The following is a 72,089-nucleotide window of genomic DNA, read 5'->3' on the forward strand; positions in this document are numbered from 1 at the left end:
ACTAATCCTTTCCTCACCCTTTTGTTGGTTTTGTAGGTCTTCTCATATTTTCTTTCAACACCAAAAAGAGATAAGTGCTTTCCTATCTTTCCTCTCTTTCCTTTATTATTATTACACCCTTGGGTACTGGGGATTTGTTTTGTAGGTTTATTTTTGTAGAGCTAAATATATGCATACATGCTTAATGCATAGTGCCAGGGTACGGTTTAGTTTAGGCTAGCGTGGCTTGCATAGTGCTTTATGCATAAGCCTCATGCAAAGCTTTATGTAGAATGCCTGATGGATAAGACCTCATGCATAGCTTTATGCGTAAGGCTTCATGCATGCTTTATGCATAAGCCTTATGCATAAGGCCTTATGCATAAAGCATTATGCTTAAAGCTTTTTGCATAAGACCCCATGCATGTTTTATGCATAAGCTTTAGCATCGCTTGCATAGCGGCATAGTTTGCATAAGGCTTGTATAGCGGCATCGCTTGCATAAGCTTTTGTATGTATGCACTACTAATCCTTTCCTCACCCTTTTGTTGCTTTTGCAGGTCCTCTAATCCTCTCTTTCAACATCACGAAAAAGAGGTAAGTGCTTTTCTATCTTTCCTCTCTTTCCTCTAATATTATTGCATTACTAATCCTTTTCTCACCCTTTTGTTGGTTTTGTAGGTCTTCTAATCCTCTCTTTCAACATCACGAAAAAGAGGTAAGTGCTTTTCTATCTTTCCTCTCTTTTCTCTATTATTATTGCACCCTTGGGTGCACCCTTGCTTTTCTATATTTTCTCTCTTTTTCTATTATTATTGCACCCTTGGGTGCTAGGGATTTGTTTTGTAGGTTTGTTTTTGTACCTTAAACCATAGAGCTGCCTCTGTAGAAAATACAAATGCATATTTAAAAAATGCAGCTATACATCTGTACAGGCATCTCTTTGGATATTTTTTTCAATTCTAGAGTGTGTCTATATGCCTGTCTATAGGTGCGTCTATAGGCACATCTATAGGCACATCCATAATGATATAGACGCGCTTATAGATACGCATATAGATGCCTATCGATAGACATGATTTTAGACGCGCTTATAAATGCACCAATAACATTTTAAACCACGACATCAAAACACATCTACAGGCGCTTTTCCTTGTAGTGATGGGTGTAACTTTGACTATGCTATGTAGGATTTATAGAGACACTATAAAGAAGTTAAGCATAAGGACATGGGACAAGCGGATTTCAAGAGCATTTGTGAAGGGGAAAATCAAATAGTTGCTTTGAAGGACAAGAATTTCAGAAGATTTTAATCCAAATTATAGTGTTTGGATCCTTCTCTTGCCATCTAAGCTAGGAGGGAAATGAGAGCTCAAAACATTACCTAGGGGTATTAAGAAAGATGTGAGAAGATATAAGAGAGGTGATAGAGCCATGTAAATTTAAAATAATTCATTTATTATGGAAAGAAAAGTTTACATGGCTATACACGCGCTGCTATGAACGTGCATTATAACCCCATCTATTGCTGTGTGTGTAGCAGCATATATATCCGGCTATAGCTACTGACTTTCTGCAAAAAAAAAAGGATAGAATGGGGGATAGATGTCTGTCCCCACATCTCTCCCCCATTCTATTCTCGTTTGTTTTTTAATCACATTATTTGAACACTACTTAATCACTTACAACATAAAAAAATAATTACAATATTATGTCATGGATTATATTGAAAATTACATAAAGTTTTTCATGTCAAAAAATGAATATTCTAAGAAAACTAAGTGAATTAATGCATCACCTTCATCTTCATCTTTATTAAGTTTTTCCTTGCCCACATCTCTGCCACACGTGCAACACCACCTTCATTATCACTACCACTTTCATCATCGCCTTTGTGCATTAAATAGTGATACAATTCATTAAGCTTAATGCATTATGCATAAAGCATTATTGCATTAACTTATGTATTAAGCTTATGCATTATGAGCTATGTATGCATATGTTTATGTGTAGCTCATAATGCATAATGCATTAATGCATAGTACATAAGCTTAAGCATTAAACATAGGCTAAAAAACTCAAGAAATAATCCTCGACATCCGAAGGTGCAAGAAAAACAAAGAATTCAGTCAAGGGTTTACCTCTTATTATTTTTAGAAGCTTGTACATGGTTAAGGGAGTTTAGAGAAGATTGCCTTAACCTATCCAAAGAATACCTTGAACTAGCCACAAAAAGAAAAAGATGAGTAAAGTTTTTCTTATAAATAACTATTACTACAACTAGTTAAGCATACAAGAGAGCAAGCAAGCATACAGAAGAGAAAGTAATACATTTGAGATAAGTCTCAAACCCTAGCAACAATCAACTTACTTTTAAAAAAAAGAGATTAAAGAAAACAAAGAAGATAAGGATATGGTACATATCTTAGTATGGCGGCTTACATATGATGCTTGTGGAGGGAGGCCTTTCTTCGTTGTGAATGGAGAAGAGCATTTTCTTGTTAGGGGAGAAGAAGGTTTTATTATGAAGGGAGAAGGCTTGTTAAGGTGAAAAAAGGGTTTTCTTTGTGAGAAGAGCTTGTAAAGGTGAGAAGGGCTTGTAAAGGTGAGAAGGGGTTTTCTTGTCGGAAGGTGAGGGAGGACTTGTGAAGGGAGAAGAGGAGAAAGGCTTGTGAAGGTGAGGGAGGGCTTATGAAGGGAGAAGAGGAGAAGGAATTGTGAAGGGAGAATAGGAGAAGGGAAAGGGAGGGCTTGTGATGAAGGGAGAAGAGGGAGGGCTTAACAACTAGGTACCCACCATGTGTAGAAGACTGCCGATGCCTTCTTCTTTCGATGATGACATGGCACTTGTGCGAAGTCAGCATGAGTGGATACATGAAAAGATTTCATGTCCACGTGAGAGATTTAAGGGAGACATTGTGCATTTACGATGAATCACAATAATTATGACAAAATAAAATCTTCTGTTAGAATTTACTTATTCACAATGGTGAGGTAGCACAAATGTGTCCCTCTCTATTTTAACAATATTTTGTGGAATTGTCACCATAAATAAATTTGGATACCTTTTTACAATTGCTTGAGTGTCTCCACACACATCCTCGAACCACTTTACATCCAATATAAAAATTTTGAATGTCCTTAATCCAATCTTTATGATGTTTTAAATCATGCCACAATAATCAAGCACTTTTACGCTTTCTTGCTCAAGGTTTGCCATAACCCCACAATTGAGGTTGGCACCTTCTCACTCAAGCTTCTCCAAAAGAAAGTACGTGTTATGGCAAGCAATGTCCTCCTCTTCTTCTGTTGCCGGCTGACTAACCACTTGATTCTAAAAGTACCGAAATAATGAGATAAGCGTTGATACTTACAAAGTAGACATAACATCAAATGAAACATACAAGATAAGCGTTGATACTTACAAAGTAGACATAACATCAAATGAAACATACAAGATAAGCGTTGATACTCTATCTTGACAATTAATTGTGTCTCACTAAAGTTATTCATGCTTTTATTCCACAACATTCAATGCTTAATATGTAATATAGATTCAATATCTCGTCACTTTTATCAAACAAGATGCACTCTAGCTATATATGATTTATGTTTAGCCATATTTATGGTATCTTAGGTTGATTTCTCATGCAAACTAGAGGGCCTTGTATAACTCACATGAGTACCATAACTATGAGTGTTTCTTACTAAAAAATAGGAAAATAAGTAATGTTTCTTCACGTTCCGTCTTAGGAGTTAAAACCTAATAATGTAATGAGATAAAATCCACAAGCACTATTGTTGATGAAAGATCCTTATTCTAACATTACATGAGCTGTTGCATCCTGCGTGAATTACAAGGCATGACATATGAAGGGTTAATTGATACCATTTATGTAGGCACTTGTATCATGTGTATTAATCTTACATATTCAGGCCATGTGTGTATTAATTAATTAATCAGGACCTATCGGTCTTGGTTATTTAATGAATATGAGAAGTGAAGGTTTCGGTCATCGCTTATCCCTCTCTTTGCTCTCTCAGGCCGCTGTCTCTCCCCCTCTCTCTCAGGCATGTCAGACTACCAACTTTCCTGCTCTCTCTCAAGCATGCCTGTCTGGATCACTTGCCCTCTCTACTCTCAACTACCCATGTCTCAAGCTCGCCCAGCATCTCTCGTTTCACACACTTTCTCCCAACATCTCTCTGTCCGTGTGCTTTGTCCCTTAATCTCAAGTTTTCACATGAGCTATTCCTCCATGCTCCTCTCCTCTCTCTCTTAGGCCCACACACCATCTCTCCCTCCATGCTCATCTCCCCTGTCTGAAAATTCTTGTCTCTCTTTCTTCACATTCTCTCCCTCTCTTTTACATGTTTTACACGGCATTCATTAGAGAAAATTTACTCTCACTGCCACATATCAAACCTATATTCACTCAAATCTCTAAGGTTTTGGCCCCCCCATTCACTCTAAGGCTCTCTCTCAAGTAATTAATTAATGCCATGGAAACTTTGGCATGCATATTAAGTCATGTATATATAAGGCATAACATAAGAGTTAATTGATATACCATGTATATAGGTACTTATATCATGTATCTTAAGTCATGTATAGAGGTACTTGTTCATGCATATAGGTACTTGTATCATCTACATAGGTACTTTTATTTGAATGATCTCAAATTATGTTGTGCCTCTATGGTTAATAAGTAGTTTCATGTCATTAACTAGGGTGAAACTTATGCTATATGTAAAAGAAAAAGATGCACAAATTAGGAAGTACACTAGTTAAGTGTGGTGTCCCCTCAATCCTTTTTTGTATTAAAGAGAACTAATCTTTTGGCTTTGTCTCAGCTAGGCACATCTTATGTGCATACACCTTAGTGTTGCTATGAGTTCAATGCACCACAACAATGATCGTTCAAAGATTTTGAATGGTAGTTCCCTTAAAATTTGAAATTTCTCATTAGATTAAGTTTTAGTGACACACATTGGCCACCTATGGCCAACAAAAAAATTAGCTACCAAACAATCTCCAAGCTAATATATTGCCTAAAACTATACCATAACACACTACTAGAATGCAAGCCTCACTTCTATTAGACTATTTCATTTGCAATTGAGCTCTAAAATAACTTCTTGTGTCACTCGGCATGATCCTTTCAGAAGATACAAAAATGAATGTCGAGGATCAAGCGGGGCTATAGGACAAGCATCAAAGAACACATGATGTATTAGTCAATGATTGTCAAATAAATCACAACACAAAAAGTTCCCAATATCAAACTTTACACATAGGGTTACTTTTCGTATGTTCGTGGGTCTAACTTCTACTATGCCATGTAGGATTTATAGAGACACTACAACGAAGATAAGCATAAGGACATGGAACAAGCAGATTTTAAGAGTATTTGTGAAGAAAAAGATTCAAAGAGTTTCTTTGAAAGGACAAGAATTTAAGAGGATTTTAATCCAATTTAAAGTATTTGGATCCTTCTCTTGCCCTCTACGAGGAGGGAAATGAGCTTAAAAATTTAGCTAGGGGTATTAAAAAAGAGGTGAGAAGATATAAGAGATGTGACACTACAACAACCGAAGAGCGCAACTACATCCAGAGCTACGTAGATTTAAAAGAATCCATTTATGGAAAGAAAACTTACGTGCTGCTATGACCATGCATATAACCCCACATATTTCCGCACGTGTAGCAACATATACAGCCAGCTATAACTGTCGACTTTCTACAAAAAAAAAAGCAAGGATAGAATGAGAGAGAGATGTGGGGACATGTGTCTCTACATATCTTTCCCATTTGATCCCCATTAAAAAAAAACACATTATTTGAACACTACTTAATCACTTCAAACACAAAAAATAGTTACAATATAATTTCATAGATTATATTGCAAATTACATAAAGTTGTTCATGTCCAACAATGAATAAAGATGAAGATGACTAAGAAAACCAAATAAATTAATGCATCACATTTATCTTCATCAAGTTTTTTCTTGCACGTATCTTTCCCATATGCACCACCAGCTTCATCATTACTACCACTTTCATAATCGTCTTCCTGCATTAAATAGTGATATAATGCATTAAGCTTAATGTAGTGATATAATGCATTAAGCTTAATGTAGTATGCATACACTTATGCATAACGCATTATCGCATTAACTTATATATTAAGCTCAAGCATTATGAGCTATGTATACATATGCTTATGCGTAGCTCATAATGCATTAATGCGTTCATGCATAATACATAAGCTTAAGCATTATACATAGGCCAAAAAGCTCAAGAAATAATCCTCGACACCCGAGGATTATGTGCACCACCAACTTCATCATTACTACCACTTTCATCATCGTCTTCCTGCATTAAATAGTGATATAATGCATTAAGCTTAATGCACTATGCATACGGTTATGTATAACGCATTATCGCATTAACTTATATATTAAGCTCATGCATTATGAGCTATGTATACATATGCTTATGCGTAGCTCATAATGCATTAATGCGTTCATACGCATAATACATAAGCTTAAGCATTATACATAGGCCAAAAAGCTCAAGAAATAATCCTCGACACCCGAGGTGCAAAAAGAAACAAAAGGGATTACCTCTTATTCTTTTCACATGATCGAGGGAATTTGGAAAAGATTGCCTTGACCTAGCCAAAGAGTGACTTGACCTAGCTAGAAAAAGAAAAATATGATCAAAGGTTTTCTTATAAATATCTATTTATACAACTAGTTAAACCTACAGGAGAGCAAGCAAGAGAGAAAGTAAGCATACAAGAGAGCAAGTAATACATTTGAGGTAGGTTTAAAATCCTATCAATTAGTTCACTTTTTTTAAAAGAAAGATTAAGAAAACAAACAAGATAAGGATATGGTACATATCTTAAAGCTACAATTATACCCTTGGTATATACGAGTAGTCACAATCCTTGGAATTATAAGGTAAATACCATCATTATGGCTTGCTTGTGATGCTTGTGGAGGGAGAAGATAGCTAGTTATACAAGAGATCTAGTCCCTATGGATCCTTCAACACTACCATCTTAAGGATACGATAAAAGGAACAAACCAAGCTATGAATGAACCATGAGTGACCGACACAACGATGGGTTAAGGTTTAGAAACTTTCTCTAGCCCCCATTTAGGAAAAAGGATTTTGTTGTAAGCTATTAAGACTGTATTATATTCTTGGTAGCTATAGGGTGACTTCTGTTGCTATGTAAGTATTCTATTTTATTTGGATATAGGTGATTATCTTTCCAATGCAAGTATCTTAAATGCCTCTCTTAGTAGAAAAGTTTATATGTAATAAGATAAAAAAGGTGTGTCTTTCCTACATCAATAACAATTAAAATGACAAGCTGCTTGCACTCCACTCTATGAGGGGTGTGCATACTTCATCCTTCATGCGATGTTGGAGTTACTAAACTTGAAAACCATGCATGTTTGGAGCAATGCTATTGTTACAAGCCTCTTTTGGTGAGTGCTCAATCAGCATTATGTGTAGCTGGCATTTAATAATTTTGACATACCATAACTTTTATAAATAATATTTAAAATTCTTTCAAACACTTCGTAGGATCATGAAGAAGATGCTTCCTAAAAACAACAAGCTGCCAAGAGCAAGGGCGCATGCTAGGAGAGGATGGACATTACTTGGCATTGATTACGAACGTATATATATATATGTGTCAATGATTGTGTGCTATTTCGGGGTGCTCATAAAAATGCAACTCAATGTACCAAAATATGGAGAGTTTTGTTACCAAAGTGATTTGCAAGGTACAATGATTCCTCAGAATGCGTTGAGGCATCTTCGTAGTATCATACCACATATTCAACACATGTTCTAGTACAAGTTTTATGCCGAACTTGTGACATGGCATGCACATAATTGTTCCACCGCACGATGAGGGTCTCGATAGATTCAATGGCATGGAAACACCTAGAAAGGAGTGTTCGAAATTCAAGCACGAGCCTCGTCACCTACGCCTTGCATTGAGTACGAATGGATTCAATCCATTTGGTCTCAAATCAACATCATGGACCACATGGCTAGTGGTAGTAGTGAACCACATTTTCCCTTTTTGGAAATTAATAAAGAAGGGACATGTGATGCTAGCTGTTCTCATGCCCGACAAGCACAAGGTTAATAACATGGATATGTACCTTGAACCTTTGAGACACTATGGCATGGCATCCAAGTGTTCCATAATGTGTTCTGACAACATAGCACGAAGGTGAAGGTAATTTATATGGATAATGCATATGGAGAGTGATCCAGTAATTTTTCTAATTTTAATTATCTTAAATTTGATTTGAGTTACCTAATACTATATGGCTCTAGATATATTTTATTTTTTCATTACGCATAAGACCCCATGCATGTTTTATGCATAAGCTTTAGCATCGCTTGCATAGCGGCATAGTTTGCATAAGGCTTACATAGCAGCATAGCTTGCATAAGCTTTTGTATGTATGCACTACTAATCCTTTCCTCACCCTTTTGTTGGTTTTGTAGGTCCTCTAATCCTCTCTTTCAACATCACGAAAAAGAGGTAAGTGCTTTTCTATCTTTCCTCTATTATTATTGCACCCTTGGGTGCTAGGGATTTGTTTTGTAGGTTTGTTTTTGTACCTTAAACCATAGAGCTGCCTGTACAGAAAATATAGCTACATGTGTGAAAAATGCAGCTATACATCTACACAGGCAGTAGCTCTTTGGATATTTTTTTAAATTCTAGAGTGCGTCTATAGGTACGTCTATAGGCGCATCTATAGGCACATCCATAATGATATAGACGTGCTTATAGATACGCAAATAGACACGCCTATAGATGCCTATCAGTAGACGTGATTTTAGACGCACTTATAAATGCACCGACAACATTTTAAACCACGACATTAAAATGCATGTACAGTCGCTTTTCCTTGTAGTGATGATGGGTGTAACTTTGACTATGCTATGTAGGATTTATAGAGACACTATAAAGAAGTTAAGCATAAGGACATGGAACAAGCGGATTTTAAGAGTATTTGTGAAGGAAAAGATGCAAATAGTTGCTTTGAAGGGAACAAGAATTTCAGAAGATTTTAATCCAAATTATAGTGTTTGGATCCTTTTCTTGCCATCTAAGCGAGAAGGGAAATTAGAGCTCAAAACATTACCTAGGGGTATTAAGAAAGAGGTGAGAAGATATAAGAGATGTGATCCTACAACAAATGAGGATCGCAACTACATTTAGAGCCATGTAAATTTAAAAGAATCCATTTATGGAAAGAAAAGTTTACGTGGCTATACACGCGCTGCTATATGAACGTGCATTATAACCCCATCTATTGCTGTGTGTGTAGCAGCATATATATCTGGCTATAGCTACTGACTTTCTGCCAAAAAAAGGATAGAATGGGGGAGAGATGTCTGTCCCCACATCTCTCCCCCATTCTGTTCTCGTTTGTTTTTTAATCACATTATTTGAACACTACTTAATCACTTACAACATAAAAAAATAATTACAATATTGTCATGGATTATATTGAAAATTACATCAAGTTTTTCATGTCAAAAAATGAATATGACTAAGAAAACTAAGTGAAATAATGCATCACCTTCATCTTCATCTTTATTAAGTTTTTCCTTGCCCACAACTTTGACACACGTGCACCACCACCTTCATCATCACTACCACTTTCATCATCGTCTTTGTGCATTAAATACTGATATAATTCATTAAGCTTAATGCATTATGCATAAATCATTATTGCATTAACTTATGTATTAAGCTTATGCATTATGAGCTATGTATGCATATGTTCATGTGTAGCTCATAATGCATAATGCATTAATGCATAGTACATAAACTTAAGCATTATACATAGGCTAAAAAGCTCAAGAAATAATCCTCGACATCCGAAGGTGCAAGAAAAATAAAGAATTCAGTCAAGGGTTTACCTCTTATTATTTTTAGAAGCTTGTAATGGTTAAGGGACATTAAAGAAGATTGCCTTAACCTATCTAGAGAATACCTTGACCTAGCCACAAAAAGAAAAAGATGAGTAAAGTTTTTCTTATAAATAACTATTAATACAACTAGTTAAGCATACAAGAGAGCAAGCAAGAGAGAAAGCAAGCATTAAAAAAGAGAAAGTAATACATTTGAGGTAAGTCTCAAACCCTAGCAATCAATTAACTTTTAAAAAAAAGAGATTAAAGAAAACAAAGAAGATAAGGAAGGCATTTCTTCGTTGTAAATGGAGAAGAGGATTTTCTTGTTAGGGGAGAAGAAGGTTTTATTGTGAAGGGAGAAGGCTTGTTAAGTTGAAAAAAGGGTTTTTTTGTGAGAAGAGCTTGTAAAAGTGAGAAGGGGTTTTCTTGTGAAGGTGAGGGAGGACTTGTAAAGGGAGAAGACAAGAAAGGCTTGTGAAGGTGAGGGAGGGCTTATGAACGGAGAAGAGGAGAAGGGAAAGGGAGGCCTTGTGATGAAGGGAGAAGAGGGAGGGCTTAACAACTAGGAGCCCACCATGTGTAGAAGACCGCCGATGCCTTCTTCTTTCGATGGTGACATGGCACTTGTGCGAAGTCAGCATGAGTAGTTACATGAAAAGATTTCATGTCCACGTGAGAGATTTAAGGGAGACATTGTGCATTTACAATGAATTACAATAACTATGACAAAATAAAATCTTACGTTAGAACTTACTTATTCACAATGGTGAGGTAGCACAAATGTGTCCCTCTCGGTTTTAATAATATTTTGTGGAATTGATCACCATAAATCAATTTGGATACCTTTTTACAATTTCTTAAGTGCCTCCACACACATCCTTGAACCACTTTACATCTAATATAAAAATTTGGAATGTCCTTAATCCAACCTTTATGATGTTTTAAATCATGCCACAATAATCAAGCACTTTTTCACTTTCTTGCTCAAGGTTTGCCATAACCCCACAATCTTAGGTATTTCTCTTTGTATCTATACATTGGCTCAAGAATTGCCTTCCTTTGGACCACATGGCATTGTATACCTTATACTACCACCAATACCAAATGAAATATATTTATGATATTGAATAACCATATCATGAGATTCTACTTGAATAAGAAAAGAGAAAGTAGAGACACACTTACATGAGGCTTGCATCCTCTTGCATACTCCCACTCTTCTTTTGTCACTGTCTCTCCAAGTTCTACGGACTTTTCCATTTCTTCATCAATCCAATACATAGGACAATCTTTTGGAAGTGGTGCAAGCTGCAGAGGAAATGACAAGCCTCTCGAACACATCCTAAATTCTCTTCTCTTCTCTCCTCACCTCTTCATACCTTGCCACCACCCACCTCTTCATAACTTCACTATTGAGAATACAAAATGTATTCACCTTCTTCAACATTGATGTGTCTATTCTCCTTTCTGTTCCCCCAAAAGAAGATTAACTACCTTGTCATTCCTATGTTTGTCCAATATGGGATACGAAAGAATATTGAGTACTTTGTCATTCCCGATGGTGGTGTATGGGACAATCCTTTCCACAATACTTCATAATCCCCTACTCTTAGAGGATGTGGGGGGAGCTATTTTGTATATGATCAATAAAAAAAAAAATCGTGATGGTCTTCATACACGACCTTCTTGAGATTCATAGGCCCTTGATGTAACAAGCGACAAACCACAAATAGGATAAGCATTGTCACCGGATGTTGTGAGTCCTAATTATGCGCAATGAAAAAATAAAGTATATCTAGAGCCATATAGTATTAGGTAACTCAAATCAAATTTAAGATGATTAAAATTAGAAAAATTATCAGATCACTCTCCATATGCATTATCCACCTAAATTACATTCACCTTCGTGCTATGTTTTGTAAGTAGTCGGGACACATTATGGCACACTTGGATGCCACGCCATAATGTCTCAAAGGTTCAAGGTACATATCCATGTTATTAACCTTGTGCTTGTCGGGCATGAGAACAGTTAGCATCACATGTGCCTTCTTTATTAATTTCCAAGGAGGGAAAATGTAGTTCACTACTACCACTAGCTATGTGGTCCATGATGTCGATTTGAGACCAAATGGATTGAATCCATTCATACTCAATGCAAGGCGTAACTGACAAGGCTCGTGCTTGAATTCCGAACACTCCTTTCTAGGTGTTTCCATGCCATTGAATCTATCGAGACCCTCATCGTGCGGCAGAACAATTGTGTGCATGCCATGTCACAAGTTCGGCATAAAACTTGTACTAGAACATGTGTTGAATGTGTGGTATGATAGGAAAATGCCTCAACACATTCTGAGGAATCATTGTACCTTGCAAATCACTTTGGTAAAACAAAACTCTCCATATTTTGGTACATTGAGTTGCATCTTTATGAGCACCCCGAAATAGCACACAATCATTGACACACACATATATATATATACGTTCATAATCAATGCCAAGTAATGTCCATCCTCTCCTAGCATGCGCCCTTGCTCTTAGCATCTTGTTGTTGTTAGGAAGCATCTTCTTCATGATCCTACAAAGTGTTTGTAGAATTTTAAATATTATTTATAAAAGATATGGTATGTCAAAATTGTTAAATGCCTGCTACACATAATGCTGAGCACTCACCAAAAGAGGCTTGTAACAGTAGCATTGCTCCAAACATGCATGGTTTTCAAGTTTAGTAACTCCAAGGTCGCATGAAGGATGAAGTATGCACACCCCTCATAGAGTGAAGTGCAAGCAGCTTGTCATTTTAATTGTTATTGATGTAGGAAAGACACACCTTTTTTATCTTAATACATATAAACTTTTCTACTAAGAGAGGCAGTTAAGATACTTGTATTGGAAAGATAATCACCTATATCCAAATAAAGTAGAATGCTTACATTGCAACAGAAGTCACCCTATAGCTACCAAGAATATAATACAGTCTTAATAGCTTACAACAAAATCCCTTTTCCTAAACGGGGGCTAGAGAAAGTTTCTAAACCTTAACCCATAGTTGTGTCGATCACTCATGGTTCATTCATAGCTTGGTTTGTTCCTTTTATCGTATCCTCAAGATGGTAGTGTTGAAGGAGCCATAGGGACTAGATCTCTTGTATAACTAGCTATCTTCTCTGTCCCCACAAGCATCACAAGCAAGCCATGTTAAGATATGTACCATATCCTTATCTTGTTTATTTTCTTAATCTTTCTTTTAAAAAAAGTGAACTAATTGACAGGATTTCAAACTTACCTCAAATGTATTACTTGCTCTCTTGTATGCTTACTTTCTCTCTTGCTTGATCTCCTGTGGGTTTAACTAGTTGTATAAATAGATATTTATAAGAAAACCTTTGATCATATTTTTCTTTTTCTAGCTAGGTCAAGTCACTCTTTGGCTAGGTCAAGGCAATCTTTTCCAAATTCCCTTGATCATGTACCAGCTTCTAAAAAGAATAAGAGGTAATCCCTTGTTCAAACTCTTTGTTTCTTTTTGCACCTCAGGTGTCGAGGATTATTTCTTGAGCTTTTTGGCCTATGTATAATGCTTAAGCTTATGTATTATGCATGAACGCATTAATGCATTATGAGCTACGCATAAGCATATGTATACATAGCTCATAATGCATGAGCTGGAATTAGAGCAATTTGATTGGATGAAGACAAGATCTGCAGATTTTTGAGAGAAAATTATGCTGGCTAAAATCGTGATTTCTCCTTCGCTTGACAGCGGTTTGCACTTTTGATTCAATGAGCTAAATCAACTATGAGCTGGCTATGTTGTGCTAGAAGCAATAGGCCTAATTTGATGTATGCAAGGAGATAGAGTTCCTCCACCAGCTGGGGGTACAAAGGTGAGTTGAAAAATAACTAAAAATTTGGTTATTTTCTAATTATCTACTAATCTTGATTAATTAGATAATGGGCTCATAAACCTGATGGATTCTAGGCATGGCTCTGATACCATGTTAAAATTAGAGCAATGTGATGAGCTATGGTGGATCAAATACTAGAATCAATATCATTAACAAAGTGATTAGCAAATAATCAAGATGTGAGTAACTAACAAATAGCTTAATGTAGGCATGGATAGTAAAAAACTAGCAAATTATCATTAGGCCAATTTTATCAAAGCATCTAATCCCATTGATTTCTCCTTGATTTACTCCACCTCTTTTGCTTGATTCTCTCTACCTCTCCCAGAATATCTCCACACTTCCGAGAATATCTCCACACTTCCTAAATCTTCTCATGCTACCCTTTATTCTCTCCCAGTAGATTCTTCTCACCTTTTCACAGGTTCTTTCACTTTTACACATTCTCTTTTACAGCCTCTAACCAAGGGCTTATTCCCGCACACACCCTGTTCACTTGTATTTTCAACAAGGAGGAAGGACCTTAACTTGCAACAATCGTGGGAAGCCAAGACACATGGCTAGAGACTGCTACAGCAAACCAAATGAAGAAGGATCGACATCAACTGGAGACTCCTAAAGTAGAGGAGTCAGAACATCTTTTCTAAGAGAGAAAGAGAGAGAAACCCCAAAACCCAATCTAACCTTCCCCAACAGAGTAAAACCACCTCTGAGCCACCCGATGATGTAGGCCATGTGGTAGATGTATGTGTGAGCACTTTAGTCAAGGTCACAGGCACTTGTAGTAGCATTGTACACATAGAGAGAGAGTGTCAAGGACTATGAGTTAGGGTCTTGAGACACTGGTCGCGGGCTACCAAGTGAGAGGGAAACTTGGTATAGGGTCAAGGTGTGCTAGAATTATTCACTCGAGGGGAGGTGTTGAAATATGCAAGTGAATGGTGTGTGCGGGAACAAGCCCTTAGAAAGAGACTATAAAAAGGAGTCTGTAATTAAGTGGGTAGCAATGAAAAGGTGAGAAGAATCTATTGATGAGAGAATCAAGGGTAGCATGAGTGAATATAAGGGTGTAGAAAGATTCTAGGAAAAGGTGACCCCAGATGTAGGGGAGGTGGCACAAATCAAGGAGAAATCAGTGGGATTAGATGCTTGGCATCTTGTGGATGTAAAACGTATATATTGAGGCACTAAAATGATGAGAAATTGTTGGTTTTTGAGTATCCATGCCTACATTAAGCTATTAGTTAATTGTGCACTAATCTCGTCTGCTAATCATGTTGATTCTTGTATTTGATCCACCATAGCTCATCACACTACTGCAAAATTAACTAATGCCAAGTCAATAAAGTTGAACACCTAAAAGTAGGTGGAATATTACAACCACTACAAATGCCTGAGGGTAAGTGGAAAAGTATTTATATGGATTTCATAGTAGGACTACCCCAAACAAGTAGAGGGCGTGATTCAGTGTGGGTAGTAGTGGATAGGTTAACCAAGTTGGTGCAATTTATACCGACAAAAAATGAAGTAAAAACACCATAATTGGCTAGAATGTTTATCCATAATCTATACATATTGTATGGATTGCAAGCGGATATAGTAAATGACCGAGATACAAAATTTACAAGCCATTTTTGGAAAGAAGTGTTCATAAACCTGGACACCAAACTCAAGTATGAGTATGTCTGAACATCCACAAAGTGACAGACACAAAGGGTTAATAAATTCTTGGAAAAGATATGCTTTGAGCATATGTTAATCATAGGCAAAACAATTGAGATGAGTATCTTCCATTATTAAAATTTGCTTATAATAGTGCTAAACATTTTGCTACTACCGGTTTCAGTCCATTCATCCTAACTTTATGGATTTCAACCGAGCACCCATAGGAGTTAGGTTTAGAAAGAAAACTTTCAGAGTGTAAAACACTTTCTTAAAGACATGCAAACATGTAAACGCTGCAAGAAGCATCGTTATAAAAACGCATGATCGTTCTATTAGTTATAAGAAAGGTAAAAGAAGACCAATTAATTTTGAGGAAGATGATTTAGTTTATGTAGAGGATTCTAAAAAATTAGAAATTTTAAAAAGTGGAAAAGTTCCAAGTTAAAGGTACTGTAGTCCTTATACAATACTTTAAAAAAACAACTGGAAGTGTAGCTCATCCTTGCCCGACCACACATCACACTCCCCTTCCCAAAAAAAAGAAAAAGAAAAAAGGAAAAGGTTCTGATTGCTTTGGGTATATGAGTTTCTGTTGCTCATCGTTCTCGCCAGTTAGGCTGCCCACTACTAGAATGCTTTGGCACAAGGAGAAAAGATTTAAATGAGAAGCCCAACTTAAGCTCTGATACCACTTTTGGTTAGTAGCTAGCCTTACACTAAGATGTCAATCACAAAAGTAGCGATGGAGCAAGCGATTAAAGCTAATCTTAAACATGATGAACCTATACTAATGGATGTGAGTAGCAATCATGTGAGTAGCAATCATGGACTGCATTTAACTAGCTCAAATACACATAAAAGGACAAGATGTAGTGATAATTTTCATTAGAAATTACGCTTGTTATATAGCCTTTGGATACAAGACAATGACGTCATTACTTAGGTGATGAAGATTTCCTCTAAATTGACTTCCCAAATGTTCTCCTAGATTAACTAATCTGTCCATGAATATTCCCTAAATGTGCTCCATTGAAAGAGCTTGGCTTATAGTAAAGCCCCATAGATTCTTTTACTTAGGCTGGCACCATTGCTACTAAATGTTATAGCTTTACCATCTGACTCTAGCCCATGTTTCCATGCTAGGATGGTCGTGTATTTTTGACACCCTCCCATACCGACATCATGGATGGATGGCTGAGAAAAAGTCATAGTTACTATTTACAATCCTCTACGTCTTAGGGTCTTACATAGGTATTGATGAGACAGATGCTAGGCCTAGCTATTGTTTACAATCCTCTACCACTTTGGGTTTTACATAGGTATTTATGACAATGCTAGTGGGCGAGTTATGCCTACAATCTAAGAATGTATTGTTTACTAAGACAATATAGGTGGGGATTTTATAAATGATGGGTTTGTCCGTGTCTGGTCAGGACTCAGCACTTATGTAGTTCTAGACCACCTAGTGGGCTCCAGAGGAGTAGCAGAGCTAATGCAGCGATGCCTAGTGCAATAAGACAATGTTAGGACATTGAGCTACCATCTACCTAACTGTAGGGAGATTGAGCATGAATTCAAGAAGGCTAGTTCCTTTGGCCATCTAGATTCTAGACAGTCTTCCACATCGAGACACCTGAATGACTTAACACAAGATTGAACACTAAATAGACAGAGATGAATAGATAGAAAGAAATAGTAAGACAAGGTCCAATCCATTATTGAGTATTACACTATAATTCCTGAGAAGAACTCTGCTCATGAATTTCTCACTCAACTCTCCTGTGTTTCGTCGGTAGTGTTCGAAAGAAATAGTAAGACAAGGTCCAATCCATTATTGAGTATTACACTATAATTCCTGAGAAGAACTCTGCTCATGAATTTCTCACTCAACTCTCCTGTGTCCCTATTCGTCGGTAGTGTTCCTCTCCTCAGGGCCTGAGTTGACCCAACATGAATCTTTCCAGTAATGCACTTTCCCTTGCAGTCTCAGCCGGGTAGACTAGATCCACTCTCACTCTTTCTCCCCTTATCCACTTAATCCCCCTTTTTTCCATTACAACCACGGGTACTACCCATGGTTGTTACAAAACAAGACGGCCTAGTTTGTTGCATAAAGGTGAGCCCATCACCGATGTAGGCGACAACCAAATGGGTGGTCAGCCACCGCCAACACCTTCCAATTCATGGTGGACACTACGACAACAATGAAGCCCATGGTTGATGTTTGAAAAACGTTATGCCGAGATTGCAACTCAGTCTAGATCCTCCTATTCGGATTCCTTATAGACTGTTCCAGCCACCTTCTTCTGGTGCTTCCTCTTTAACAATGTCCCTCCAGATGAACTTGATGGGGCGATCAAGGAAATATCGTGGCTATCTTGTTGCTTACCCATGCATGCTCTATGCTAGTCCTTTCATCAGCCCTCAAGAATTGCATGTCCATGGGCCATGCCTTTAGATGCCCCACCCATCCCTCTGCATTGATTCCACATCCATGGATGCTGCAAAGGACTGGGGATCTGTTTATTCTGGAGTGATGAGGTCTTCTTCAAACACAATATCCTCCGATTCATGTGGCCTTCTTCTCCCAAACCGATTCCATTTCCACCCATAGGGTGGTGTTCCAATAGGTTTTGGCTTCAACACCTCCCTTTTCCTTTCTTCTAGTTAGATCCATTAGCAAGGTCTCTCTTTGAATGAGCTGTTGCATCCTCACCTGGATCCGTGAGTCATAAGAGACCGTTGCTTCCACGTACTACTGTTAATCCAGGGGAGGGGCTTCTTCCTTGTCTTGATGTACCTTCTTGAGAGCTGCCTTGGCCCTATCTTTCTTTCTTTGTGACATTTCCAACTAGTTCATAAACTCTACAATCTCCTCCTAGTCGGAAGGTCTCAAGGTGGCTGCCTTCTAGGCTGTTTGGATTAAAGTATGCATACATTTAAGGGCACTACCCGTCTGGACCCCATGCTCTATTGGCCGAGCTCCTCCTCGACCCTTTTCTTCTATAGCTCTTTCAATAGGCCCCTTTTCCTATTTGTCTTGCCTTCAAAGTCTTTTATCATCCTATCTTTGGCTCTGACTTCCTCCATGTGTACCCTCCTCATAGCATCCATCTTCTCTCCTGCCTCTTTTGCAACTCTTTTGCGTGCACCCTCCTCATGGTGTCCAATTGATCTTATCTCTTTTGGAGGTCAGTATGGGTTGTCATCAAAGCAACATTGAGTTAATTGACTATCATTTTTCCTCCTCTTCCACTTGTCACCCTTGCAGGAGCTGAAGACTCTACATCCTTCTTAAGAGGGTTTTTATTTTCAACCCATCCTACCTCTGGTAGGATCTATTCCCTAAATGTAGCTTCTTGATTCTTCTTCTCCTCCAGCTCCTTGATTCTCCTTCTCCTCCAGCTTCTTCATTTGCTACCCAGGCATGCTCTTTCACCTCATTGTCAGGGATTAGGTCTATTGATGACCCTTTGTATATAACAAGCTCCTTCCCTTTCTCTTCTCTATTGGCATGACTAGCTTCTTTCCATCTCCTTCTTCTCGAGAGTGAATTTTTTTCCCATAGCTTTGCTTCATGTTTAAGTTGCTCATTTTCCTTCTGCCAGCTATTTCTCCTTGTTGGTACTTCACCCACTAGATCCGGCCTCCTTGCCCTCTTGGGTTGGGTGCTACTACTTCCAAGGCTCTTGTCGGTTTTGGTCCTATTAGCTGGGCTTGGTTTGAGTGTCTGGATCCTCCTTCCAGATTTTGATATTCTGAATGGTAGGATATTATCTATCTAAGAAGGTGTCAGGCAGGGATTTCACTGACGTAAACGAGAACATGTGAACATGTTAATAACATATGTTAATAACACAAAAAATCTTGTGATCACATGTTATATTCACAAAGCTTTCACAAGGGCCTAAAAAAATTATCTTTGTTGGGCATAAAAAATCTTCTTAGGTGGCCACTGACCTGCTATTATGTGAAGATGGTAACATGAGAACATGTGAATAGCTTATTCCCATGTGTAGCGAAGCTTTTAAGGGGTTCCCAAATGGCAAGTGACCTGTTATTTTGTGAACGGTAACATGAGAACATGTGAATAACTTGTTCACATGTGTTATTATCACAAAAAATCTTGTGATCACGTGAATATTAAATCCCTGGTGTCAGGGCTTGCATTTCCACTATCAAATTCTTTAAATATTCCCCCATACCTACTTTAGATCCTTGATGGCATGTCCTTTCCATTGCTCCATCTTTTTGGCTTCAAGCTCATATACTTCCAAAAATTCATCAGCATCCAAGATACCCAACATTGCTTCTGCCTTGACCAGATGAATTATATTCCTATCAACCTTGGCCTACACCTCCTTGATAATCCTAATTTGCTCCTCTCTTATTCAGGTGACCTGTCCTTCTGTTGCACCCTAGCCCTCCTTGGTGTTCTTGCATGGCTGCTCATATGTTTTCTCCTTCCATGCCATGGCCTCCATCATTTTTCCCATTTCCTCCTTGATCTCCTCGTTGGCCTTCTCGAGGTCCCTGACCTGACTCGGCACTTCTCCTAGGGGGTTCGCCTCCATTCTCCTCCTATGCAACTTCTTTGCATGGGTTTCTGATGGTTTGTCAGCATCTAGATGATTGCATACTTCTCTTTTATTATCTCCTATAAATTTTCATCTCTTTTAGGCTATGAGTCATGCATCGCTGTAAGTAGCGGAGAGCTCTGTGCACCTAGTCTATGTCAATGGTTTTCATAAAGTTCACAGCACTAGTGGGAAGGGGGATCAGACTGCACATGCCCCAATTGCTACAAGCTTGTGCTTGTTGTTACTTCTTGTTTACTACTGCATCAGCTGGTGTGACATGATGGACTTGCCAATGTTGGCGGCCAAGTCCTCCTTGAGTTGTTTGCTGCTTTTGTTCTCTGATGCTTCCGTCCTTGGCAGTTTTCTCTTTCTTACTGGTCTTCTTTTCTCCAAACTCAGAGATCCTCCAAGGCTATCTGTTCCTTTCCCTGTCCAAAACCTATCTATTCTTGCGGCTTCTCTCCTACTTCCCCTTTAAGACTTCCATCTTCTTTTAGTTCTACATCCTGTTTTTGGCCTTCCTTATTCTCCTTTCTGGCACCTACTTGTGCATTGAACAAGGCTATCAGCACAGCAGGTACGGGCCAATGTTTGTTCTCATGTTTGGGCGCTTGATTTTTCTAATCTGAATCTTCAAATTATTGTAAATTACCTTGGCCCAAGCCACCCTTTTTCCTACCTCTGCCACTTTCACTATCCCATAGGCCTTTCTCGATGTGCATCCCATATGGTTTATGGGTGAGATTGATCATCTCCCCCACAAAGTGCATTTGCTTCTATCGGTCTTCGTCAACGGTGCCCGTGATCTTGAATTCTCTGGCCTTGTCCTCCAACAAGACAAACTCCTTGATTAAATCTTCCTCACCGGTTGTCTTGACCTCACCCACACCCCCCTCAACCGACACTTTGAATACCTCTGCCACATAAAGAGGATTGAATACCCTTTTCTCTTGTTGGACATTCTCCAAATCAGGATCTGGTTCTAGACACATGTTTGCTTTTTGGATGTTATCCATAGATCTCAGTGTAGCCATTGCATTTAATATAGCTCCGTTGCATTTGCATTGAAACCATTATCTTTATCTGCATGAGATGATTTTAGAGAGGTGAGATATTCTAGTGATTTGATGGAGATGATCATGGAGTTGAATCAAGATCAAATGCTTCTCATAAGAGCTTTAATTAGTTCTAACATTGCTCAGTCTTGGAGTCAAAGTTATGAAGATTATGTATTTATTTTGAGATTCCTATCATACTAAACATTTATTTGTGTTTATTATCATAAATATCAAAGCATGGCTTTTATCATAATTTTTGACCTTGCTTAGATCCATGTTTTAAATGCTCTTGATGCAGTATTGATAGCTCACAAAAAAATCCTTTTTCCTTAAGGGGGACTAGAGAAAGGTTCTAAAACTCTAGCCCTAGTTGCATTGATTATCTCATGATTCATTCGTACCTTGTGTGGTTTATATTTCCATATCCTCAAGATTGTAAGTGATGGGCTATTTTTTCCCTACCAGAAAGTCAAGGAAGGCCATTCACTCAAAGATTTTTTGTACATTGAAGGAATATATTATTTGTAAGAAGGTTAGCCTAGATAATTTGGAAGACTTGTTTGTTAAGAGTGCTCATTTCCTTCAAGCTAGATATGTGTTCCTTCTACAACAGTGAGTGATCTTTTATTTTCATGGGTGAGTATTATCCAAACAATTATTTTTCTCTCAGTAGTTCAAATGATGAATGTTTACTTCATTTACAACATATATATATATATAGTATAAGAATGAAAGAAAAGATAAAATTAAAGTACAATATTGCTACTTGCATTAAAACATGTATATTGTATAATATTTAAAAACCATGCTCATGCACATGTACATGTACATGTGCATGAGAATGAAAGAAAAGACAAAATTAAAGCTACTTGCATTAAAACATGTATATTGTATAATATTTAAAAACCATGCTCATGCACATGTACATGTACATGTGCATGAGAATGAAAGAAAAGACAAAATTAAAGCTACTTGCATTAAAACATGTATATTGTATAATATTTAAAAACCATGCTCATGCACATGTACATGTACATTTATTGAATAATATTCTAAAACCATGACCATGCACATGTACGTTTATTGTTTTTAAATAGAGTGCTTTGAGTGTAATTAATGGTATCGACAAGAGAAAACATCCACGGGGAGCTTGATAATATTGAATGTGAAACAGCACAATATGTGTGTGCATGTGAGATTGGCATACGTTGAACCATTGCTTGCTTGGATACAATTGATTCTAGAGTGCGTGTCCTCTTGGAGAAGCAAGTAAGCACATGATGCTAGGGCAAAAAGTGTACAACAGTCTATAATTAATGAGGTCGTTAAGGTGCTTGGAAGTGGTGAGCGTGATACTCATTGCTACCGCAAAAAGTGCCTCGAAGTGGTGAGCTTGAGCTCTTCACATCCTTAACAAAGCGAGTATGGATTTATTGAATTTCAATTTTCATGCATTTGTTTTGGGAGACGAAGACCATTGTTGTCATAAAGTAGTAGGCGCGAGGATTAACGTCTTGTAAAGTAGGCACTACAGCTAAGGGCCTTGAGGCTTGTCTTTGAGAGCAGGGAGGAAGGACGTGCTTTGTGTCTGGGTAAAAGGGTACCATCGGCACATTACTTATAAACGATCACGTTTGACTGCTCCCTCTTTTCCCAACTATTTCACGTCACTATTAGAATCGCGCACGTCAATCGCCAGTTGCACTAAATTTTGATTTAGCTTATAAGGGGTTTGCTTGTGCATTCCAAACATATTCTACTAGTCGCATATTTTCACCAACTGTCGGCCGGCTTGGCTTCCAGGAGGATTTACACGACGAGTGTAGAAGATAAGGGTAAGGAAGAAGAGAAATTTAAGAGTAGTTGTCTGAAAATTTAGATTTTAAAGTGCTTAGAAGGAGAGGAGGAATTGAAGAGTAGTTGTGACCAATAAGATTTTGAGAAGAATTGAATGCAATTCGAAGCACTTGGATCTTCCTTTCTCCCTCTATGAGAAGGGAAATGAGAGCTAGTTCACAATTCCTTAGAGGATAAGTCATGATGGTATAGGGAATGGCCATGGGGTGGCCATTCCCAAGAGGAATTGGGAGCCAAAGCTAGCTAGCGACTAGATTCCCCGGCAATGGCCATTCCCGGTCTTGGTGAGCCATTCCTTGTCATCGTGGTTGTGGGGAGGCGAAGGGCATACAATGCAGTTAGAGCTGAGAAATTCAACACAATGCAAAGTGTAATTACACGTGGTAGCATCTGCTGCATTCTAGATTCTGAGAGCTGAGTTGGTAGCATTTGCTGCATTCCACGTCCCCACTAATGAGTTGGAAGTAGCTGATGTGACGATTGATTATGTTTTTTACAACTTGGTAATTTGATGGCTGAGATTCACCCTCTGCTGACCCACGACCATGATAGATGCTTTTAAGAAAGAGGTGAGAGGACATAAGAGATGCATCTAGCCAACTTGATAGTATTTGACACCAACAATATTAACTCTATTCCAACGAGAAATTTCTTTGCCATTATGTCTTACTCCAACTCATCCACAACACTTTCTAGCCAAGTACCATAAACCTATAATATGATAAACCCATTTGTCCTTTGTTCTGACGGCCATGATGTAATCTTAATATGTATGTCCCAGTAAGATGGGTGGCTTTTGCCTTGCATGATTGTAACCAGTCGTAGTAATTCTAATAAAAAATTAACTCCCTTTAAAAAAAAGATAAGGGTGATTGTAATATGTTTTTCTATTTACATCGTTAGCCTGGGGAGATTACTATATTACTCGGATCTCTTGTTTCCTCTATTTGACAACTCCCTTCATGTGTAAATACAAACTAGATGTCCATATTTTGTACTCACAATCTTTAGGCTTTCTACGCAATACATAGTGACATTCAAGCCAAATTTGTGTATTCAAGTGTTCATCTATGTTAAGTTAAAGGTAAGTTTTTAGTTAGCTAGTGTAGTCTAGAAATTGACATTGAAAAGTTGTAAAATTTCGGGCACACAGAATCGCTCTGTTGAATATTGAAATCAGTTCAAACTTTACTACAAATTCAAATATTATAATGCGATTTGACCCTTTAGGTGTCCATGTGTCAACATTTCCATCGTGGAAAGCTATCTAGTGCCATGTATAATATGTACATACAAAGGGAAATCGCAATCATAAGACTCTCTAAGAATTTTGAATGAGATGAAGTCATTTTAGCAAGTACGTATGTTTGGATATTAGGACAAAGGTGTTGTCACAATGCTTTTCTCGTGACAAAAGATGAGGCGTCCTTAGCAACCTTATAGCTAGAGCTCAAACTTTCAAGCCTTCATTGTCTTTCTTGTGATGATTTGCTCTTTTATCAAGTTAGGGTGAAACTTTCCAATCAAAACATAATCTCAGTTTGGAAGACAACCTTAAGTTTGCCCTTGAGATTGAGTCTACATTACGTTTTTTTAAGAGTTCAGCAATGGATATAACATAATTCATGACGCAACATGCTTCTACGAGCCTTGTATAGATGCGAGCGAAACCACTGGTGTGTATGCAAAGTTTGAGGATGATACATATGCATACGTGAGAAGAAAGACAAATATAAAAAAAGAGACTTCTAACTCCTCATAATCTCTACATTTCTTTTGTTGTACAGGTTTTCCACGTGCTTACGTACAGTTTGACCTAGCACATGACGTGTAAAAGAGAGCCTCACACGTGTAGCAATCCCGTTCTTGTGAGGGAGTCGAGCAAGGCCATTGTCGTATCCACAAGTGACCCGGAAACGCTTTGGATCTGAAGTTCGAGCGTAGACACGAAGGTTTGAAGCTCGTCCGCCATCTTGCTGGTAGTGTCAGCTAGACGGCTGAGATCGTCCCTTGCTTGCGAATATTGTGCATGAGTACTGGGTTGCTCCAAGATTTGTGACAGCATTTCATTGATTTGTTTAACAAAGGCATCTATGATGTCTAGGTCGGGTAGGACGGTCACAGATCTCTTCTGTACTCTCGCCAGAAGCTCTTTGTTGACTTTGTCTTGGAGTGTAAGAAGAGGAACTGCCCACAATGGCCGGCCCAGAACATGCAGAACACCTAATTGAGATTGAGTAGGTTTTGCAGATGGAAGCGCCGCTGCAAGAAGTTTGAAAACGAAGACGGTAGCCATTTGCCCTCCATAGAGAGCAGCGGGCAAGGCAGAAAAGGAACTTGAGTAGGAGCAGGTGGGTGCGTCCTCACGCCGTTGTCCATCATGCTCATCTGGGGCCAAAAGCTTGTCCCCCATTCTTCTAAGCATTGAGCCACAAGCTGCAAGCTCATGGTGTGCGCGCCCGCGCTCGTGTGCACGGCCGATCCTCAAAGTCGACGACTCTCCCAGGTTTGCTCGCACGTGCTGTGCTGTGGTGAGAGCTTTTTTTGCTCGCAGCACTGCACCACTTTCAGAGCTGAAACCTTGCTTGCACGGTACGTAGCCGAGGGCAAGCTGCAAGGCTTTCACATAGCCGTCAACGCCACCCACAACGTCCATCAGCAGCCTGCACACGTCCAGCAGCTTCACGCTGTTGTCCATGTACTGCTGAATCATCTTGATGTCTCAAGCGGGCAGGGGCGATTGTAAGCATGGCACGAGGACGTCCTGCACAGAGGCCTGTGTGGAGAGCAGCATACCCACAGCACTGGAGAGCCAGCTCAGGCTCAGGTAGGGTGACGTGGAGTCTGTATGAAGCTCTTGAAGTCCCTCTGCCAGATCTGCCTCGAATGCTTGCGAGGCAGAAAGAGTCTCTGTGTAGACGCGGGATTGCCGCTTGTTACAGTGAAGGCGGGAAAGAAACGAGGAGAGGAAAGAGAAGGAAACCATGGTGGAGTTTACCGCTCAGCCCAGCTCAGAGAGCTGTGTCGATGAGAGGTAGGTGTAGCTGAGAGCTATGTGTTGATGGTGCAATGAGGAGTAGACTATGCCAAAGAGCATGTTAGAAGCGATATAAGAGCGATGCGAAGGGGACGCTTGATCAAGAAATAGAGGAGACAGCTAGGCTGGCCATTATCTTATTTGCTTCATGCAATGAGCAAGGGTGGCGATGGTGGGCTGTGAGCAGACACAAGCCTATGCGAGATGCTGGCACGTCGTCACTTTTGGCAACAGCCATCGCTCTCTTCTGTGCTTCGAGCCACGACACGCATTTTAGAATACAACTCCTGAATTTACTACTACGCATTTTCCAAAGAGAGAAAGAAATTCCAATCACAATCTTTCCTCTCTTTAACGAAGCTATCTTTGATGCTTTAAGAGACCCTCTCTTTAATGAAGCTATCTTTATGGGACCCAAAGTGACCCATAAGACAGTGCATATCATAAATACCATGTGGGTCTTTGGTCCAATCCACGGTCTAGCAAAGAGTACAAAACAATAGAACATCCTACTAATCAACTAGTAAATCTTCCATGCAGCTAGGAATCAGGAACACAAACATTGGATGTGGTTTTTGAGTTTAGGGTTTAAGGTTTAGCATTTGATTGAGGATTCCAAAAGTCCACAACGAAAACTCTTCCTTCATGGTAGACTGTCGACTCCTCTGGTAATCGAGATACTCTAAAATTGACTAGTTGTACATTCTTTAGCTTGAGTTGCATTCAAGTCAAATCCGTATCTCTATGTCTCTATATTTGTTTCACTATCTAGGAGCCCTAATTGTATCAAATTAGTATACGAGAGAGAGAGAGAGAGAGAGAGAGAGAGAGAGAGAGAGAGAGAGAGAGTATCAAATTAGTATACACGAGAGAGAGAGAGAGAGAGAGAGAGAGTAGCTTTGGAACGTATCTAACTTAGTACACATTAGAAAATGTATTCCAATAGTAATCAGAGGGTATGTAGGACATTAGTCCAAGTGCAATAGCTAGGATGAATAAAGTAACCATCAATAGTATTGATTAGGTTTTACACCTTGATAATTTAATGGCTCTTTGTACAAATATTTCAAAGATTAAAACATCGACATGAACATGTGGTTTGTGATTGTGCCCTAAATTTAAGAAAGATTCCGCTCTTCTAATATGAACCATTGGATAGATTCTATCTCAACAATTAATTGTGTCTCACTTAAGTTATTCATGCTTTTATTCTACAACATTTGATGTTTAATATGTAATATAGATTCAATCTCTTATCACTTTTATCATACAAGATGTACTCTAGTTATATGATTTTTATTTAGTCATGTTTCTGGTATCTTAGGTTGATTTCTCATGCAAACTACATGGCCTTGTATAACTCACATGAGTACATATCATACAAGATGTACTCTAGTTATATGATTTTTCTTTAGCCATGTTTATGGTATCTTAGGTTGATTTCTCATGCAAACTAGATGGCCTTTTATAACTCACATGAGTACCATATCTACGAGTGTTTCTTACTAAAAAATAGGAATAAAAGTAATTGTTTTTCATTTTCTCTACTTAGGAGTTAAAACCTGATAATGTAATGAAATAAAATCCACTATTATTGATGAAAGATCTGTATTCTAACATTACATGAGATGTCACATCCTATGTGACTTACAAGGCATTACATAGGAAGGGTTAATTGATACCATGTATGTAGGTACTTGTATCGTGTATATTAACCTTACATACTAACGCAATATGCAAATTAATTAATTAATCATGCCCTATCAGTCCTGGTTAATTAATGACTATGAGAAGCGAAGGTTTCGACCCTCACTTCTCACTCTCTTCACTCTCTCAACATGCCGTCTCTCCTCTCTCTCTAAGGCACGTCCCCGGCTCTCCTCCTCTCTCTCAAGCATGCATGTCTAGCTCACTTACCTTCTTTGCTCTAAACTACCCCTGTCTCAAGCTCTCCCACAACATCTCTCTTTTCACATGCTTTCTCCTAGCATCTCTCCGGTCACGTTGTCGTGCCATGGCACGTCTATGGTGTGAAACCATGCATATGAGACTATCAAATGCAAATCTAGATGCATGGGATTAAGTGCTATGACGAGTCATTATATGATGCCCATGTACATATGTTCATATTGTAGATAAGGTTCAATAAGACGAGCTGAGGCTGAGTCAGGTCTCGAAGCTTTTGTATATGAGTGTGGTGTGAAATATGGAACCTTATGCTTATGGTAAGCCTTGCAGTAGGGAACACCCTTCTCAAGATGTATGGAGATGTGAGAGCATGTATGATATGAGGAATGGTTTTAAAGAATACCCTTTGGAGGTATCGTGGAATGAGCAAAACAAGAAGAACTTTATTAAGATACTGCACATATTCAAAGTTCTTGTGTATCCTCATAGGCAGAATGATCCCTTCAATAATATCTTTATGCCCATGGATGGTGAACCTAGTGGCAGCTATGCTAGTGAGAGCTATTTTAAAATGACTCTTGTGAGTATGGTGGTGGTGATTCTGTTCACACTCAGACCTCATGGGTAAGTTGGAAACACTCAGTTATATACATGGTCTGTGTGGCTATGTAAATGATGGTATGAGTGGCTCGTCAAAGGGATATGATAATGATGTGAATGGCTACCCATGTGCATGATGTGTAGTAGCTTCTCAATGGTATCGAAGAGCCGAGTCAATGATTACCTCTTATGGGAGTGCAAGCATGATGCGTGCTTTAGTAGGCTCATGATATGAATATGATATTTGATGCTGCTTTGGTCCAAGCATATACATATGAGTAAATATATCATGTGTATAGAATGTAGTAAAGACGGCAGCTTGAGTGGCCATGACAAAAATAGAAGAGTAGCATGGGCGGGTTGTAAAGAATCAAGTTGGGAACAAGAGCTTGGTTATAAGCAAATGCAATGCATGGCAATCAATTTACATATTTGGATGCAAGGACTCTATGATCCAAGAAATGTCATCGTGGATAAATGCTGCAAAATTGGAGTTGATTTTTTTAAGATATACGAGAAGGGGAGCTTGCGTGGCAGCAACGAAAAAAGGCATATCCGAAATTAATGAAAAAAAAAGAGGGCGCTCTTGTTTTTCAAATGGGGAAATACGAAAATATTGCTGCAAAAGGTGGTGGGGCGCCCGATTTCCTTGTGGGAAAAAGAGGAAAAACCAGAGAGCGAGGGGAAGCGCAGAGATCAGAGTTCGGGGGTGTGCAGAAAAGGGAACCAGTGCGCAACTAACCAAAGAGAAAAAAATCAAGGAGGCGGCTACTGTTCATGGCTTGTAGGAGTTAGAATTGAAGAGAAAAATGAGTATTACCTAGTGATATGCTTTTCATTATATACATGTATTCTGCCTTTCGTGGTCTGCAGTGAAGCGATCAAATGGGAAATAGCAAAAAATCAAGAAATACTCGTGTTTTTTCTCACTCTCAGATAAGCGATGTTTTTTTAATTATTTTGGTTCACTAAAATCCACGATTTAGGAAATCGTGTTGTTTATAAACCTTTAAAGGTTTAGAGAATGAGAATTTTTTGAGATTTGTGGAACTGTGGAGTAAAAGTATGAAGATCACAATAAGGCTCCTGAAAGTTGGTTACACTTTCTACTCGATCGGATTTTGGAAATGAAGTCATAAAGTTTTCTAAATCTCATGAGCATGTTATAGTTATGCCGTATGCCATCTTTTGTTTGTGAGATGTTAGAATTTAAAAGCAGGTTTTCAGGTGATAAAGAACATCTTGAAATGATGGAATTGATGACACTGGATGTATGGAATGTAAATGGTCACATGTATGTGGAAAATATTTGAAGGTTATGTTATGCCTACATGTGATTGGTTTGAGGGATTTGGAAAAAGGAGCCAGTGAATCTATGCTTGGAAAGGGATAGTCACTTGATACACAATTTATGTGCAATCATCAGGCTGAATTCATGGATGTATTGAGGTGAATTTGTATATGTTTATGATATCAAAAATGGAGGTTCCTTGTGATCCATGAAGAGTTATGTGTTTGAGTTTCCTTGTGGGAATCAGGAGCTACTCTCATAGCTAGAAGTCTCGTACTTTCCCAGCGACATCGTCCACGTCACGACAGCCCTTTAGTGAACCCGACGTGAAACTGTTGGGGTGAGAGTGTGGTGAAATATATAGGGAAGCTATGGCTGAGAATTCTGAGGGTCAGGGGTTTCATTTTGACCCCGGAGTTATGCAAATGTTTCAGATGTTTACTATGTATATGCAACAGCAGCAAGCTGCTGAGAGGGGGCAAATTTCCACGACCAAAGCACTACAATCAATTGTGAAAAAGGTGGATCAATTTGATAGAAAGGATATCACAAAGTACCTGCGCAATTACATAAAGGAAATGGAGCTAAACAGGGTGACTGAGGATATGGTTTGTAGTTTTGAGCTGGTATGTGTTCCAGAAATAAGAGAGCGCATAAGAGGATTGCAGACAGCACATGGTGGCAGAAATTGGGAGGAGTTCAAGCTTGCTTTAAAGGACGAATATTTCATGGAGGATTCTGAGCGAGTGACCAAACGAACTTTCTTGGAATGGGTCACAAAACCAAAAATGGGAATTTCTGCCACCACAGAGCTGCTAAGAGAGTTTGAGAAGCGCTATGCCCAGCTGTCAAGGATAGAGCGCACAACTTTGGACAGAGAAAAAACAGAGCTCTTCTTACAAGCAGCTGGGAAAGATCTCCAAGAAAAACTGGAAATTCTCCTTGAGGATAAGGATACAGAGCAGGGACTAAAGAGTGATTGGAATGATGTTGAGGATGCGGTCACCATGCTAGCAAAGCGGCAACGAAGGAGGGATAAAATGGTGATGAGCTCGGGAACTCCTATAACTACTGTTACCTCTGAGAATCTACCAAAACCAGCTGCTACAATCCCAAAGGTAGAAGGGCCGATGGATGAGCTTATTTAGGGTATGCGAGACCTAAAATTGAAGATGTCCACGATTGAAGAAAAGGAGCTACCATAAGGGAGGCTTCTATGCAAAGGCCTCAAAGCAAAGAAGGGTTTACATACAGATGCATATGTGATGACCCAGAACATGCAAAGAAAGATTGTGCTAGCTATAAAGAAGCCCTTAAAAATCAACTTGTGTTTTTCAAAGATGGGAAAATCCACCTTACAGAGACTGGTCTTCCATTGAGTACAAATTTTGGGAAAGGAGGGATGAAAAAGCTGGTTGAGATATGGCTACTAGTCATGCCATCTCTATGGTTGAGGCAGCAACCTATGGATTAAAGGCTGGTCAATCAAAGCAGGGATCTGAGAATGATGAAGATTATGAGAATGAAGATTTTTGGCCATCAACAATGGAATTAATTGCGTCAAAGAAGGTGTCTAAGCAAGCTTTGCATCAGGCAGGTGACTGTATACGTCTTGAGACTGGCTGGGAGGAGCCTGTGGATTCTTTATCTGTTCATGCCTACATTGCTAAATGCCAAAATAATGAGGCACAGGTAGAGGAGAAGCGTAAAAGGGAAAATGAAGAAGGAGGGCCATCAAAAAGAGTTACACGTGGAAGTGAAAAGAAGGATCCTGGGCCATCACATATGCCTCCACCGCATAGCAGACCTCCACAAGAAGTATCAATGGAAGAAGTGCCAGCAAAAATGAAGCATGAGAAGGAGAAGGGTAAAGGGAAAAGTCCACTCTACAAGCTTCAATCTGATATTGAAGCCGCAACAAATCTCAAAAAGGTGCTTGAAGAGAGGATTCTAAACAGCAGGGTGGAATTTACACTAGGGGAAGTCTTGGGGATTGCAAAGAAAGAATTCCATGATGAGATAATTGATATTATACGAAGGAAAAGGCAATCCATAATTGAATCTATTCCATCACAAGGGGAGGCAAGCACTTCCAAGACTCATGGAGTACAGGCACAGCAAAAGGAAGAGAGAGAAAATGTGGTGGAATGTAATCACTCTGCTGATGGGGCACGACAAGTGCGCTTTGTGGAAGAGGATGATGAAAAAGAAGTTCTTACAAAGAGTCATTACTCCAGGAGCCATTGGGCGAGAGCAACCACTGAAACCCTTGTCAAGATAGGTGATTTGGAAGAGCCATATGTCGCTCTAATTGATCATGGGTCTGAAATAAATCTTATGGCTAAAAATCTCTACAACAAATGTAAGTGGCCAATGGATGTAGATCATGGGTGGATGATTAAAGCAGCTAATAACTCATCTGGAGAGCTCTATGCAGCATGTCCAAATGTAAGGGTAACTATAGGGGATGTGAAAGATGATCAGAACTTCTTTGTTCAGGAGATGTCATCGTATCCCCTCATCCTTGGGCAACCCTACATTACAGCTGTGAGGATGGAAACAAAAGTTTTGGATGATGGCTCGGCATATGCAAGAATAAGGAGTAAAGATGGCAAGAAAGCTGTTCAGTTCTTGACAGTCTACATTAACCATGAAAGGAATCGTGAGTCTCTTCGAGCACAGTCACTCCCAAAGATAAATAGAGAATTCATGAATTACAGGGAGATGAGGGATTTTGGCCAGGTGCCATTGTAAAGCGGGATTCCAATGGTACAAGGGAAAATGAGTTCTCGCAGGACTCAATCAATGTAAATAACTTTTCAGCAAATTTTCAGGGATTCTCTAGCTATGGGTCACTGGTCTTTGTAAAAAGCAAGGATTTGAAGCGTGACATGCGTAGACATGTACAAAATGAACAAAAAAGTCTTGAGCAGTGTGGTTTTTTGGAGAAGAATGAGTTTATTTCAGGGGTGCTTGATGAGATGTCATTTGTAGATACTATGGATGTGCTTTTTGATATGGGAAGAGCATGCTTACAAGGTGGAAATGAGATGATAGAGGTGTCATCTGTGGAGATGTATGATATAATCCAGGAATTTGAGGGGGTGAAATGTAAAAACATGAATTGCGAGATGGATGCTCATGTTGATACAAAGTATAAAATAGTTGCAAAGAAGGTGAAACCAGTTGCCTTGCCTTTGCCACCAGGAAGCAAGGAGAAGATAGCTTCTATGCAACCAAATCTCAGAGATCCGAAGAAAATTGGACATAAGTTTACACAAGAAACTTTAAAAGAGCTGAAGATTGGTGAAAGGGATTTTCTATTGCCAGTTGAAAGGGAATGCTTTGAGGAGATGCTTGTAAAACATGGGAAAGCCTTTGCTTTTCAGCCGCATGAGATAGGCTGTGTTGATCCAAGTGTAACAGCACCAATGGTGATCTTTACTGTTCCACATGTGCCCTGGAACCTGCGGCCAATTCCAGTACCAAAGACTCTCTTGCCAAAGCTGATGGAATTACTAAAAGAAAAGATCAGGATGGGAATTTTGGAGCCATCATGCGCTCCATATTCCAACAGATGGTTTACTGTGCCAAAGAAAAATGGGACATTGCGCTTTATTCAAGACATGCAACCTATAAACAAATTCACAATCAGGAATGTGGGAGCAGGTTCGATTGTGGATGAGTTTGCAGAAGCATTTGCAGGGAAAGCTATATACTCTATGGGTGATCTGTATTCGATCAGTTCCAGCTGGATATACAAAGCAGGGACTTGACCACAATGAGAACTCCTTTGGGATTAGTAAGGATGTGTACCTTACCACAGGGAGCCACCAACTCAGTGGCACATATGATGAATGGAATGAATAAAGTCTTACGAGACTTCATACCACAAATAACTATGCCATTTCTGGATGATGTGCCAATAAAAGGCTGTGATGAGAAAGACAAAGATGGGGATTTGGATTCAAAGGGGTGCCGCAAGTTTGTGGCAAATCATATAAAGGATTGTGATATGATTCTATCCAGGCTTGAAGAAGTGAATCTTACTTTGTCTGGACTGAAATCATCAGTGTTTGGGGTTGGTGAAGTGCTAATAGTGGGACATCTTTGTAGTACTAGTGGACGCCGACCTTGTCCAGCCAAGATAGATGCAATACAAAGAATGAAAGAGATATGCATTAATGTTACAGAGCTGAGGAGATTTCTTGGCGCATGTGTCTTTTATGTTATTTGGATCCCACATTATGCGCATGTAGCAGATCCTCTTTATCAACTCTTGAGGAAAAATCAAAAATTTTTGTGGAATGTAGCACATACTAAAGCTATGCGAAAGCTGAAATATCTGCTTCAATCATCACCTACTCTAAGGAAGGAAGATTATGAGTGTGGCAGGCCTGTGATTGTTACAGTTGACACTAGTCCTACTGGGATAGGATGGGCAGTAGGGCAAGATGATGAGGATGATCACAGGTATGTAATCAGATTTGGAGCAAAGGTATTAAGCATTCGAACGAAAATATCCACAGATCAAGAGAGAGTTATGGGGAATAGTCACTGCTCTAAAATGTGAAAAAGAATATCTTATTGGAATATCTGTACTTGTGGAAACTGATTGCTTGCCACTTCTTGGGATGATAGCAAGCTGTACCACTCCAGATATTGCTATGCTTAGGTGGATTGCCTATATCAAGTCACTAAATCCTGAGTTTGAGCATATTGCAGGAAAAGATAATCCAGTTGCAGATATGCTATCAAGAGCCAGGTATGAAGATGAAAAAGAGATGATTAGTGACATTGATGATGTGGGTACAAAGTTCTACACTACTGCATATGCAAAGGGGGACCATATTTGCCTATCAAATGCACTTGAGTCTTTTACTGAGGAAATGTATGAAGGAGATTGGTTGCTTATTGGTAAATACTTGAGTACTCTGACAAGACAGGAAAATTGGTCTGACTCAGAATTTAAGAGGATCCGCAGAAAAGCATATGGTTATTTTCTAAAGGATGGGTACCTCTGGAAGCATCCTAAGCAGAGAAATGCTATGCCAGAGAGAGTCATATGTGATAAAGAGACTCAAGGGAAGCTTGTAAAAGAATTTCATGAGAGTCTCTCGGCTGGACATCGAAGTGTGTGGGCCACCTTTACCAAAATAAAGGAAAAATATTGGTGGAAAGGAATGTACAAGGATATTTCCCAATATGTGGAAACATGCATAGTATGTCAAATGTACTCAAATGTGCGACATCGTGATGGCTTGCAACCAACCTACCCACCTGCCATGCACTACAAATGGGTAGTGGATCTAGTTACAATGCCTTTGGGAATTTCGCAGATGCGGTACATAGCACTTGCAAGAAGAGAAGATTTGACAAATCAGGTAGAGGGGCGTGCTCTTAGAACAAAGAGTACGGAAATAGTATGCAAATTTCTCTTGGAAGATGTGATTTGTCGGTATGGTTGTGTTGGGAAAATAACAGCTGATAGGGGTGAGCTAGACGTTGAAGAAGCAAGGGAATTCTTCTCTAGAATTGGCATTAAACTGTCCCTAACATGTGCTTACAATCCTGAGGGCAATGGTAAAAGTGAGCGAGGACATCCTCCAATCATTAAAGCTTTGGCTAAGGCATGCAGAGAAAGAATGCGAGAGTGGCCAAGGTTGCTACCATATGCCTTGTGGGCTGACCGTACAACTCATAGCTCAGTGTGACAGGATATATGCCTGCAGGATTAATGTATGGTCAGAAGCCAGTAATGCCAGTTGAAGAAGTAGTTCCAACTTGGAATGTATTGACCTAGGTGGAAGGATTGAGCAGGGAAGACCTTCTTGCATTGCGAATAAGGCAGTTGGAGAGGAGGCCTGAAGATGTAAAGCTTGCTAAAGCTCGTCTGAAAGATGGAAGGTTGAAAAATAAAGAAAGATTTGATAGAAGACACAGACTCCGGCCAAAACCTATTGAAGAAGGTGATTGGGTCCTAATGTATGATAGTAGTCGACAACCAGTTCACTGTTCAAAGAAAATTTGCAAAAAGATGGTTTCGCCCTTACATTGTCAAGCATGTGCATGGAAATGCCACGTATACCCTGTGTGAGCTTGATGGAACAGAGATAGAGAATCTTGTAGCAGGCAAAAGGATCAAGATGTTTAAAAGAAGGCTTGACACAAATCCTTTTGATTCACAGGGAACTCAGGATGAGAGGCTTGATAGTGAAAACATGGACATGGCCAAAGAGGAAGAGGATGATTTTCCTAACAATGTAGAAGATGAAGACGACATCCAGTTATATGTGGATCTTGATGATGATTTGGCACATACCAGAGGATGTGCAGGTTTAGAGGGGGTGGATGTCGTGCCATGGCACGTCTATGGTGTGAAACCATGCATATGAGACTATCAAATGCAAATCTAGATGCATGGGATTAAGTGCTATGACGAGTCATTATATGATGCCCATGTACATATGTTCATATTGTAGATGAGGTTCAATAAGACGAGCTGAGGCTGAGTCAGGTCTCGAAGCTTTTGTATATGAGTGTGGTGTGAAATATGGAACCTTATGCTTATGGTAAGCCTTGCAGTAGGGAACACCCTTCTCAAGATGTATGGAGATGTGAGAGCATGTATGATATGAGGAATGGTTTTAAAGAATACCCTTTGGAGGTATCGTGGAATGAGCAAAACAAGAAGAACTTTATTAAGATACTGCACATATTCAAAGTTCTTGTGTATCCTCATAGGCAGAATGATCCCTTCAATAATATCTTTATGCCCATGGATGGTGAACCTAGTGGTGGCAGCTATGCTAGTGAGAGCTATTTTAAAATGACTCTTGTGAGTATGGTGGTGGTGATTCTGTTCACACTCAAACCTCATGGGTAAGTTGGAAACACTCAGTTATATACATGGTCTGTGTGGCTATGTAAATGATGGTATGAGTGGCTCGTCAAAGGGATATGATAATGATGTGAATGGCTACCCATGTGCATGATGTGTACTAGCTTCTCAATGGTATCGAAGAGCCGAGTCAATGATTACCTCTTATGGGAGTGCAAGCATGATGCGTGCTTTAGTAGGCTCATGATATGAATATGATATTTGATGCTGCTTTGGTCCAAGCATATACATATGAGTAAATATATCATGTGTATAGAATGTAGTAAAGATGGCAGCTTGAGTGGCCATGACAAAAATAGAAGAGTAGCATGGGCGGGTTGTAAAGAATCAAGTTGGGAACAAGAGCTTGGTTATAAGCAAATGCAATGCATGGCAATCAATTTACATATTTGGATGCAAGGACTCTATGATCCAAGAAATGTCATAGTGGATAAATGTTGCAAAACTGGAGTTGATTTTTTTAGATATACGAGAAGGGGAGCTTGCGTGGCAGCAACGAAAAAAGGCATATCCGAAATTAATGAAAAAAAAAGAGGGCGCTCTTGTTTTTCAAATGGGGAAATACGAAAATATTGCTGCAAAAGGTGGTGGGGCGCCCGATTTCCTTGCGGGAAAAAGAGGAAAAACCAGAGAGCGAGGGGAAGCGCAGATATTAGAGTTCGGGGGTGTGCAGAAAAGGGAACCAGTGCGCCAACTAACCAGAGAGAAAAAAATCAAGGAGGCGGCTACTGTTCATGGCTTGTAGGAGTTAGAATTGAAGAGAAAAATGAGCATTACCTAGTGATATGCTTTTCATTATATACATGTATTCGGCCTTTCGTGGTCTGCAGCGAAGCGATCAAATGGGAAATAGCAAAAAATCAAGAAATACTCGCGTTTTTTCTCTCTCAGATAAGCGATGTTTTTTTTATTATTTTGGTTCACTAAAATCCACGATTTAGGAAATCGTGTTGTTTATAAACCTTTAAAGGTTTAGAGAATGAGATTTTTTTGGGATTTGTGGAACTGTGGAGTAAAAGTATGAAGATCACAATAAGGCTCCTGAAAGTTGGTTTTACTTTCTACTCGATCGGATTTTGGAAATGAAGTCATGGAGTTTTCTAAATCTCATGAGCATGTTATAGTTATGCCGTATGCCATCTTTTGTTTGTGAGATGTTAGAATTTAAAAGCAGGTTTTCAGGTGATAAAGAACATCTTGAAATGATGGAATTGATGACACTGGATGTATGGAATGTAAATGGTCACATGTATGTGGGAAATATTTGAAGGTTATGTTATGCCTACATGTGATTGGTTTGAGGGATTTGGAAAAAGGAGCCAGTGAATCTATGCTTGGAAAGGGATAGTCACTTGATACACAATTTATGTGCAATCATCAGGCTGAATTCATGGATGTATTGAGGTGAATTTGTATATGTTTATGATATCAAAAATGGAGGTGCCTTGTGATCCATGAAGAGTTATGTGTTTGAGTTTCCTTGTGGGAATCAGGAGCTACTCTCACAGCTAGAAGTCTCGTACTTTCCCAGCGACATCGTCCACGTCACGACAACGTGCTCTATCCCTCTCTCTCTGGCTTACGCGCGCGAGCTCTCCCTACGTGCTCCTTTCTCTCTCTCTCAAGCTCACACACCATCTCTCCCTCCACACTCATCTCCCCTCTTTGAAATTCATGTCTCTCTTTCTTCACCCTCTCTTGTACATGTTTTGCACAACATTCATTTGAGAAAATTATCTCTCACTACCACTTGTCAAACCCATATTCACTCTAATTTATAAGGTTTTGGCCCCCATATTCACTCTAGTTTTTTTCTAAGCTTTTGTTCTCTCAAGTAATTAATTAATGCCATGGAAACTTGGGCACCCATATTAATTCATGTATATATAAGGCATAATATAAGAAGGGTAAATTGATATACCATGTATATAGGTACTTGTATCATGTATAGAGGTACTTGTTCATGTATATAGGTACTTGTATCATCTATATAGGTACTTTTATTTAAATGATCTCAAATTATGTTGTGCCTCTATGGTTAATAAGTACATTCATGTCATTAACTAGGGTGAAACTTATGTTATATGGAAAAGAAAAAGATGCACAAATTAGGGACTACACTAATTAAGTGTGGTGTCCCCTCAGTCCTATTTTGGATTAAAGAAAACGAATCTTTTGGCTTTGTCAACTACGCACATCTTATGTGCATACACCTTAGTGTTACTATGAGTTTAATGCACCACAAAAATGATGGTTGAAAGATTTTGAATTGTAGCTCCCTTAAAATTTAAATTTTTTCATCCGATTAAGTTTTAGTGACACACATTGGCCACTTATGGCCAATAAAACAATTAGCTACCAGATAATCTCCAAGCTAATTTATTGCCTAAAACTCTACCATAACACACTACCAGAATGCAAGCCTCACTTCTATTAGACTTTTACACTTCCCAATTGATCTCTAAAATATTTTGGTGTGTCACTCCACATGATGCTTGTAGAGGATACAAAAATGAATGGTCAAGGATCAAGAGCGAGGCTATAGGACGAGCATCAAAGAACGCATGGTGTATAATTAATGAATGTAAAATAAATCACAACAAAAAAACTTTCCCAAAATCAAACTTTACACCCAGGGTTACTTTTTGTATGTGTCATGTACTACAAGAGAATGAGAACATAGATGCGCAAAAAACTAGAGAGAGATGGAAGTGAGAGAGGAGCCATGGGTGAATTTGTGATTTGGCAGGGTTTACACGGCTTCTTACGCAGCTATATATGCATCTATAGGCGTGTATATAGGCACGTCTATAAGCACATCTATATAGATATAGACGTGCATATAGATGCGTTTATAGACGCGATTTTAGATGTGCTCTGTTTAAAAATAATAATAATAATCCCACCTACGTGGATGCCGCAACTATTTTTGCTTCCCTCCCCTCTGCTCCCTATATTGTACCTCTTCCTCTCATAATGGGTGCACCTCACCCTTTGTCCTCTCCTCTCAAATCTCCTCCCAGTTCTCCTCCCAAGGATGATTCCTCACAAGGTAATCTCTATCCCACTCCCACCTCTTCATATATTCATGGGTTTTGAATGGTATGTTTAGAATTAGGATTTTTGATTGGTATTCTCTTCACTCTCTCTTTCTCTCTCTGATGTACAAGCTTCTTATGTTTAAAATTTTTGAATGGTATTCTCTTCTCTCTCTCTCTTTCTCTCTCTTTCTCTCTCTCTCTCTCTCTCTTTCTTATGCATGGTATTCTCTCTCTCTCTCTCTCTCTCTCTTTCTTATGCATAAGCCTAAGAGACTTATGCATAAGAGGCTTATACTTTAACCTCCTTATGCATAAGGCTTAAACCTCCTTTTGTATCCATGCTATTCACACTTTTAGGCTTATACTTAAACCTCCTTACTTTAACCTTCTTATGCATAAGGCTTAAACCTCCTTTTGTATCCATGCTATTCACACTTTTAGGGTTTTGTATTACTAATTATTTTCTCCACTTTTTGTTTTGTTTTGTAGGTCTCATAATCCTCTCTTTTAACTTCACCAAAAAGAGGTAAATGCTTTTCTCTCTTTCCTCTCTTTTCGATTTTGTATGTATGCATTAGGTTCTTAGGGCTTTTGTATGTATGCATTACTAATCGTTTTCTCACCCTTTTGTTGGTTTTGTAGGTCTTCTAATTTTCTCACCCTTTTGTTGGTTTTGTAGGTCTTCTAATTTTCTCTTTCAACATCACCAAAAAGAGGTAAGTTCTTTCCTATCTTTTTATCCTCTCTTTCCTCTATTTTTATCTACCAAAAAGAGGGATTTTTTTTGTAGGTTCTCTATGCATAGAGCTTAATCTATGAATAGAGCTTTAATCATAGAGCTTAATCTATGAATAGAGATCTAATCATAGAGCTTAATCTATGCATTAAGCTCTATTCATATAGCTTAATGCATAGATTAAGCTCTATGCATGCATTCATAATGCATAGAGATCTATGCATAGATTAAGCTCTATGCATGCATAGAGCTTAATCTTTCCAATTTTATATGTATGCATTAGGTTATTAGGGCTTTTATATGTATGCATTTTCCAAATTAAAGTGTTTGGATCCTTCTCTTGCCATCTAAGCGAGGAGGGAAATGAGAGCTCAAAACATTACCTAGGGGTATTAAGAAAGAGGTGAGAAGATATAAGAGATGTGATCCTACAACAAATGAGGATCGCAAGTACATTTAGAGCCATGTAAATTTAAAAGAATCCATTTATGGAAAGAAAAGTTTACGTGGCTGTACATGCGCTGCTATGAACGTGCAATATAACCCCATCTATTGCTGTGTGTGTATTTGCTGTGTGTGTAGCAGCATATATATCCGGCTATAGCTATTGACTTTTTGCAAAAAAAAAGGATAGAATGGGAGAGAGATGTCTATCCCCACATCTCTCCCCCATTCTGTTCTCGTTTGTTTTTTAATCACATTATTTGGACACTACTTAATCACTTAAAATATAAAAAAATAATTACAATATTATGTCATGGATTATATTGAAAATTACATAAAGTTTTTCATGTCAAAAAATGAATATGACTAAGAAAACTAAGTGAATTAATGCATCATCTTCATCTTCATCTTTATTAAGTTTTTCCTTGCCCACATCTTTGCCACACGTGCACCACCACCTTCATCATCACTACCACTTTCATCATCATCTTTGTGCATTAAATAGTGATACAATTCATTAAGCTTAATGCATTATGCATAAAACATTATTGCATTAACTTATGTATTAAGCTTATGCATTATGAGCTATGTATGCATATGTTTATGTGTAGCTCATAATGCATAATGCATTAATGCATAGTACATAACCTTAAGCATTATACATAGGCTAAAAAGCTCAAGAAATAATCCTCGACATCCGAAGGTGGAGAAAAACAAAGAATTCAGTCAAGGGTTTACCTCTTATTACTTTTAGAAAAGCTTGTACATGGTTAAGGGAGTTTAGAGAAGATTGCCTTAACCTATCCAAAGAATACCTTGACCTAGCCGCAGAAAGAAAAAGATGAGCAAAGTTTTTCTTATAAATAACTATTAATACAACTAGCTAAGCATACAAGAGAGCAAGAAGCATACAAAAGAGAAAGTAATACATTTGAGGTAAGTCAAAAACCCTAGCAATCAATTTACTTTTAAAAAAAAAGAGAATAAAGAAAACAAAGAAGATAAGGATATGGTACATATCTTAATATGGATTACTTTTGATGCTTGTGGAGGGAGGCCTTTCTTTGTTGTGAATGGAGAAGAGGATTTTCTTATTAAGGGAGAAGAAGGTTTTATTGTGAAGGGAGAAGGCTTGTTAAGGTGAAAAAAGGGTTTCTTTGTGAGAAGAGCTTGTAAAGGTGAGAAGGGGTTTTCTTGCGAGGGTGAGGGAGGACTTTTGAAGGGAGAAGAGAAGAAAGGCTTGTGAAGGTGAGGGAGGGCTTATGAAGGGAGAAGAGGAGAAGGAATTGTGAAGGGAGAAGAGGTGAAGGGAAAGGGAGGGCTTGTGATGAAGGGAGAAGAGGGAGGGCTTAACAACTAGGTGCCCACCATGTGTAGAAGACCACCGACGCCTTCTTCTTTTGATGATGATATGGCACTTGTGTGAAGTCAGCATCAGTGGTTACATAAAAAAATTTCATGTCCACGTGAGAGATTTAAGGGAGACATTGTGCATTTACGATGAATCACAATAATTATGACAAAATAAAATCTTACGTTAGAATTTACTTATTCACAATGGTGAGGTAGCACAAATGTGTCCCTCTTTGTTTTAACAATATTTTGTGGAATTGATCACCATAAATCAATTTGGATACCTTTTTACAATTGCTTGAGTGCCTCCACACACATCAAGCACTTTTTCACTTTCTTGCTCAAGGTTTGCCATAACCCTACAATCTTAGGTATCTATACATTGGCTCAAGAAATGTTTTAAATCATGCCACAATAATCAAGCACTTTTTCACTTTCTTGCTCAAGGTTTGCCATAACCCCACAATCTTAGGTATTTCTCTTTGTATCTATACATTGGCTCAAGGTTTCCCATAACCCCACAATCTTAGGTATTTCTCTTTGTATCTATACATTGGCTCAAGAAATGCCTTCCTTTGGACCACATGGCATTGTATACCTTATACTACCACCAATACCAAATGAAATATATTTATGATATTGAATAACCATATCATGAGATTCTACTTGAATAAAAAAGAGAAAGTAGAGACACACTTACATGAAGCTTGCATCCTCTTGCAGATTCCCACTATTCTTTTGTCACTGTCTCTCCATGTTCTACGGACTTTTACATTTCTTCATAAATCCAATACATAGTACAATCTTTTGGAAGTGGTGCAAGCTACAGAGGAAATGACACGCCTCTCGAACACATCCTAAATTCTCTTCTCTCCTCACCTCTTCATACCTTGCCACCACCGACCTCTTCATAACTTCACTATTGAGAATACAAAATGTATTCACCTTCTTCAACATTGATGTGTCTATTCTCCTTTCTGTTCCCCTGAAAGAAGATTGACTACCTTGTCATTCCTATGTTTGTCCAATATGGGATACGAAAGAAGATTTACTTTGTCATTCCCGATGGTGGTGTACGGGACAATCCTTTCCACAATACTTCATAATACCCTACTCTTAGAGGATGTGGGGGGAGCTATTTTGTATATGATCAATTCGGAAAAAATTGTGATGGTCTTCATACACGACCTTCTTGAGATGCATAGGCCTTGATGTAACAAGCGGCGACAAACCACAAATAGGATAAGCATTGTCACCGGATGTTGTGAGTCCTAATTATGGACAATGAAAAAATAAAATATATCTAGAGCCATATAGTATTAGGTAACTCAAATCAAATTTAAGATGATTAAAATTAGAAAAATTACCGGATCACTCTCCATATGCATTATCCACATAAATTACCTTCACCTTCGTGCTATGTTGTGTAAGTAGTCAGGACACATTATGGCACACTTGGATGCCATGCCATAGTGTCTCAAAGGTTCAAGGTACATATCCATGTTATAAACCTTGTGCTTGTCGGGCATGAGAATAGCTAGCGTCACATGTCCCTTCTTTATTAATTTCCAAGGAGGAAAAATGTAGTTCACTACTACCACTAGCCATGTGGTCCATGATGTCGATTTGAGACCAAATGGATTGAATCCATTCATACTCAATGCAAGAAGGCGTAACTGACGAGGCTCATGCTTGAATTCTGAACACTCCTTTTTTCTAGTTGTTTCCATGCCATTAAATCTATCGAGACCCTCATCGTGCGGCACGGAACAATTGTGTGCATGCCATGTCACAAGTTCGGCGCATAAAACTTGTACTAGAACATGTGTTGAATGTGTGGTATGATAGGAAAATGCCTCAACACATTCTGAGGAATCATTGTACCTTGCAAATCACTTTGGTAACAAAACTCTCCATATTTTGGTACATTGAGTTGCATCTTTATGAGCACCCCGAAATAGCACACAATCATTGACACATATATATATACGTTCGTAATCAATGCCAAGTAATGTCCATCCTCTCCTAGCATGCACCCTTGCTCTTGGCATCTTGTTGTTTTTTAGGAAGCATCTTCTTCATGATCCTACAAAGGGTTTGAAAGAATTTTAAATATTATTTATAAAAGATATGGTATGTCAAAATTGTTAAATGCCAGCTATACATAATGCTGAGCACTCACTAAAAGAGGCTTGTAACAATAGCATTGCTCCAAACATGCATGGTTTTCAAGTTTAGTAACTCCAACGTCGCATGAAGGGTGAAGTATGCACACCCCTCATAGAGTGGAGTGCAAGCAGCTTGTCATTTGAGTTATTATTGATGTAGGAAAGACACACCTTTTTTATCTTAATACATATAAACTTTTCTACTAAGAGAGGCATTTAAGATACTTGCATTGGAGAGATAATCACCTATATCCAAATAAAGTAGAATACTTACATTGCAACAGAAGTCACCCTATAGCTACCAACAAACAAGAATATAATACAGTCGTAATAGCTTACAAGAAAATCCTTTTTCCTAAATGGGGGCTAGAAAAGGTTTCTAAACCTTAACCTATATTTGTGTCTATCACTCATGGTTCATTCATAGCTTGGTTTGTTCCTTTTATCATATCCTTAAGATGGTAGTGTTGAAGGAGCCATAGGGACTAGATCTCTTATATAACTAGCTATCTTTTCCCTCCATAAGCATCACAAGCAAGCCATATTAAGATATGTACCATATCCTTATCTTGTTTGTTTTCTTAATCTTTCTTTTTAAAAAAGTGAACTAATTGATAGGATTTTAAACTTACCTCAAATGTATTACTTGCTCTCTTGTATGCTTACTTTCTCTCTTACTTGATCTCGTGTAGGTTTAACTAGTTGTATAAATAGATATTTATAAGAAAAACTTTGATCATATTTTTCTTTTTCTAGCTAGGTCAAGTCACTCTTTGGCTAGGTCAAGGCAATCTTTTTCAAATTCCCTCGATCATGTAGTACAAGCTTCTAAAAAGAATAAGAGGTAATCCCTTGACCAAACTCTTTGTTTCTTTCTGCACCTCAGGTGTTGAGGATTATTTCTTGAGCTTTTTGGCCTATGTGTAATGCTTAAGCTTATGTATTATGCATGAACGCATGAATGCATTATGAGCTATGCATAAGCATATGTATACATAGCTCATAATGCATGAGCTTAATATATAAGTTAATGCGATAATGCGTTATGCATAAGCGTATGCATACTGCATTAAGCTTAATGCATTATATCACTATTTAATGCAGGAAGATGATGATGAAAGTGGTAGTAATGATGAAGTTGGTGGTGCACATGAGAAAGATGCGTGCAAGAAAAAACTTGATGAAGATAAAGGTGATGCATTAATTTATTTAGTTTTCTTTGTCATCTTCATCTTTATTCATTGTTGGACATGAACAACTTTATGTAATCTGCAATATTGTAACTATTTTTTGTGTTTGAAGTGATTAAGTAGTGTTCAAATAATGTGATTTTTTTTAAAAAATGGGGATAAAATGGGAAAGATATGTAGAGACACATGTCCCCACTTCTCTCCCTCATTCTATCCTTGCTTTTTTTTTTGTAGAAAGTTGACAGTTATAGCTGGCTGTATATGTTGCTACACGTGCAGAAATATGTGGGGTTATATGCATGGTCATAGCAGCACGTGTAAGTCTTCTTTCCATAAATGGATTCTTTTAAATTTACGCAACTCTGGATGTAGTTGCGCTCTTTGTTTGTTGTAGTGTCACATCTCTTATATCTTCTCAGCTCTTTCTTAATACCCTTAGCTAAATTTTTAAGCTCATTTCCCTCCTCTCATAGAGGGCAAGAGAAGGATCCAAACACTTTAAATTGGATTAAAATCCTCTTAAATTCTTGTCCTTCAAAGAAACTCTTTGAATCTTTTTCTTCACAAATACTCTTAAAAATAGCTTGTTTCATGTCCTTATGCTTATCTTCTTTGTAGTGTCTCTATAAATCCTACATGGCAAAGTCAAAGTTAGACCCATGGCACATAGGAAAAGTAACCCTATGTGTAAAGTTTGATATTGGGAACTTTTTGTGTTGTGATTTATTTTACATTCATTGACTAATACATCATGTGTTCTTTGATGCTCGTCCTATAGCCCCGCTTGATCCTCGACCATTCATTTTTGTATCTTTTGAAAGGATCATGCCGAGTGACATAAGAAATTATTTTAGAGCTCAATCGCAAATGAAATAGTCTAATAGAAGTGAGGCTTGCATTCTGGTAGTGTGTTATGGTATAGTTTTAGGCAATATATTAGCTTGGAGATTGTTTGGTAGCTACTTGTTTTGTTGGCCATAGGTGGCCAATGTGTGTCACTAAAACTTAATCTGATGAGAAATTTCAAATTTTAAGGGAACTACCATTCAAAATCTTTGAACGATCATTGTTGTGGTGCATTGAACTCATAGCAACACTAAGGTGTATGCACATAAGATGTGCCTAGCTTACAAAGCCAAAAGATTGGTTCTCTTTAATACAAAATAGGATTGAGGGGACACCACACTTAACTAGTGTACTCCCTAATTTGTGCATCTTTTTCTTTTCCATATAACATAAGTTTCACTCTAGTTAATGACATGAAACTACTTATTAACCATAGAGGCACAACATAATTTGAGATCATTCAAATAAAAGTACCTATATAGATGATACAAGTACCTATATGCATGAACAAGTACCTCTATACATGACTTTAGATACATGATATAAGTACCTATATACAAGGTATATTAATTAACTCTTCTTATGTTATGCCTTATATATACATGACTTAATATGCATGCCAAAGTTTCCATGGCATTATTTAATTACTTGAGAGAGAACCTTAGAGTGAATATGGGGGACCAAAACCTTAGAAATTTGAGTGAATATGGGTTTGATATTTGGCAGTGAGAGTAAATTTTCTCTAATGAATGTTGTGCAAAACATGTAAAAGAGGGAGAGAATGTGAGGAAAGAGAGACGGGAATTTTTAGAGAGGGGAGATGAGCATGGAGGGAGAGATGGTGTGTGGGCCTAAGAGAGAGAGCTCATGTGAAAGCCTGAGAGAAAGGGACAAAGCGCGCGGACAGAGAGATGTTGGGAGAAAGTGTGTGAAACGAGAGATGCTAGGCGAGCTTGACACATGGGTAGTTGAGAGTAGATTGGGCAAGTGAGCCAAACAAGCATGCTTGAGAGAGAGCAGGAGAGTTGGCAGCCTTTACATGCCTGAGAGAGAGGGGGAGAGAGAGCCGCCTGAGAGAGCAAAGAGAGGGATAAGCGATGATCGAAACCTTCACTTCTCGTATTCATTAAATAACCAAGAGCGATAGGTCCTGATTAATTAATTAATACACATATGGCCTGAATATGTAAGATTAATATACATGATACAAGTGCCTACATACATGGTATCAATTAACCCTTCATATGTCATGCCTTGTAATTCACATAGGATGCAACATCTCATGTAATGTTAGAATAAGGATCTTTCATCAACAATAGTGCTTGTGGATTTTATCTCATTACGTTATTAGGTTTTAACTCCTAAGAGGTAGAGAACATGAAGAAACATTACTTATTTTCCTATTTCTTAGTAAGAAACACTCATAGTTACGGTACTCATGTGAGTTATACAAGGCCCTCTAGTTTGCATGAGAAATCAACCTAAGATACCATAAATATGGCTAAACATAAATCATATAGCTAGAGTGCATCTTGTTTGATAAAAGTAACGAGATATTGAATCTATATTACATATTAAGCATCGAATGTTGTGGAATAAAAGCATGAATAACTTTAGTGAGACACAATTAATTATCGAGATAGAGTATCAACGCTTATCTTGTATGTTTCATTTGATGTTACGTCTACTTTGTAAGTTGTAAGTATCAACGCTTATCTTATTGTTTTGGTACTTTTGGAATCAAGTGGTTAGTCAGCCCGACAACGGGAGAAGACGAGGACATTGCTTGCCCCATAACACATACTTTCTTTTGGAGAAGCTTGAGTGAGAAAGCGCCAATCTCAATTGGGGATGCATTGCAGGAAGATATGGTAAGTGTGGCAAGCCTTAACCTTATGATTTGTATACTTGCTTTGCCATGTCATATTAGATTGTTGTTTTGTACACCAAAAAAAGCGTCTTGTATGGTTTTCGCAAGGACCAATGCCTGACCCTGTTGGCTATATATAGAATGTCTCTATATATAGCCCTAGGATCTCCTCTATATATACTCATCTATTGTGTGTATTCCACACACTTTGGGGATTCAATCTTGTGTCTCGTGTGCTATCGCCTCCATCTCCAACATGGTATCAGAGCGTGTGCAATTCATGGCGATCACGGTTCTCTTCTTCTTTCCATACGATAAGCAAGATAAGTCTCAACACGCTTCTCTTTTTCTTTCCATACGGCTATGTGTGTGTGTTTGGATGGCACATGAGCGAGAGATGGGTGTAGAGAAATAGAGAATGGGCTCCAGAAACCTTAGCTTCGGTTGTTTTTAATTATTAAGACTTAAAGAAAAGCGCTCTTTGTTTGACGACGACAGGCGTCAGACAGCAGACCTGCTATGCAGCTCTCCTCACATGGCTGCTTGCGTGCTCTTTTGTGTAGGTGTTGACCTCCTCTCGGCTGTTTACATCACGTGGTTTCTGTAGGTGTTGCCCTCCTACCGACTGTATACAACCCGCGGCTGTAGGTGTAGTGGCTTATGCACGATGGCTGGCTGCTGTGCGCCAACTGCAACAGCTGTAGGTGTTGTGGTCGCCTATAGAGATGTGCCGTGTTGGGGGCTAATTAGAACAGTCGTTATGTTGCTTTTGAACGACGCCCACTATATTATGTGTGAGGGTTCTTCTCCGTCCCGTGCGGAGAGGTAACGGAAGAGAGAGAGAGGGAGAATAGTTACTCTCCTCCACGCTTGTGAAAGAGAGAAGGTGCTGTTGACGGCAGCTCCATGCTTTATTTATGATTAATAAATAAATCTTCTTCTCTATTTCAAGCAGTAGCTATGTATGGCTTTAGCTTTTCTTTTGGCAGGTGCACTTTTTGCTAACGTTTTAGTTTCATGCGCATAAGAAAATAATACTTCTTGGGCACCATTACCTTTGATACCATTGATCTTCAATAGCTTTTCTTTTGGCATTGTTCCCATGGATTAATAATATCTTTACCGTGCTTTCTTGATGTATTGGTTGTGTGTGGGCACAGCACCACCTGCACCTGTTTCCCATTGATGTGTGTAGACACGAGGCCCAAAGATTTTAATAAGCTTTAATCTTATGATTTTAATAAGCTTTAAAGTTGAGGGCCATTCCCACACAGGATTTACACTTTTGTGTTTGTTTACTAATCCTCATCAAGTTTAGATTTTCATGTTCATATGTTCATCTGTCATTTGGATGTTGAAAAACATCATTATTCTGAAAGGCAACTCGATTATTGTTACATTTTCGTGATCACATCATCACGAAACTTCATTATCGTTACATTACCCTGATCACATCTTACACGCAATGTTGCTATCTTCACTTCTTATGGTTTCTTGATCATATATACAATTTGAAAATCTATGCTAACCATGGCCTTGATATTTTGCGAAGGCAGTAGGTGCCAACAAGAGCAGGAGAGTTTGGATTATGGCGAGATAAGTTCTCTATTTTATAGTTTGTTTTACATTAACTATGAGAAATTGTATTGAAATTCATACATGAATCCACTATCAAGCGTCTCTTAGAGAGAGCATAACTACTATTTTACACAAGTTCATGCTAATTTTACCTTTCTCATCTTGCATTTGGTGTCGAGTTTGATATGGCTATCGTAACCTGCTAATTTTGATATCTTTTAATGAAAGCTAAGGAAGATCTTGCGGAGACATAATCCTTATCTCCATCATACAATGGTAGCATTGGTTTTCCATCACGAAAACTGCTATATGGGTAGGTATCCATCAAGTGCGTGGAGGATACTCAAACCTCACTTTTCAGATGAGGAGCTGATAGGTATGATTCTCATATTAAATCCTCAAGAAAAGGTATGTCAATTGTTTCTAGATGAGGAGCTGATAGGTATGATTGTGATGCTTTTAAATGCATCTTGTTTCTTTCATATTGATGGAATGTGCATCCATTGACTTGGTTTACCTTTCTATTAATGCTTTGGTATTGTCTCATGATACTATGGTTTCCTTCCATGATGATGGTTACACGTTTCCTCAAAATGTCCATGATATCCATGATGCCATGGTGTTGTTCCATGATGATGGTTACATGTTTCATGAATGATGGTTGACTATGTTTTCATGAATCGTTGTTCCATGATGATGGTTATATGTTTCGTTGATGTTGGTCATTCCAAGCTATATGTTTCCATGGATTGTATCCATGATTCCATGGATCGTTGTTCCATGATGATGGTTATATGTTTCGTTGATGTTGGTCATTCCAAGCTATATGTTTCCATGGATTGTATCCATGATGCCATGGTGTTGTTCCGTGATGATGGTTACATGTTTCGTGAATGATGGTTGACTACGTTTCCATGGATTGTTACCATGATGCCATGGTGTGGTTCCATGATGATGGTTACATGTTTCATGAATGATGGTTGACTACGTTTCCATGGATTGTATCCATGATGCCATGGTGTTGTTCTATGATGATGGTTACATGTTTCGTCGATGATGGTTGACTATGTTTCCATGGATCGTTGTTCCATGATGATGGTTATATGTTTCGTTGATGTTGGTCATTCCAAGCTATATGTTTTTTTTTTTTGGTGTTGGTCATTCCAAGCTACATGTTTCGTTGATGTTGGTTCACTTGGCTAATCTATATTGGTTGATTGTGTTTCCATGGATTTTATCCATGATGCCATGGTGTTGTTCCGTGATGATGGTTACATGTTTCGTGAATGATGGTTGACTACGTTTCCATGGATTGTTACCATGATGCCATGGTCATTGGATGCACCGTGCCTTGGCTTTGGCTCATCTGATTGACTAGGTTTACTTAAGTCTATCAATGTCTTTTGTGGTCGACAATGCAACCCTGCAGGTCTAAATGGCTATAATGGTGGTCAAGTCTTGGAATTCAATCTATGGCAACTAACAAGAAATTCCGTCGAGCATATTTCCCGAGAGGTTTGATTTCTCATCCCGTCAGCATATGAGGTTTATGTTCACGTCATGTCATCCTTAGAGGTTTGATTTCTTGTCCCGTCATCTTATGAGGTTGATTTATGTTCATGTCATGTCATCCTGACTACATAGAGGTTTGATTTCTCTTCCCTTCAGAGGTTTGATTTCTCGTCCTATCAGCTTATGAGGTTTATGTTCACATCATGTCATCCTGGCTACATGTTGCCTGCGGCGGCGGATGTTAAAGGTTTGATTTCTCGTTCTGTCATCTTATGAGGTTTACTATCCTGATTGAGGTTTACTATCCTGATTGTGAATGTCACACGTTTGATTTCTTGGCCTATCATCTTATGAGGTTTACTTTCAAGTATGTCATGTCAGAGGTTTCCTTTTTCATCCTGTCAGAGGTGTTTACATCCTAATTATTGTTTCATGTCAGAGGTTCGCTTTTTCATCATGTCTGGTCATTCTACCTATGGATGTCAGAGGTTTGATTTCTCATCCTGTCATCTTATGAGGTTTACTTTCATATCATGTCATCCTGGAGGTTTGATTTCTCGTCCTGTCATCTTATGAGGTTTACTTTCATATCATGTCATCCTGGAGGTTTGATCCAAGTTATAGTTGTCTCATTATCTTGACTCATAATAATGGAGGTTTGATCTTATGTCATAGATTTTTCCCATGGCAAAGATATGATTCTAGCTTTCCATGATATCCTTACTTACTAGAATGAGTGTCATTTTCTATTTTAGTGTTTATTAACAGTCAATCTTCCAAGTCAACTTCTCCAAGTAACCAGATTCTCTTACCAAATCTAGTTCATTTGCCATTGATTGGATGATCTTCCACAAGTTGACGCCATGCATGTCCTTGCGGATGGACTATATTCCTAAGTAACCATATAAGATACCTTTATGTCTATTTCTTTGTGTACATCTTTTCGTGTACATCTCATATTTCTATAACAAAATTATGGTTTTCCATTTGTTATGGAGACTTCTTCCATATTACAAGGTTTATGGATATTGTATATATGGGAGTGATGTAGCTCCTTAAGACAATATTAGATAATTTGGGAAAAATCTCATACTTTGGGAATTACCTTTTCAACATAGTTTTGGCCATATCTTGAGCATATTAACTCCAAATTTGTCGGACATTATAGATTTAGATCCTACTCTTCAAGATCTTTCCAATGATATGTCACATGATGGGGTTTTGACAAAAGCTTGGATATGTTCACCATGATCCCATTTTTCAAATGGGAATGGGATTTTTCCCAAATTATCTAATATGGAGGCTTCATGGATATTTTATATATGGGAGTGATGTAGCTCCTTCGCAGCCTTCATGGCTATTGTATATATGGGAGTGATGTAGCTCCTTTGAATAATACTTTGTAACTATAAAATAATTTAATATAGCGGTAGGTGTATATAGAGCTGTGGGTTTTTCCCTTGAGCCCCCAAGGGTTTTTTCATCCACAGTTAGAGACCCTTCTTTGAGCGGGGGAGAAATCAAACGTGTGACATTCACAATCAGGATAGCACACGAGACCCTTCATTGTTGGAGATGGAGGCGATAGCACACGAGACACAAGATTGAATCCCCAAAGTGTGTGGAATACACACAATAGATGAGTATATATAGAGGAGATCCTAGGGCTATATATAGAGACATTCTATATATAGCCAACAGACCCTAAGTGAGGGCTCTGCATAGAGTGGCCTTGTCCATGTCTTTCCTCTTATACATACATATTTTGGTCAGTTCACATCTTTGGTTGAGCTTGTATAGCTTGTATGCAACTACTTTATGCAATTTTGGTCATCGAGTATATATAGCTTGTAGATCTTGTATGCAATTTTATGCAACTACTTTATGCAATTTTGGCTTCTCTCATCAGAGCTTGATATGTAAATTTCACATCTTGCAATATAATTTGGCCATTGTTTGCACTTGTGTGAATTGTGTACCTACTTTGTAATGTCGAAAACGTTATGGCACTCTTAACTTTTTCAATAAATTTGCTTTGTTCTTCACATCAAAGTAGAGTTGCCTTTCGTACTCTATAGGTTTGGCATAATGGTGCAACCAGCAAGATTGCAACTGGATGCACCATTATGCCAAGAAAATTTTAATACCTGCACGCGTCAAAATAACCGTCGAAAAAAGCATTAAAAGTTTCCTACATCCGTCGAAATAGGAGTCGAAGTCATAGTCGAAATCAGAGTCGAAATGCCAGTCGAAATCAGTGTCGAAAAAGGTGTGAAAAACATAATTATTTCGACGCATATATCGGCGTTTATGTCGATGATTTCATTTCGAAGTATATTTAGACGTTTCGGGGATTTTAAGCTTAGTTCTAAAGCATCGAAAAAAATGTGGATAATGATCTCGCCTCTTGTAGTGATAGAGCATGATTTATGCATGCATAGAGCTAACATACTATTTGCATGCATATTGTTTACATTTTACTCTTTATGCTTTATATTTTACTCTTTATGCATGCATAGACCATATAGAGTATACTCTATATGCATAGAGCATATAGAGTATGCATGCATACTTTTTATATTTTACTCTTTATGCATGCATGCTCTATGCTCTTTATATTTTACTCCTTATGCATGCATGCATAGAGCATGTATAATATATCTGCATACAACATGCATACACTTTATGCATGTATACTATATGTATTCTCTTTATGCATGCATACTATATGTATTCTCTTTATGCATGCATAGATCATATAACATGCATGTGTATGCATGCATAGAGTAATATATAAAATAGAGCATACAGCTAAGATTCCTAGATAGTCAAAGAAATATAGAGATATAAATATGGGGAATGGAGAGGAGTTGACTCGAATGGTATGACTCAAGCAAAAGAATATAGAACTAGTCAATTATAGAGTAGCTCAACAAGTAGATGAGTGGATAGTCTACCATGAAGGAAGAGCATTTGTTGTGGACTTTTGCAATTGTCAATCAAATTCTATACCCTAAACCTTAAACTTAAAACCACACCAATGTTTGGGTTCTTGATTCCTAGCTCCATGGAAGATTTACTAGCTGATTAGTAGGATGCTGTGTTGTTTTGTACTCTTTGCTAGACCATGGATTGGATCAAAGACCCACATGGTATTTATGATATGTACTTTGTCTTGTGGGTCATTATGGCCTATTTGTATATGTCAATATAATTATCTTATTTTCTTTCTTTCTATTCTCGTCCGTAGTAGCACGGAGGGTAAAAAGGTATGGGTAAAAAGGTATGGGTAATTTACAGCATCAAGATAGCTTAATAAAGGGAGGAAAGCTGTGATTCGAATTTTTTATCCTTTGAAGGAAAGGAACTCGCAGAAGTGCAAAAAAAACGATTCAACAAGGTTTGTGATTGCAAATGAAAAATCAAAACCAGTATTGCACGGATCAAGCATTTCAAATCATGTAAAAAACCGTGGTTCTCACCAGGTTCTCCTTGGACGCGACGTCGGCCAGTTTTTGTCGCCCGGGCGGTAACCATAAGCATCAACGGCGTGTCATACAGGATGAGTTTTCAGTGTTAGTAAATGCAGCACAGAAGCACAGAAGAGAGCGATGGCAGGCCACCATTGCGTGAAGCAAACCAACCTAGCTGTCTCCTCTTCTGGCTACCCTGATTTTTTTGATCAAGCCTCCCCTACGCATCGTTCTTATATCGCTTCTAACGTGCTCTTTGGCATGGTCTATTCCGCATTCCACCATCAGCACATAGCTCTCAGCTACATACCTCTCATCAGCACATAGCTCTCAGCACATACCTCTGATCAACACAGCTCTCTGAGCGGTAAACTCTCAGAAGTGCAAAAAAACGATTCAACAAGGTTTCCAGCTCTTTCCTCTCCTCGTTTCTTTCCCGCCTTCACTGTAACAAGCGGCAATCCCGTGTCTACACAGAGACTCTTTCTGCCTCGCAAGCATTCGAGGCAGATCTGGCAGAGAGACTTTAAGAGCTTCATACAGACTCCACGTCATCCTACCTGTGCCTGAGCTGGCTCTCCAGTGCTGTGGGTATGCTGCTCTGCACAACTTCCAGAAGGAGTTAAAGCACATAATGTATTTCACATTAGCTTATTGAAGAAGTATGTGGATGATCCAAATCACATATTGGGTGACAGTACAAGAGTGGAAGTAGTGGGCCATTTTGAGATAGAACTAGAGACAATTTTGGATCGCAGGGTTAAGAAGCTTAGACATCAAGACATAGTCGATCTGTTAATAAAATGGAAGACATATCCAGTATGCCATTTGTTTGTCTGAGGATCATATGAGGACTCACTATCCTCAGCTCATGCGCTGAGGACCACTCTTTTCTTTACTTGGGGAGAATGTAACGTACTCATATGTACGTATTTTTGGGTCCATTTGATTCGAAAATTTTTAGCATCTATATTTAATGTTGAAAAGTAGGAAATACGAATAGGACATAAAAGATTAAGTTTGGTCACAAATTTAGTAATTTAGATATGTCAATTTTGGGACTTTTTATGCATGTTTTGTGGTGTTATTGGTATGTGATTTCTATTCTATACTTAACCATATTAGATAATGTATAAGAGGGTCATAGTGAGTGGTTTAGCCTAAAGGAAACTCATGTGGGGGTTTACAGAATAAAAATAATTGCAATGAGTGCCCGAAACGGGGCCCTGATATTCAATTGGCCCTTAATTTTTAGTATAACGGCGTTGCATGAGGGTGTAGATAACTTAATTTGTCAGAGAGGAAAATTAAATAAAGTTAGTTCATCATAAGAAGAATAAAGTCTGTTTAGATAATTGGGTGATTCTACATGGAGTGGCCGATATTCGTCGTCAACGAATCCGACATCACTTTTTAGTGTGTTTTTTTTAAACATATCTTCTCTAATTTGGTTCGAATGCATGTTTTTTGAAAATATTTTCTATCTTTGATGATTTCATGCATGACAATCTACTAATTCTCATGGGATGTTTTTTTTGGGCTTCTTCGAGAGCCTTGAGAATTTTTTGTGCAGGATAGAGAGAGAGAGAGAGAGAGAGAGAGAGAGAGGATACAAGAGATCCGAGAAATATAGTAATCCACCCAAGGTAACGATGTAAATAGAAAAACATATTACAATCACCCTTGTCTTTTTTTGTTTTGGGAAAAAGAAGTTAATTTTTTATTACAATGACTATGCACCATGCCAGCTACAAATGAACCATGAGATGATTAACACAAATAGGGGTAGAGTTTTAGAACCTTTCTCTAGTCCCCCTCGAGAATAAAGGCTTTTTTTGTGAGCTGTCAAGACTATTATATTTTTGGTAGCTATAGGGACATTGTTGCAAGTATTGTTAATGCAAGTTTTATATTTTATGTAGCTATAGGGTATTGTCCTCGCAATGCAAGTATCTTAAATGCCTCTCTCAATAGTAAAGTTGATATGTATTAAGATTAAAAGGTTTGTCTTTCTTGCATCAAGAGAATTTGAAACATGGATCTAAGCGGGGTCAAAAATTATAATAAAAGCCATGCTTTGGTATTTATGATAATAAACACAGATAAATGTTTAGTATGATAGGAAGCTCAAAATAAATACATAATCTTCATAACTTTGACTCTAAGAATGAGCAATGTTAGAAGTATTTACAAATCCTATCAGCAATATTTGATGTCTATTGAACTCCATGATCATCTCCATCAAAGCACTAGAATATCTCACCTCTCCTAACCATCTCATGCTACCCTTTCTCTCTCCTAGATTTATCAAAAACCTCACACACATTGTTACTTACATCACATGGAGAGTATGTAGTTACATTCGCCAAAGCCACAAAACAACCTTTTAGTGCGATAAATCTTTGATCATATGCATGCACACACACAACAATAACAAGATTTATGCTCTACAATTTTCTATGCAAGAATATGCGATCAATTTTCTAACACTACCCCTTGATCTAGTAACCTTGGATCCGTCCCTTTGTAGCTCCTACCACTACAATAGTTAAGCTTATAAGCTTGTGTTCCAATCCTCTTGAAAGGTCCTGCATATCTAGGTGCTAATTTCTTAAAGTTCCTAAGTTTTAAAGAACTCTTCTTTGGTTTCACCTTTAAGAATAACATTTCACCTTCATTGAATTCTCTTGGCTTTGTTCTCTTGTCTGCATAACTAATCCATGTAATACATTCTTAACATATCCTCCAAGATTTGATTCACTCTTTCTATTTTCCCATCACTTTGGGGATGATATGCAGTACTCATATCAAGTGATGTTCCAACAGCTTTAAAGAATGCCTACCAAAAATTTGAATTAAATCGAGAATCTCAATCCGAAACTATACTTTTAGGAATACCATGTAGCTTGAGGATATTCTTCACAAATATATTCGCCACATCCATATAGGAGTATATAAACTCTTGATAGGCAAGAAATGAGCAGTTTTTGTAAGCCTATCTACCACCACAAAAATACTGTCATAACCTCCTTTAGTCCTTGGTAGCCCAATAATGAAGTCCATTGATATACATTGCCATTTCAGCACTAGCACATCGAATGGTAACATGGAACCTGGTTTCTTTGTATGTTTAGCTTTCATCTGTTGGCATTTTAGATATTTTGCCACATAATCCCTTACACAAGCTTTCATTCTTGGCCAAAAGAAACTCTTCCTAACCTTAGTGTATGCATATGTCTTATGAAATCCTGGATGTCCTGCTATTGGAATATCATGAAGGTCATGCATCAACTTGCTCTTGATCTCCACAACCATCAAGTATGCATAAATTTTTCTCATAATATAATATTCCATCAATTACTTCATACTTTGCAAATACATCTATTGCCTCTTGTGACCTATATTGCTTTCTCAAACTCGCAAAAGCTGTTTTGAAGAAAGAATTGCTTGGAATCTCACTCTTTACCTGTTCTCCCAAACTATTATGTATAACAATGATTACACTCACTAAACAACTTCTAGTTTTCTGCTCAATGCATTGGCCATTTTATTTTCTTGTCCTGTCTCTATAAATTATTTCAAAACCATAATTATGCAAAAATTCTATCCACCTTCTTTGCTTTGCATTCAATATTGCTTGGCTAAACAAATGCCTTAAAGCAGATTGATCACTTTGCAACTGAAACTTAACTCCAAGGAGATAATGTCTCCTCCATACACACAATGCATGCACAATAACCAATAATTCCAATATTTATGCTGAATAATTCCTCTCATGAGGTTTTAGCTTACATGACTCAAATGCAACCAGATGCCCATCTTGCATCAAAACCCCACCACCAAACGCTATAATACTAGCATCCGTTACAACCAAGAAGGTTTTTCCAAGCTCAGGCAATTTAAGCACAATCGTTGTAGTCATGCATGCTTCAAAATCTAAAAACTGTGCTCACATTGTACAGTCCATATGAATAATCTACCCTTCTTTAAAAGGTTCGTCATAGGACTTGCTTTATGAGAAAACTAAAAAATGAAGATTCGGTACAAACCTGCAAGTCCCAAGAAATCCACGAACTCATCTAACAGAAATGCGAGTTGGCAATTCCACAATGGTTGCAATCTTCTTGGGATCCATTGAAATGCCTTCTCTAGATATAATGTGTTCCAAGTACTCCAACCTGTCTTTAAAGAATTCACATTTGGATGTCTGTGCATACAACTTATGCTCTAGCAATATGTGAAACACTTTTTGCAAGTATTCTTCATGCTCTTCTTTACTTTTGGAAAACACCATTTGTCATCCAAAAATACCAACACAAAGTCATCCAAGTTCTCCTAGAAAATGCGATTCATCACACCGAAAAGTAGTAGGTGCATTTGTTAATCCAAATGGCATCACAACAAATTCATAATGCCCAAAATGTGTTCTAAACGTAGTCTTTGTTATATCACTTTCTCTGATGCGAATCTAAATTGATCACAGATCAATTTTAGAAAATATGCAATTCTAAGCCAATCAAAAAGCTCCCCCATCCTTGGCAATGGGTACTTATTCTTGATCGTTAACTTATTGAGCCCTCTTCTGTAAAATCAACACACAGCCGCATAGTCCCATCCTAGATTTTTTACAAAAAGAACAGAAGCACCCCATGGTGACACACTAGGCGTAATAAATCCCTTCTCAAGCAATTTATGCAATTGCATTTTCAGCTCTACACTTTCTTTCACAAATAAACGATAAGGAGCTCTACAGGTTATGCACACCAGGTATGAGCTCTATTTCATGATCTGTAAATTTTTACGAAGGCAAACCCCATGGTGACACACTAGGCGTAATAAATCCCTTCTCAAGCAATTTATGCAATTGCATTTTCAGCTCTACACTTTCTTTCACAAATAAACGATAAGGAGCTCTACAGGTTATGCACACCAGGTATGAGCTCTATTTCATGATCTGTAAATTTTTACGAAGGCTCATCAGGAAATAGATTTTGAAACTCTTGAAGCATAGGATGATCATCACCCTTTTTATATTCCTTAAGACTTTCTGTGTCAGCAATTCCATGGCATACACATGACAACCTAAAGTGTATAGCAAACATCATTCTAAATTCTCCATCACATCTTTGACCCTGTAATATAACCAATAATCTTTACCATCATCTCCAATCATGTAAACCCGCCTCTCATGATACATTATTATAGCCTTTCTCGGCACTAACCAATCCATCCCTAAAATGGCATCATACCTTCGTAAAGGCAACACATGGAAATCTGCTTTTGACCGAAGCTCACCTATGACGAAAGGCATATTCTTGACATAATCCTTACATGTCTGTTGCTTTCCTGAAGCAAGCCCTACCGTAAGCTTCTTTTGAGAAAAAATTCAGTTATTCCTAACTGTTTTGTCATGTGGGGTGATAGAAAAATATGGGTGCTTCTTGAGTCAATCAACACTTCAAAAACATTATTTACAATCTTGATAGAAATTTTTATAATTGAAGCTCAATTTTCGGCCTTGCCTACGTGAACATCGCCATTGACATGTGCATACTCTTCAATCTCCTCGGCCACAATTGGAGCAGCTTTTCCTTTTGCTCCACGAGCATTGTCATTACTTGAAAATCCACATACATTTTCTTACACATTTTGTCTTGTTTTTTGATCCTTTGTGATTAGTCCCTCACACGTTTCTCACGTGTTGCTGGTTTGTTTTTGCACTCATAAGTTCTATGACCCCTTTGTAAATAATGAAAACATAAGCCTTCACGTCGTGTCTTTTCTACCATCTATGGGGACAAATATGTGAAAGGCTGATAACCATTCTTTTTCTCGCCATTCTATATTCTTCGATTCTGCATAAAAATTTCCTTCTCATCATAAAACGGATTTGATATCTTTCTTTTATTTCCAAAACTTTCTTCATTCTTTTCTATCTGTTCATATGTCATGGCACGCAACATAGCATCTTGGACTGTAGTTGGCTTGTTACCCTTAACCTGAAATTTGATTTGCCTGTTTAAGCCATTCACAGATCGGGAGGCTCTTTCCTCTTTTGTTAATGAGGGTGAATATTTTTGCAAGTCCCAAAATTTATCGTGATATTCTGCAACAGTAAGTGCCCTCTATTCCAAGTTCAAAAGTTCATTCATTTTCTCCATATGGTATTCTAGACAGTAATACTGAATCATATGCCTTTTTTATTGGAGGCCACGTGATGTCCTCATTCCGTAAGTCCCTGCTGCGCGCATAATAGACTTCCACCATAATTTTGCAGAACCTTCAAAAAGAAGTATTGATGTCTTTGCCTTAGCTTCCTCACTGAAGTTACACATTCGAAAATAATCTTCAAGCTACTCAATCCATGCTTCAGCTTCTTCACTCCTCTTCCCCTTTCAATTAAAGGTTGGTTCTTTGTAACTTGTTTAAGGGTAAAATCATCTACATGTCGCGATTTAAATCATGTGCCCATAGCATTTTCATCGCCTGCACTATATCCTGCAACTCCTTAATAGCTTAATGAACAAAAAGGTCAAAACCAACCTGTGCAACAACTCTTGGTTGAGGACTTATAGGAATTTCACTAGGTTCTTCTTGCTGCTCAATCATCAGAATTTCTTGCTCCTTGCCGTTCTCATTGACCTTGTCTATCATCAAAATTTAGACGATCTTCCATCTCCCTATCTTCTCGGTCGTCATCTCTATCTTCTTCATTCCAATTCATGGAAGCTCAAGCACGCATGACTCTAATTCTCTCCTCCAATTCTTGATTCCTGTCAATAAGACTGATAACTTCCTCTGGAGTTATACCCACATGCAATAATCCTTGTAAAAGCTCCTCTTCTTGCCTCAGATTGCCTACTGAATTTGTTTGATGTGCAGCCATCTTGTGACTGTATAGCAAAGTTGAAAAATAATTCTCGAGATAAAGAAATTCTTGGCTATATCATTTAAAAAAAAAGTCATCCAAGACTTGCAATATGTCCAATCAAATGCGAATTGCCCAACCTACACTCAGATACCAAACTGTCACGTACCCATATTGTGTTCTATGTTCTAACATAAAATTTCTCAAATCTTATAGAAAAATCACTCATACTAAAGAAAAAATGAAGAGATTTTCAATAAATCATATTCGTTTACAAATCCAAAGTAACAATAATATTCATCAATACAAAAATCTCAAAAATCAGAGAGATAATCACCAACAAAAGATCTAGCCAATAGGGCCTTTCTCCGACGCCCGTCCACCCAACCACCACTCTGGACGTCGCGGCTATCTCGAGTATGCCTCTAGTAAATCTCATCCACTCTTGGTTCTACCAAATGGCTCCCAGAGGGTATAAATCACAATCTCTGTCCTGCGTTCCCTATCTAACGATGGATGGCCCGAATCTCAAAATCTCTCTCTCTCTCTATCCTGCACAAAAAATTCTCAAGGCTTTGGAAGAAGCCCAAAAAAAACAACCCATGAGAATTAGTAGATTATCATGCACAAAATCATCAAAGATACAAAATCTTCTCTAAAAATGTGCGTTCGAACCAAATTAGAGAAGATACGCTTAAAAAAAACACGAAAAAGTGGTGTCGGGTTCGTTTTGCGAATATCGACCACCCCATGCGGAATCTTCCAATTATCTAAACACGGACTTTATTTATCCTATGATGAACTAACTATCTTCAATTCGCCTCTCTCATAAATAAAGTTACCCCCCATGCGAGGCCGCTACTGAAAATTATAAGGGCAATTTGATGTCCGAGCCCCGTTTCGTCGGCCGCTAGTTGCGTTTTTTTAATAGGTAAATCCCCATATGAGCTTCATTTAGGCTAAACCACTCACTATGAATCTGTTATATATTATCTAACATGGTTAAGTATAGAATATAAATCGTATACATATAACACCACAAAACATGCATAAAAAGTTCCAAAATTGACCCAAAATCGACATATCTAAATTACTAAATTAATGACCAAACTTAAATATTTATGTCCTCTATGTATTTCCTACTTTTCAATATTAAATATGGATACTAAAAATCGTCGAATCAAATGGGCCCAAAAATACGTACATATGAGTACGTTACAATTAAGTTAGGGTAAAAATTTCCAATCAAAACAGAGCCTTGGTTTGGAAGAAAGCCTTAAGTTTGCCCTTGAGGTTCAGTAGAGACTACGTTTTTTAAGAGTATAACAATGGATGTAAAACAATTCATGACACAACATGCTTCTACGAGCCTTGTATAGATGTGAGTGACACCACTCGTGTGTATGCAAAGTTTGTGATTTGATAGTCATTTTGAGGATGATGCATACGCATACGTGAGAAGAAAGAGATATAAAAAAAGAGACTTCTTTATAACTCCTCATAATCTTTACATTTCTTTTGCCGTTGTAGCCATTTGCCCTCCGTAGACAGCAGCGGGCAAGGCAGACGAGAGTAGGAGCAGTTGGGTGCGTCCTCGGGCCGTTGTCCGGCATGCTCATCTGTGGCGAAAAGCTTGTCGCCCATTCTTTTAAGCATTGAGCCACAAGCGGCTAGGTGATGGTGTTGGCGCCCGCGCTCGTGTGCGCGGCCGATCCTCAAAGTCGACGCCTCTTCCAGATTTGCTCGCACGTGCTCTGCTGTGGTGAGAGCTTTTTTACTGCTCGCAGCGCTGCACCCCTTTGAGATCTGAAACCTTGCTTGCACCGCACGTAGCCGAGGGCAATCTGCACAGCTTTCACATAGCCGTCCACGCCACGCATCACCTCCCTCAGCAGCCTGCACACGTACAGCAGCTTCACGCTGTCGTCCATGTACTGCTGAATTATCGTGATGTCTCGAGCGGGCAAGGGCGATTGTAAGCATGGCACGAGGACGTCCTGAACACAGGCCTGTGTGCAGAGCAGCATAGCCACAGCACTGGAGAGCCAGCTCAGGCTCAGGTAGGATGACGTGGAGTCTGTATGAAGCTCTTGAAGTTTCTCTGCCAGATCTGCCTCGAATGCTTGCGAGACAGAAAGAGTCTCTGTGAAGACGCGGGATTTCCGCTTGTTACAGGGAAGGCGGGAAAGAAACGAGGAGAGGTAAGAGCTGGAAACCATGGTGGAGTTTACCGCTCAGAGAGCTGTGTTGATGAGAGGTACGTGTAGCTGAGAGCTATGTGCTGATGGTGCGATGCGGAATAGACCATGCTAAAGAGCACGTTAGAAGCGATATAAGAGCGATGCGTAGGGGAGGCTTGATCAAAAAATAAGGGTGGCCAGAAGAGGAGACAGCTAGGTTGGCCATTATCTTATTTGCTTCACGCAATGAGCAAGGGTGGCGATGGTGGGCTGTCAGCAGACACAAGCCAATGCGAGATGCTGGCACGTCCTCACTTTTGGCGACTGCCATCGCTCTCTTCATTTTTATCAGATGTCCCCTAAGGGACTTCATTTTAGAATACAACTCCTGAATTTACTGAATTTGCCCACCCGGACAACAAAAAGTGGTCGACGTCGCGTCCAAGTAGAAACTCGTGAAAAATACGGTTTTTTATACGATTTGAAATACTGGATCCGTGCAATACTGGTTTTGATTTTTCATTTGCAATCACAAACCTTGTTGAATCGTTTTTTTTTGCACTTCTGAGAGTTCCTTTCCTTCAAAGAGGAGAAAAAATTCGAATCACAGCTTTCCTCCCTTTACAAAGCTATCGTGATGCTGTAAATTACCCATATCGTGATGCTACTACGGACGAGAATAGAAAGAAACAAAATAAGATAATTATATTGACATATACAAATAGGCCAAAATGATCCATAAGACAGTACATATCATAAATACCATGTGGGTCTTTGATCCAATCCATGGTCTAGAAAAGAGTACAAAACAACACAACATCCTACTAATCAGCTCTAGTAAATCTTCCTTACATGCAGCCAGGAATCAAGAACACAACATCCCACTAATCAGCTGTAGTGAATCTTCCTTACATGCAGCTAGGAATCAAGAACCCAAACATTGGTGTGGTTTTAAGTTTAAGGTTTAGGGTATAGAATGTCCACAACAAATGCTCTTCCTTCATGGTAGACTATCCACTCATCTACTTGTTGAGCTACTCTATAATTGACTAGTTCTATATTCTTTTGCTTGAGTCATACCATTCGAGTCAACTCCTCTCCATTCCGCATATTTATGTCTCTATATTTCTTTGACTATCTGAGAATCTTAGATGTATGCTCTATTTTATATATTACTCTATGCATGCATACACATGCATGTTATATGCTCTATGCATGCATAAATAGAATACATAGTATACATGCATCAAGTGTATGCATATATATTATACATGCTCTATGCATGTATTATGCATACTCTACAAGCTCTATGCATGCATGCATAAAGAGTATAGAGCATAGAGCATAGAGCATGCATGCATAGAGTAAAATATAAAAAGTATGCATGCATACTCTATATGTTTTATGCATGCATACTCTATATGCTCTATGCATGCATAGGGCATAGAGCAGCATGCATAAAGAGTAAAATGTAAACAGTATGCATGAAAATAGTATGGAAGTTCTATGCATGCATAAAGCATGTTCTATACTCTATGTATGTATAAAGAAAGCACGCATACACCACTTTATGCATGCATAAACCACTCTATGTATACATAACGAGAGCATCCATACATAGATCGTTCATAAAGCATGCTCTAGACTCTATGTATGTATAAAGAAAGCATGACTTTCTTCTCATGTATGCATATGCATCATCCTCAAAATGACTATCAAATCACAAACTTTGCATACATATGAGTGGTGTCTATACAAGGCTCGTGGAAGCATGTTGTGTCATGATTTATTTTACATCCATTGTTGTACTCGTAAAAAACATAATGTCTACACAACCTCAACCTCAAGGTAAACTTACGGCTTTCTTCCAAATAGAGGTTCTGTTTTGATTGGAAAGTTTTACCCTAATGTCATAAAAGAGCAAGAAAGACTATGAAGGCATGAAAGTTTGAGCTCTAGCTATAAGCTTGCTAAATACGTCTCTTTTTTTGTCACTGAGGAAAGTATTTTTCCAAAGGAAGAAATTTCTTGAGCCGATGTATAGATACAAAGAGAAATACCTAAGATTGTGGGGTTATGGCAAACTTTGAGCAAGAAAGTGAAGAAATACTTGATTATTGTGGCATGATCTAAAACAACATAAAGGTTGGATTAAGGACATTCCAAATTTTTATATTGGATGTAAAGTGGTTCAAGGATGTGTGTGGAGGTGCTCAAGAAATCGTGAAAAGGTATCCAAATTGATTTATGGCAATCAATTCCACAAAATATTGTTAAAACATAGAGGGACACATTTGTGCTACCTCACCATTATGAACAAGTAAATTCTAACGTAATCTTTTATTTTGTCATAATTATTGTGATTCATCATAAATGCACAATTTCTTCTTGAAATCTCTCACGTGGACATGAAATCTTTTCATGTAACCACTCATACTGACTTTGCATGGGTGTTGTGTCATCATCGAAAGAAGAAGGTGTGGGCGGTCTTCTACACATGGTGGGCACCTAGTTGTCAAGCCCTCCCTCTTCTCCCTTCACAAGGCCTCCATCACCTTCACAAGCCTTTCTTCTCTTATCCCTTCACAAGTCCTCCCTCACCTTCACAAGATTACCCCTTCTCACCTTTACAAGCTCTTCTCACAAGAAAACCCTTTTTTCACCTTCAGAAGCCTTGTCCCTTCACATAAAAACCCTCTTCTCCATTCATAATGAAGAAAGGATTGTGCCTTGAATTTAATAAAGATTCCACTCTTCTAATATGAACACGGTTGGATAGACTCTATCTCCACAATTAATTGTATCTCACTTTTATTCTACAACATTTGATGCTGAATATGTAATATAGATTCAATATCTCGTCACTTTTATCAAACTGCAAGATGCACTCTAGCTATATGATTTATGTTTAGCCATGTTTATGGTATCTTATGTTGATTTGTCATGCAAACTAGAGGCCCTTGTATAACTCACATGAGTACCATAACTATGAGTGCGTCTTACTAAAAAATAGGAAAATAAGTAATTGTTCTTCATGTTCTCTACTTAGGAGTTAAAACCCATTAATGTAATGAGATAAAATCCACAAGCACTACTGTTGAAAGATCCTTATTCTAACATTACATGAGATGTTTCATCTTGCGTGACTTACAAGGCATGACATATGAAGGGTTTATTGATACCATGTATGTAGGCACTTGTATCCTGTATATTAATCTTACATATTCAGGCCATATGTGTATTAATTAATTAATCAAGCCCTATCGGTCCTGGTTAATCAATGAATATGAGAAGTGAAGGTTTCGATCTTCGCTTATCCCTCTCTTAGCCCTCTCAATGAATATGAGAAGTGAAGGTTTCTGTCACGTAGGCTGTAATGCCTGTGACCGACGGCAGACCGGATGGCCATATCCGGGGTTCAGCGGGAGAGGATGCCCATGCGAAGTCATGGGCGGCCAGGCTAGTGTGGACGGCAGGCCACACACTATATAGCCTGGGGGATGAGGGGCAATCCTCATTCTTCTTCTATGGCTGGGTGGGTGAGCCAGAGGCCGTCCCCTCTTGTGGTAGTGCCCGTAGTGGCGTTACGGGAATCAAGGTAAGCCTAATTGAGCCGTAGTGCTCATAACCCTTCACAATCTTTTAACAGTTGCTAGAATATTGTGATAAACTTTGGCAAATGAGAACCATGTACAAGCGTAGTCTTGATGTGGTTATGCCTTGTGTCCAAACAAGTTGCTTATTTACTGTTTGTAGCAACAAGAGAGCCTTGGCCCATAGAGGCAAGCTGGCCCTTGTTGGTAGTAACAAAATAGTGTCACTACTTGGGCCTAGAGAGTGGTGACTAGTTTGATTTAGTCACGTAGATTGCCTGGTAAAAGTAATCCCTAAGGTGTGTATTACTTGGGATAAAGGGACTAATAGTGCTGCTAGCAGTGCTCAACTGAATGGTTTATCTAGGAGTACTAATAATAATAGCAGATTTAGGATTGATTTGTAGAAATCAAAGATAAATCTGAAAGGGTAAAGTCTTGAGATGGTATGCTCAATGCCCTTATAAAATTTGATCGAAGAGAACTATTCTTAAACTCACTAGCATGGTTTTCTCTTCTTTTTATTGCCATGCGTTGACATCCCACGGCTTGAGAGTTTGTGGTAATCTTTCGAGGGGGGAAAGAGCCTTTTTATATGTCACATCAATTAATTTGGTGGTAATTTGATGGTATGGGACATCAAATTCTCACGGAATCGATTGTAGTCTTGGTGGAATGGGACGCCAAGGCTTGTGCATGTAAATTGACTCTTTGGCAGGTCTGTATGTACACTTGTCCGTAGTGATAAAGTGTGCAAGATAAAATTTGAACTGTGAAAATTACCAAATATAGCCATAAGTTGGGATAAAACCCAGTTACAGAGTTCGGAGAAGCTCTAGGTAGCAAGACCATGATGGTGTACTAGTGCTAACAGAGTGATTTAGTTCCGGAGTGATCTAAATCTAGAGGTTAGCAGTAAGACTAGTTTGGTTGGACAGTTTCATGCATGGGGGACGCCCTATAACATTTTGCAAGCATAGTCTTGCCTATGTTTAACATAAGTGTGCAATTGTGAGCACATTTTAGTTGCTACCATATGAAATTGGGAAATATATTACTTTCCTACATAAGCAATTGTAATATTGCATGACAGGCTATTTTGCTTACAAGTTCATGTGCGTGTAAACCCTATAAGTCGTATGACCCCTGGGAAATGAGTGGAGCATTTCTAGGATTTAATAAGGTTTTACATGGCAATAGTGAGTAGTATCTCACTCCAGATGAGCCTGGTTGTTGTTAGTATCGGATCGACATATGTAGTGTACATAAACTCGGGCTGAGTTAGGATAGAAGGCTAAGCCGGAGAGCTTAGTGGTAAATCCTACTGTATTTGGTGAGTTTTGACTTAACCGGAGTGTTAAGAAGTAAACTCAAAGTCTGGGGCTGAACTAGAGTGTTCGGAGACAGACATATCTTTTGTTAAATCGGAGAATTTAGCAACAGATGAGCTTGGGGTGAACCATGGTACCCAGGAAAAAAGCTCTTCACACTAAAATAGTGCACAATAATTTTAGGGTGATAAAAATCCATCGCGGGAATGTTTTACAACTTTCCATAGATGATAGATGAAGACCATGTACTTTACGGAGTTAAAGTACACAGGTGGTGACTTCGGCGCCACATTTTTTGTAGGAAGTCACCAGTGGTGTAGTTAGGTCAGCCGAGACTCCACAAGACCTATGCACTAGTTTTTAAGTTGACCTCTAGGATAAGGACGTCCAAAAATTCGTGTTGTAATACCAGAAATTGTACTGCAATGTGCAATGGAGGGGTCAATTTGTGTAGTCACTTCTTAGCAGCAAGTGACTTAATCATCTTGTTATAGATGGTTGTATATGGTACTCCCACTCGGGGGAGGTACGCCATTGGGTACGGAGTTACTCACAGACTAGTATGAAACTACTAGTGTGATGATAGTGCGTACGTAGTTACTCACTATTAATACATAACTGCTAATAAAATTAAGATCCTCGAGTGAAAGATACTCTAGATCAACATTTTACATTACCGAACCACAATCCATGAGTATCGAGGTACTCATAAATATGTTGACGTTGCTCAAATCGAGGGACCGATTTGTTCGATGGTATGGAATAACAAGGAGAGTGGAGTAACTTAAAGTTACACATCACTAGTCCTAGTGAGTTGTCGAGGTCATCCGTAGTTTGATGATCCCCTCTACCTACATTCAATTTTGCAAGCCCTGGCATTTAATCCGTAGTGATTATGAATTGGGTGTGAGATATGGTTATGAAGTTCTTACAAGAGTACTCGTTTATTTGCTAGTCATTGGTTATAGCTTGGTAGACATTGCCACCTGTGATGGGTAGGTAGCTTTGCCGCTATGATGAGGAGGCAGCAAATAATGTTCTCATAGTTATACTTCATACCAACACCAAACAGGGATAGGATGAAATTCCTAAGTTTATCATCACGAAGTACTGTGATGTTTGCATTTATATTGAATGTATGATGTAATGAGACATTGGGCTTGTGTAATTACCATCAATTATCTAGCAACCTATGGCTTCGCAGCAAGCTCAGTCATTATCTGTGGATTGATAATGTGGTTATTAGTAGTTTGGAATTTTTCTTGATAGATGGTACGACCCACCCAAATGATTCATAAGTGTGTAACCGCTTATGAAGGGTAATAATATGCAACAATGAAGCACTTTGTTACAAGTGTGAAACCACTGATCTGTTGCAAAGCAGTTTATCAATAGTACCACCATATGTGCGTAGACACTATACCACATCTTCGTTGCAAGATGTTTAAAAATTTCTTGGAAGGACTCAAGAATAAAATATAACGGTCTAGATTTATTCTTGGACCTATGACACTAGCGCGTAGTCCGCTTGAGAGTAGAGTTTTTGAGGACAAAAACCTTTCTTGAGGGAAGGAGGGATATCCTCAAATATCACATAAACTGGAATAGTTGTGTGAGTCCAGACAATACTGGAAGGGATGTGTCTGGTAATAGCAACATAGAGTTGTAAGTGATTGGATGTAACTCCAGACACCCGTAGTGGTGCAAGAATCTTTATCAAACATCTCCGCATACTATATGGCCCCCGCATATATAGTATGGCATAAGAGATAGGAAGTTTGATTGTTATATTTGAATGGAAATTTTTAAAACTTACATTTACTCTGAGTTAGAGTGGAGTTTAACCATCCGTAGATTGATGGTAGTTAGAAACTCAACAAAATTCTAGAGCATATGCTTGTGCCAAGATGTTACTCTACGAGAGAAAGTATCTCTCAACTTTGGAACTAATCCTTGTGATGCATGATTAGATTGACTCTAGTTTATTTCTCTTATGGCCGTAGAGCTTTCCAAGGAGAAGTTTTAACAAGTTGGTGAAGCAACATGGTAGCGTAGTCTACAAATATCTAGTAGCATAGTCTAAGAACTTGCGCTACTAGAGTGCTCTCCAGTACATTAGCTTCTGTGCTAATGACATGATGCAAAATCAAGGCATGAAATTTGCCTTAAGGTTTTGGTTGAAATACCAAATCATGGCTTGTGTAAGCATGATTCTGTCTTTACAGAGGTCTGGCGCGCTGTACGCGTATGCACTTTGTCACAGCCGCGCCCACCTTCTTCGCCGGCACGTAATGCTAGTCCGGAGAGACTGGCCGTAGGTGCGGCGGGTAGCGAGGTGAGAATTAGTCCGGAGAGGCTAGCCGAGTCTTCGGGGTATAATTTTGATAGTCCAAGTGCGGGTCATCCTAAGATTCAGAAGACCTATGCACTAGTAAAAAGACAGTTTTATTGGCCTAGTTTGTTTAAGAACATCCAGACTTATGTGCTGAAATGCAATAAGTGCCAAGTCAATAAACAGAACGTCTTAAAGTTGGAGGACTAATCCATCCGCTAGAGATTCCTCAAGGGAAATGGGAAAGCATTTCCATGGATTTCATTACCGGTTTACCCAAGACGAGTCGAGGGAATGACTCGGTGTGGGTAGTAGTGGACAACTAAACTGGCAAAGTTTATTACACGAAGAAAACTGTAAAAATGCCAGAGTTGGCAAAACTCTTTATTGAACATCTCTACAAGCTATATGGCCTGCCCGCAGATATAGTGTCGGAGAGATAGAAAGTTCAAAGGGAAGTCTTCAAAAAGTTGGATACTACTCTGAGTATTAGTACGGCAGATCATCCGGAGTCTGATGGTCAAACAGAAAGGGTTAACCAAATACTCGAGGATATGTTGCGTTCTTATGTAAGTAAGAAGCAATCAAATTGGGAAGAATATTTGCCCATATTGGAGTTTGCTTATAACAACTCCAAGCATTTAGCGATTGGATTTACACCATTCATGTTAATGTATGGATTCCAGTCGAGATCTCCGATGGCTGTAGGCCAGGAAAAGGAGAAGATTCAATCTGTCAAGGATTTCCTTGAAGATATGAATGATATGCTCAGATCTGCACGCGAGAGCATCCGTAGCGCACAGGATCGCGCTAACACATT

Source organism: Cibotium barometz, chromosome 54, assembly GCF_041138505.1.
Source record: "Cibotium barometz isolate CiBa-2024 chromosome 54, ASM4113850v1, whole genome shotgun sequence".
NCBI classification, from domain to species: Eukaryota; Viridiplantae; Streptophyta; class Polypodiopsida; order Cyatheales; family Cibotiaceae; genus Cibotium; species Cibotium barometz.